Source organism: Ictidomys tridecemlineatus, unplaced genomic scaffold (assembly GCF_052094955.1).
Source record: "Ictidomys tridecemlineatus isolate mIctTri1 unplaced genomic scaffold, mIctTri1.hap1 Scaffold_57, whole genome shotgun sequence".
In the NCBI taxonomy this organism is placed as follows: Eukaryota; Metazoa; Chordata; class Mammalia; order Rodentia; family Sciuridae; genus Ictidomys; species Ictidomys tridecemlineatus.
The window spans coordinates 805,087-877,175 of NW_027523832.1; the positions used below are offsets into that span (position 1 = coordinate 805,087).

The following is a 72,089-nucleotide window of genomic DNA, read 5'->3' on the forward strand; positions in this document are numbered from 1 at the left end:
TCAGGATCGAACCCGGGCCGCACGCATGCCAGGCGAGCGCGCTACCGCTTGAGCCACATCCCTAGCCCATCAGTTCTGAATTTTCCTCTCAGCACTTTCCATAACAGTCTTAGCTGCTGGCAGAGCCAGGGACTGGGCCTGGCCCCTGGGTGGCCAGCCATGCTTTGCCTCCCAGGGGCAGTGTCTGGGCTCTGGCCTGCCCTGCAGTGGGTGCACCTTCTGATCATGTTGCTTGGCTCCCCAGGCTGCTCCTCTGGTAGCCCAGATAATGAGACCTGGTGCTGTGCTGGAGGGGTCAGCATGGTGCAGGCAAGGCCTGAGGCAGTCTGTGCAAAGCCCGGTGGTGTAGCCATGGCCCCCGTGGATTTTGGTCCTGGAAGCTACACAGACCCATTAGAGCCCTGTGGGCCCTCAGCTGCTGCTGTCCTGTTCACACCCGACACGGTGTTCTCACGTGTGACCTGGGTTGGTCGTGGTGCCTTTGCATTTGGACCATGAGTGCTTTTCCCAGGGGTCATGGGGCCATGAGCTGGTGGATGCACTGACCTCACTCTCCTGCCTGTTGGCTACCAGTAGAGATGATGGCATCTGCTCTCCAAATATGAGCCATCTTTGCTTCCACTGGCTGAAATGGACAATTTCCCTCCTTGGCCACCCACACAAGAGCCTGTCCAGTGACACCTCAGCAGGGTTATCAAATGGAAAACAGGAGCAGAAAGCATGCCTTCCACCCAGTGGGATGAGGGTGCCATGGATCTATGAGAGGCTTCAGGCTGAGTGGCCTGAAGTAGGAGGCCAGAGGCATCTTGGTGTTGGTTACTAAGTCCTTTTCCTACTGTTAAATGGGTCCTGGGAAAGTGTGGCCATGTTTTGGCCTGTGGCCCATGCCATCTGAGACTGACAGTACATCCTGAGCTGTGTGCCTCCTTATTTCTTTGGGCTTTGTGCACAGCACTTGATCCCAAGCAGTTTTTAAGTGTCAGGGGACGTTGGAAACAGCGAGTTAGAGAAGGTGCTTGGCAGCCTTGAGGATCTCTGAGTCCTGGTCACAGGCTTCCTTAGCGGTCCGTACCCATGGCACACAGGGACCACTGTACTCACCCACTGGGAAGTTTGGAGTTCTTGCCACCTGTGCACATTATAAGAAAAGCCAACAGGATCCAGAAAGAAGGACATAAAAGTCAGGAAGAGACTTGTGAGGGTCTCCAGTGGATGCCACCTCTCCTGGCTGAGGTTTCTCACGAAATGCCAGGAACAAGAGATGGCAGCCAAGCAGCTGGGAATCTCAGGAGAGATTGTCAGAGAGAGAGGGTGATGCAGAAAGAACATCACTGATGGTTTAGTTCTTAATTTTATCCATGGTTATAATTTTTTATTTTTGGTGGATCTACTTCAAGACTGTCAGATTAGACAAATTTAGATATGTGTAAAAAGTGGCTTTTTTCCCTAAATATATATTGCAATACTGGGAAATCATCAAATATAAGATATGGATACATTTCAAATATTAGGCTGCCAATGGCTTGGTTTTAGAGGGAAGAGAAAATTTTTAAAAAGTATAAGAAGTGTAGATCATTCATATCATGCTGAACATATTAGAACATGCTAGTAATTATAACTACTTGGAGGTTAATGCAGAAAAGTCACAAATTCAAGCTTAGTAGAGCAACTTAATGAGACCCTGCCTCAAAAAGAAAATAAATTAAAAGGGCTATGAATGTACCTCACTTGTAGAATGTCCAGGTATCAAAAAAATAAATCAAAATTCCAAATGAAAAATCAATTACCCTTAATACAGCCAATACTTAGGAGTTTTTTTTTTAATGTTTTGTATGTTTGGGCTAACATGAGATGGCTCAATGTTCTACGGGTTGTACACAAAGGACAGCCTTAGGTTACATTTTTGTCACAATATTTTGTTCTGACTACTGATGTAAAAGTGTTCAAATAATTTTTAATGATAAAAAGGAATATGCAGAATGAGTATCTGAATCACCATATTTCAAATAGGGAAGATCTTCTAAATCATAATAGAAAGAGGACTCTTCACTGTTATAGCAGAACACCGAATTTGGATTTAATATCTTCAACCAGCTGTCCCAATTCAGTCTCCATGTTTTTTTTTTCTCACAGACAAATTATTTAGAATTGAAATCTCACTGTGAGATATATAACTTGATAATGGGCGTCTCACTCTGAGCTGTTTTCAGTAGACACATATGATGTCATCAATTGGTTTGGTATGATTTGTACACACATAAAAAACTTGGGGTCACTTAACTTGAAAAATGAGAAGTGCAATCAAATTTTTATCCATATGGTTCTTCTGTATAAGAGAGAATAAAAAAAATGTTTTCTCTTTTTCCATTGGGGACTCCCTCTCTGACTACAGTAAGACAGGTACTCTCAAACTTCAGCAGTAACACCAAGATTACCAGTCTACTGAGATGAGCTAAAGCTATTGGTCCAATATAACCCCATCTTGGAAGCCTCAGCTCCAAATCCAGGTAGAGAGGAAGCAGAGAAGATTTCTAGATAGGTGCTGGAGGAAGGCATTTTCAAATCTATTACTACATCATATCCAGGACACAGGTATTTATTTCTAACATGCTACAAAATTTATTTGAATTAAAACTTATTCAAAGTTTTATAGAATTACTTTTGTTATTATTATGATTTATAACATTAACATATTATCTGAAAATTAAATTATCTTTCAGAATTATTTCCTCATAATAACTTACAAGTAATAGTAATTCAAATGGCTATTATATCTCAAATTATATAATTATGTAGAACTTGAGATGTTCAGGGCTGAGGTTGTAGCTCAGTGGCAGAGTGCTTGCCTAGCACCTGTGTGGCACTGGGTTTGATCCTCAGCACCACATAAAAATAAATAAATAAAATAAAAGCATGCTGTCCATCTAAAAAAAATGTTCAAAGTACTTATTCATATTGAAATGGTGAATTCAATAACAAAACATACGAGGGCAAATTCAGAAAATATTCTTATTTTATAAACTTAATTGTACAGTAACTGTGTAAAAAAATGGTGTGGTTCATATGAAGTGTGTTTTGTTTAGAAATGAAAATGACATGCATGCAGGGCACCAGTGAAGTTTCAATGCACTAGCAAAACATTGGACCATAAAATCAAGATAAAATCCAGAATGTAGCATGTTTTAGCAAATGGAGTGCTTCTGTTGTTGTTTTGTTTTGAAGGGTTGATATTTGACCTCAGGATTTATACATGCTGAGCAAGTATGCTACCAATGAGCTACACCTCATTCCTCTGAAAAATACAGTTTTACTGCAAGGCCACCATGAATTAAGTTACTATATATTGCAGATTTTAGGCTATGACTGCAGAGAACTTCTGGTACACAAAGCCTAAAAATCTTCATGATGTGGTCCTCTGGAGAAATATTTTGGAAAATCTATTGATGTAATTTTAATACCACCAAATATATTGACAGGTTTTTGGATAATGAATCCCTATGTGCAGTCCTCAGCAGCATTCTGATTAATTTGAGAGTCAAATATTTAAGCATTTATCCACTGTTAATAAAAATCAAAATCTAATCATGAGTAAAATTGGGGTACCCAGGTAGAGTGTGAGTGTGGCAGGCAGCTTCTTTCTGCATCTTGGCAAGTTTTTAGAAGTATTAGAACAAAATAAACTTAAGATGTGTTATCACACTCAGTGTTTTATTTGATTTTTTATTAGTTCATTTAATCATTTTAACAAAATCTAGAATTGAGCAGAATTCATTCCCGTGTAGCTAAGAAACTAGCCAAATGCAAGCCCAAGTGTATTGCCAGAATTGAAACTACATTTCCAAATATTACTGGAGTTTTTAAAAAAATTGGGGGCTGGAGTTGTAGCTCAGTAGAGCATACTGGTAGCATGCACAAGGATACCCAGCACCAGGGGGAAAAGAGAAATTCAGCCCTGTCCTAGACCAGCTGAAAGAGTACTCATACTTCACTAATGTTCCTTGCTGGTAAAGCATGAGTCACTGCAGGTGGCCACTGAGGCCTATATGAAGAATGGAATAAAAAGTTCAAGTACCTTGTATCTCTCTTTATTTTCTTTTAATTGTAGACTGTTGTTTTCTTTATGATGCCAAGGATCAAACCCAGTGTGTCACACAAGTGCTCTACACCCAGTGTCTCACACAAGCGCTCTACCACTGAGTCACAACACTAGCTCGCCTTGTACTTATTAAAGGCCCCTCTATTCAGTCCCCAGGTGTAGGATTGCTTCAGGTAAGTTAACATTTGTTAAGCACTTAGAATAAGTGTCAGGAACATGTATTATCTCATTAACTTCATAAGGCCCACTTAAGACAGGTCCTTTCACTATGATGTAAAAGTTAATTTAACTTGACTGCTATACGGAAAGAAATATTTTGCATAAAGTTCTTGGCAGTGTCTGTAACCAGAAAGTACTAAATGAATGGCAGTTGTCAGCAGAAGCCAGGCTTGATGATACAATTAAGGAGGCAGAGGATCACAGTTCAAGGCCAGCCTCAGCAACTGAGACCCCTCTGAACATATAAGGGTTGAGGATGTAGCTTATTAATGGAGTTTCCCTGGGTTCAATCCCCAGTATCAGAGGCCTGGGGCTGGGGCTTGCTTATGACATAGCATTCGATTTTTAGTGAGTAAAGAACTGGGTATTCCAGCCTTATCCTGCACCTTTCCCATTTAACCACCAGGAGGCAGCGACAGGTATTTTCTAAAGCCTGCTGTGGTTCCCCCTGGTGCCCACCAGAGGGCGACATATCAGGGCAGCTGATCTTGGGGTCATAGTGACAGCACTTCTTCTCTCAGTGGGTCTTTGCATAGTTAGCCCCAACATCCCAGGGCCTTAATTAACTTGGAGGAGAAAGGCTGGAACCAAATTAATAAATACAATTCAGAATTTATTAAAAATCAGGCCTCCCCTGTTGTGCCTTCCTCGAGCTAAGGAAATAAATTACCAGAAGGGACATTGATGGGGAAAGAAAAATCAATCTCAAGACAGATTTTTTAAACTACTCTTCCCTTTCCCAACCCCTCCCCCTATGTCTCTTGGGACATAGCACCTGAGCAGGTACCTCAGTCCAGGTACAATGTGGCTGGCACCAAGGCATACCTGCCTTGCCCAGGAGGGGAGACAGGCCCTGGGAATATTTGTTTCCAGCCCTTGATAACCCAGAGACCTGCTCCCCGCAGGGGCCAGGGCTGAATCACCAGTTGAGGCACCTAAGGGTGGTGGCGGTAGGGGGAGAACAGGGTAACAACCCAGGCAGCATAAGCAGCTGAAAGGTGGTCCAGCACCCTCTTCAGGTTCAACCAGTGCCTGATGAATCATGTCCCATCCACCCCCCCCCTTCTCCCCTTGAGCCTGCCGGCTCTGCACTCAGCTGAGGATATTCCTGGGCAGTTCAACAGAGGCATGGATGAAGAATGCATCATATTGCACATATTTTTGCTTTCTAATATCCTGGTGAGAGAAGAACTTGTGGTATCCAGAGCAGAGCAAACTCTCATCCAAGGAGCCTCACCATGTGCCTGGCTTTTGGAAATTTTTCCAGTTTGGGTCAGAATGGAAAGTCTCAATGGCATGCTGTGGCTTAGCAAGCCCTGGGTCGCATTGGTCTAGCAGGGATAAAGTGACACGATGGGCAAAGAGCCACTCAAGGAGATTGTCAAAGGCACCTGGTAGCACACAAATGTACAGAGAAAGATTTGTGTCATCACTACTGCCGTTGTCATTGAGGAATGTAGACACCTGTAGTTTGTAACCATACTTATGTGTATAGAAGTCTGGGCTGATGCAATCGAGGATGGGCTTGGCCTTGGCCTCTTGTAGCCTCTGCCCATAGCTGCCAATCTTCCAGATGAGCATGCCCTCACTGCCTACTAATTGTTCCTCCAGTTCACAACGCAGCTCCTGCAGCTCCTGTGGCTGCAGGCTCACCAGGACACACATCATAGCCAGATGTGGCTTCACACTCTTCTCCACCATGCCATGCCATTGCCAGCTTAGGGCAATGTTGGCAAATCCCCAGGCAATGAGTGAAGGGAGGACTATTACCAAAACTGGAAGGCTCAGGGATAGCAGGCTCCCAACTCTGCAAGAGAAAGACAGGGTATTAGGAAGAACCTGCACCTGAACCGCAGGGGGAAGGACCTCAAAGAACTAAACTGCCAGAAAACCTAGACTACTGAATGTAAAAGAGAACTTCCAGTGAAATTGAGATAGTAGGCAGGATTCCAGTGTAGGGTAAAGAAGAAGAGTGAGTTTAGGAGTTGGACAAAAGGCCCTTTTTGCAATGGAATAAATTTCTATTAGAGTGTAAATGGGAATGTCAGCACACATGAAGAGTCAGTCACAACAAGGCACTTGGGGAAATAGATATCAATAGTGATGTTAGGAGATCTGGAATGTACAAAATGAGTGACAAGATCAGGGATATTTTGAACAGGGGGGTGGTTGAATTACCCTATCCTAAAAAGAAACAAGTGTTTACTCACCATAGGATTGAAATTTGAAAACAATAGGCAACACAGATATAGATGATTTTAGTAATCCATGCTCTCATTAAAATTAGGCTTTGGTAGAAGAATAAGATAACTGTGAATTTTGCATCTTGTGTCCAGAAGAAGATGTGATGAAAGAAATACATGGAGCAGGTGACATGCGTATTTTTTTTCCACCATTTCTGGGAGCATGTTCTGAAACCCTATCATTTAGGGTTTGGGGATACAAATAGGTGTACCCTGGGTCTATGTATATACAGATGATGCATGAATAGACCATATGGTGAATAAAAAATATAACTGCTTACTATTTTAAATAATGGATTGAATTGATATTTCAAAAAATGCATGAAATCTTGTATTCACATACGAACACTCATTCTAAGTAGTCATACATCCAGTGGTAATATTAGGGTTACTAATGATACCAAACTGTGTTTGAGTTTTGCTTCGAAAATGATGATGGAATTCAAAAGTAATGTGTTATAAAAGAAATCTCATGAAAAAGCAAGTAAAGCTACATGGAGAAATCCATGGATTCTGATACCTGGAGTGAATGAAAGTGAATCATATGCATATCAATTTGTGAATATTGGATGAAATGATACATCCTATGATGTATCCTTTCTGAAGAAATAGGAATTTAACAATTTTGAATGAAAATTTACTTCAAAATATACATCATGTCCCATATGAATATACTTTCATTGATGTTCAACTGGGTCACTTACTGTAGAAATATTAGGGTTAGTACTCAATTTTCACTGAAGTTCATTTTGAGTATTCACAAATGAATATGTATGTGGAGAAAATGAATATGTCTGAGAAATATCTTGTGAAAAGTTGATTATAAATCCACACAGATGGACATGAAAGAATCAGGGTAGTATGAGTATATGACACATATATTTCATGTTTGCAAATCCATATTAAAATGTAAGAGTACATATGCCAATTGAAATTCCTAAGGGGATATATGTCCTTCACATATGTACCCAAAATATTCATTTTCCTCTACATTGTTTCATGTATAAACTTGTTGAAGTATAAGCTCACCACAGCTTGAATTTTCAGTTACCTCAGTGTATTGGGGGGCAGTGATCTCTTCATGAAATTTGTATTTTCCAAAGTCAGAGTACTCTCAAGAATATACCTGTGATGGCATTAGAATTATATATGTCTATATAAAACTATACATTGTGACCCAGGCGACAGAGACAGGGAGTCAGGAAGTTACATATTTGTTAATTTTGAAACTTCATGAAGAAATAAAAGGAGAAAAATGTGTGAGAGGTTTTATAATATGTATCTCTGATGAAGCAAAAGGCAAGTCCAAGTATACACCGTGCCTCCTATCAAATGCCTCTACTTCTATTCCTTTAGGAGTATTTTTATCGATGTTACAATAAGGAGTCAGAGTCTAGTAGGTTATGGGTTAGTGTCAGAGATTCGATATTTCAAATGGCAAAATGGAAAATGGGTCTAATATATATGTGAACACGTGCCACATAAAAATCTTCCACTGTCATCCACCACAATGCCTTGACATTACTATCACCCCACATAAGACACAATGAGAGGAGAAGAGGAAAAAAATCTGTGAATACATATCTGGAATTAGAAATTCTGAGGAGCTCACAAACTTGGGTGTGGCAGAGGAGATCCCAAAAGTAGGGGGCAGGGTAAACAAACCACAAACATGGAACTTTGCTGGCCTAATGACTTCTTGACTATATGCCTCTGACATTTGTGCACTAGAAATATAGCTTTGTGCTTTAGTTTCCTTTGAAGTGAGACCTAGATAGCAACCCAAAAAGCAAGAGGAGGAGCTGTCAGTGCCATAGTGTTCATCTTGTGGAAAAGTCTGTCCTCAGGCTTTTTTCTGACCTATCATTCTGTTCCCCTGAATGTCAGGAAGGTCTTTGCCTCTTGCCAACACTTTGTGATGCCTCAAGAAAACAGTTTTAAATTGAAAACAAAGGGGCCTCACCTGTGGCTCTTTGGTAAAGTGATTTATAAGGGATGTGTATGAAGCAGCCTCTTGGCCCTGTGTGAGGCTCTGGCTTAGGTTCTCAGCACCCCATGTAACTGAATAAAGATCCCATGTGTCCATCCAAAACAATACTGACACAAAAGAACAGTAACTTAATATGAAATCTCTAACATTTCTATGGTAATTCTCCTGACCTTCATGAAGTGAGAACAGGAATCCTTTGTGTTAAATAAGTAGTTCCAATCTCAGCAGCAGCTAGTACATAGGTGGTGGGGTTTTTTTCATGACTCCAGTACACATAAAGAATCTACTCCCAGCAGTCAGACAGCCTCTAATTTGAGAAATGGAGTAGTATTAACTGCAGGCTTATTTTATCTATCTTGATTCTCTGGAAGGGTGTCTATGCCCCATGATTTTAGGCAAATGAGGGGCATGGGAGCTTACTTGGGACACCATCTTGGACTGCTTCCCGTATGGAATATTCAGCAAGAATGTTATGATGAGTGCCTATATGGAAGAAGATGAGGGCCATGTGGGAGTGTTTTTGTTTGAATTGTGGTCATTTGTGTAGTGGTTGGAAAAGATGACTGGGTCAATCTTAGCTTGAACTCTGATGCGATTCCCATTAGGGACTGAGTTCTGGAACTGACATCTGAGAAGTATTGCTGTGAATTATGTTGGGATTTTAGGAGGCTGCTGAGGGCCATTACCAAGTAGGAATGACGCATCGAAATTTCCTTGCCAAGCGTACCCCATGCTGCTTAGAGGACATTTGATGGAACATTGCATGCATGCTTTAATAAGGTGACCTTGCTCAAGGACCAAGGCGGATTCGGGTTTAGAGCTGATCAGGTTTGAGGAAGTAACCGGCTCCTTGAGTTTAAGGCATTGCCAGTTTAAGATAATGGGTTTTAGGGAAGTTGGAAGTTGAAGATTATTGCTGGGATTAGGGTGTTCCTGCTGCTTGTTCCCGTTGAGTTCTCGTGAGATTAAAATGGGATTTGGAAGATAGCCTCGTGGAGTAGGTGGTTTGTGCGGGAGACAGCAGAACGCGTTTGCCCCTGGACCTGTGTGGAGGCGGTGTGAGAGCTGGAATAAAGAATTGCTGTTTGAACCTACAAAGCTGTGAGTGCCTCGTGATTCTGGTGCCAAGCCGAGACCTTGGCATTATGGTGGTCCGTACGAGGGATGTCTGAAGCTTGGAGGTAAGTGAATTTGCTCGCTCCTGAAGGAGAGCAAAAAAAATGGGTGACCATTTCAAAAAACAATGTGTTCTTGTTTTGATTTATTTTGTTTTTATTTCAAGTTGCCTGTTCCTAGAACTTTCTCAGGCAAACTGGGGAAAATGGTTGACTCAAGGTTTAAAGTTTTTCGCCTCCGAGGAAGAGAGATTGTTAGAGGAAGGAGGCACCCCAGTAAGACCAAGAAAAATTAGGGCATATGTTGATACAGTACAAAAATGTAGCCCATGGCTTTTTAAAGATGAGTTATTAAGTATATCAATAGGACCATCATGGTATCCTGTAGAAGGATTTTTCTTCAACAAGAAAGAGATGGCTAGTTCTGTTTACTATACTTGTCTAAGATCTTGGTTTTTACAGACATCTGATTAATTTACAAAGCTAAAGTGTTAAAATATCAACCACTAGATATGAAATCAAGTACTCTTTACTTATTAAGTTCCATAAGGTAATATATTTAAACATTATGTGTGTTTTCATAAATTGGTGAATGGAAAAAGGTTTAATATTGCTTTGGTCTGTGTCTTTGCTGAAACAAGGTTACTAAGAGTTAAGATTCTATCATGTGTAATTTATATACAAAGAGTATAAGAAGTTTCAGTTGGGTTTCAATTACAGCATAATAGTACCTTAAAAAACATGAAAGTATTTCATCTTATTAAAGTGGAGTAATTTTATAAGGGTTGTTTCAGAATGAGATTTTATAAAAAGCGTTAACGGTTAAAAAAGAGATATAAAAGGTTCAAGATGTGGAAATATATTTTAATATTAAAGGTTAAAGAAATGTTTCTAGATGAGATAATCTCTGTGTGGTAAAAAGTTGTAAAATGCCATTTAAAAAGATTTTGAGGAAACTAGACTTACTTTAAAAGCTTGAGAAAGGAAGAAAGAAGAAAAAGGTATTTGTACATGGCAGATTGAGACAAAGCTTCTCAATGGAGTTAAAAAAAAAAAAGCCTTTGGTTGAAGAGCAGCCATGTAAACTAATATTAAAGCGATTTATACAGAATCTAAGCCTCGCTTTAAAGAGTGAAGCTGTAGGTGGAGAAAAAGTACATTTAAAAGTACAGTATAAATGATAATTGAACGGCTTTAAAAGGTTAAATTGAAGGTGGTCGAGATACCTTCATGGCGGATAAAAGATTGCTTTACTCATCAAACTACTTATTAAACTAAAAAGAGGGAGATGAGATAATCTTTGTGTGGTAAAGTAAAAAGTTGTAAAATGTCTAAATAAGTTGCAAAAGGGTTTAAAAGGTCAAATTGAAGGTGGTTAAGATGCCTTCATGACGGAGAAAAAAAATATAACCCATGAAAATGGGAAGATAATAAGATAAAAGATTTAGATAAAGAAGCTTAAAAATTTGAAGTGGAAAACTTCAAAAACAGAAGTACAGAAAGGTAAAAAAAAAGAGAAGATGTAGAAAGATAAAAAAGATATAGGAAGATAAAAAAGATGTAGAAAGACAAGAATTTTAAACCCACAAAATAGGAAACAAAAGAAAACTAGGAGAGAAAAAAGCTACTAAGGGTAAATATAAAAACCTTAGTAGAAAACTAGAAGATAGAAATAAGATAGAAAAGGTTGAAAATGTCAAGTAAAGGTATTTCAGATAGAAAATGCAAAAGGCTAAGACAACTATGGTTTAAAACCACATCTAAAAATTATAAGGACTAAAATAATTCTAAAAAGTAAGGCAGAATGCTTTTGAAAGACTTAAATTTAAAAGGATCTTAAAGGGGTATATATCCCCCAAAGATAAACTTAAAATAACCCTTTTTTTACTCTAAACTTTCTAAATTTTGATTCATCAGGACTTAGTGCTGCGGAAAGACATATGTATCCGAAAAATGTACATAAGCCTAAGGTACTTTGGAAAGATATTCTAACAGGACAATGGAAAGGTCCCGACCCAGTTATTGTCTGGAGTCGGGGTTCCGTTTGTGTGTTCCCACAGGGAGAACAGCAGCCGATTTGGATTCCAGAGAGGTTAACCAAAACAATTTCTACAGACCAAAAAGAAGATAATTTGACTCAAATCCATAACAGCTGATATCCAGAGCTCCAGCTTGGCTATTCTTACATCTGCGATAGTGATTAACCACGGTGCCCTTTTTTCAATATCTATTTTATTATTGCTTTTTCCCACATCATAAAGTTCTATTTTATTTTTTGAGCTCATACAAACCTAGGTTAATGTTTTTCTGATCAGTTTTGTTTTTTGACTGTTTTTAATTTTTTGACTGTGGAGTTTTTAAACATTGCAATGGAGATTTTACCTAGGTAAAGCTACAAGGCCGTTATTGTCTTATGTGTTGTATGTTATGTCTGCACTGTTTTGTGTTGCATGTCAGTATGTGTGTATGTCCATATTTTTATACGAGGAGCGCTCATGAAAAAATGGATCCGAATTTTTTTTTTATTCACGTGATTTAAGTGGTCTAATCTAAATTAGGTAAACAGCTGTTAATGATTGTTTTCAAAGGTGGTTAATAGATCTGTTTGCTTACTATTGTTTTTAAAGGTGATTAAGAGATCTGTTTGTTTACTTTCACTTTTCCTTTTCATTATATTTAATAATTCTGTTCAGGATAATGTCTCTTTAACATCATTGCCAGAATTCCCATCTCCATCCCAGTGCCGGTGAAGACTAAGAAAACCAAACTACAGCTTCTATGATAGCTACCACAGTAAACTGTATAAACTGATGCATCAATGAATATAACTCAACAAGTAATGCTCAATCAAGGACTTGATTTACTTTGGGAGGAAATGGATATATTGATAGACTCTTCCACTTTGAACTGCCTGCAGAACTTGCCTGGACTATATATCAGTTGCATGCATCGTGAACTATCGTCTGGTGCAGCGAATTGTGGTACTGCTGGCATATTTTTGCTGATGGTGTCACCAGTGATGCAATTTCCTTGCCAGCGCACCCCATGTTAATTGTGGTAATGCTGGCATCTTTGCTGATGGTGTCACCAGTGATGCAATTTTTCCAAAGGAGCCGTCAATTGGCTTGGTGTCGTGGCATTTCTGTATCTTCCTCCCTTCTACTAGTGATGGTCTAAAATTTGGGGGCCAACAGAGGTGAGGCAAGAACCTCACCCCCCCACTGGCACCAAGGTTAAATTTGGGGGCCAACAGAGGTGAGGCAAGAACCTCACCCCCCCACTGGTGCTTAGGCCTATCCACAAGCATGGCTGAATGCTGGACCGGTAGTCAGCGACGGGTTGATCTGATTGCAGTGGATTCAACCTAAGACAGGGGACTGACGCCTAGAGGTCAGTTCATCCGATGATGGGTAAGAACCATATGTTGAATTGGACAACCTACCAGGCACGGTCCTAAGCCGCATTGCTTGTTGTTTAATTAATCAGAAGGGGGGAGATGCTGAGGGCCATTACCAAGTAGGAATGACGCATCGAAATTTCCTTGCCAAGCGTACCCCATGCTGCTTAGAGGACATTTGATGGAACATTGCATGCATGCTTTAATAAGGTGACCTTGCTCAAGGACCAAGGCGGATTCGGGTTTAGAGCTGATCAGGTTTGAGGAAGTAACCGGCTCCTTGAGTTTAAGGCATTGCCAGTTTAAGATAATGGGTTTTAGGGAAGTTGGAAGTTGAAGATTATTGCTGGGATTAGGGTGTTCCTGCTGCTTGTTCCCGTTGAGTTCTCGTGAGATTAAAATGGGATTTGGAGATAGCCTTGTGGAGTAGGTGGTTTGTGCGGGAGACAGCAGAACGCATTTGCCCCTGGACCTGTGTGGAGGCGGTGTGAGAGCTGGAATAAAGAATTGCTGTTTGAACCTACAAAGCTGTGAGTGCCTCGTGATTCTGGTGCCAAGCCGAGACATTGGCCTTTGGCAGGAGGCCAAGCATGAGAGGCACCTTTGGAAAACTTGACATCTAGGCCCAGGGTGACTTTCTCCACAGCACTGGGAATCTCTGCCAGGATATCACATGATATTCTTGGTAAACCCTTGTCTGCAATAGCTAAGAGTCAAAACACACGTAGACCTCACATTTAGACCCCAATTGGCCTGGTTACATGTGACCGTTTGGGCACTCTTTGGGAAGCCTTGCCTGTGTTAGCTCATTTAAAGGAAATTCCTTACTATGAATGCTTCCTGAATGAATCAAAACCCACAGTGCCACCTACTTTATCCTTGACATATGGCCAGACCAATACCATAAAATTTTTGAGCTTCCAGGAAGCAATGATGGAGAACCTTTGGATATCCTGCTGCTCATCATGACTGAACCAGACAGTGCCTTGATTGACTGGAATTCATGAAAATAGTGTAGAACAGAGATACCAGTGAGTTGGAGCCATCTGGGAACTGGGCCTAGAGCAGTGGAGTGAAGGTGTATGATAAAACATCTGTGGTGGGGTTGTGTGGATCTGCCATTGGCTTCTAAATGACATGTGACTGACATGGTGCTGCCAGCAGACCCTTACATATAAAGGCATGTTGTTGTTGGGAGATGTTTCAGGTTGATGGTCAGAATCAGGTTGCTATGCTCTAGTAGGAATAATGTATGGGTTTGCAGCTCATTTGGTGTTTTCTCCCACAGATCCTGACTCACCACATGTGACAGAACTTCCTCCACCACTATGTCCCATTTGAACATTTTGTAATTCTTATAGCAAATACCAAATTTCCAGTGAAGCTGCAAGAAACACCATGAAAACTGGAGGATTACCCAATGGCTTCACAGTCTACATGGAGAGATATTCATCTCCAAGTGGCCACAGTTTATGTTCAAAGAGAGGATTCAGCTTTGCTGCCTCATGTTCATTGGAAAATAGGAAAACATGTCCCCCAGTTCACATCGACACAGACCCAGCTTTAATGGTCTTACTACCAAGAAACTTAACACTCCTGAAACCAACATATATTTGAAGTACCCAATGCTCAGAGGCAGGCTGTCAAGAAGTCATTAGTCCAGCACACCTCTATATTTGTGGAATGTTTACCCTGTTCCCTATTTTTGTAATCTCCTCTGCCACCTTTAAGATGAGATTTTTAGCATTTTCTATTTCAGATATGTATTCACAGATTTCCTTCCACTTCTCCTATAATTGTATCTGACGTGTGGCCATGGTAATGTCAAGGCATTCTTCTGAATGACAGTTGGAAGATTTTGGTGTAGCACATGTTTGCATACACATTGGAAACATTTTCATATTTTCGGTTTGAAATATTGAAACTCTGACCTGAATGAATAACCTACTAGACTCTGACTATTAATCTTAATGTTATGGGTAAAAATTAACCTAAAGGAAAAGAAGAACAGATCATTCATAGGAGGCATGGTGTTATACTTGGACTTGCCTTTTGCTTTATCAAGGGTATGGGTTATAAAACTACTTTCATTTACATTCTAATACTTCTCCATGAATTTTCAAAGTTAACCAATATGTAACTTCTGACTCTCTTTCTCTGTAGCCTGGATCAGAATTATATATATATATTTCTACCTGCTATCACAAGTGCATTCTTGTGAGTATTCTGACTTTGGCAAATAAATATTCTGTGAACCAATCACTCCCACCAATCCTTGGGGAAACTGAAAATTCAACCTATGGTGAGCTCCATAGTTGAACAAGTTTATAAATAGAACCATGTATAGTAAAATGAATATTTTTTGTGATCTGTGAATGATATATGTTCCATTATTAATTTCGATTGTAATATACATTGCTAATTTTTAATATATATATATATACTCTCTTTGGATTTGATAATATGAAATATGTGAGTCATATTATACATTTCCTTGTTTCCTGTACATTTATGTGAATTTATAATCAACTTTTCACAAGATCATAATCTGAAATATTTATTTTTCCCAACATATTTATTCATTTCCTAATACTCAAAACTAAATTCAGTGAACATTGAGTACTAATACTAATATTTCTTCAATAACTGACTGCAGTTCACATCAATGCATGCAGAGTCATATGGGACATGATGTGTATTTTGACATTAATTTTCTCCCAACTTTTGTACATTAGTATTTCTTTACTACATATACATCATAGGATATATCCTTTCACCTGTAAGTTCACAAATTTAAATGCATATGATTCACTTTCAGTCACTGCATGCGACAGAACACATGTGCTTCTCCAAGTTTTTTACTTGCTTTTTCATGAAGCCTCTTTCATAACACATTATTTTTGATTTCCATAATCATTTTTGAAGCAAAACACACACACACCTCATTATAAACTGTAGCCTAATATTACCACTAGATGTACAACTAGTTGGAATGAATGTATGTATATGAATACCAGATTTCATGTATATTTTAAAATATCAATTCAATCCATTATTTAAAATTAGAACCAGTTATATTATTTATTCACACTATGGTCTATTCATGCATCATCTCTATTCATAGACACAGGGTACACCTATTGGTATCCCCAAACATGAGATTATAGTGTTTCAAAACATGCTCCCACAAATGGTGGAAAAAAATACTCACCTGATCTACATATTCATCACAGTAATATTCTGGACACAAAATGCAAAGTTCACACTTATATTATGATTCTATCAAAGCCTAAATTTAGTGAGAGCATGGATTACTAGAAAATATCCAATTCAACTTTGGCAAATGCTTTCCAATTACAATCTTATTGGGGGCTATATATTTGTTTCTTCCTAAGATTATATGTTCAACCACCCCCCTGTTGAAAATATTTCTAACCATATTAATCACATTATATTTTGCCCGATCTCCTAACTTCTATTTGATATCTATTTTCCTACTTATTTTCACAAGTCCATTTTTGTGACTGACTCTTCATGTGTGCAGACATTCACATTTACTGTCTAACAGAAACCCTATTGGAAAGAGCTTTTTGTCCAATACCTAAGCTCAATCTTTTTCCTAAATGTACACTGCAATCCTACCTACTATACCTATTTCACTGGATGTTCTCTTCTATATTTAATAATCCAACATACAAGATTCTATATCATTTTATATTGATTTATATCATACATCTGTGCAAAGCATAATTCAAAACTATGTATGCAAATCCAGGGCCCAAGGCCCTTCTGTGCTTCAGATCTTACCTGGTTTTCTGTTTTCAAACTTACATTTCATCTATACATACTGATAAATATCACAATTTCCCAATACTAGTATTCATCCAGCAGAATGACTCCTAACCCAAATAAAACATGATATTAACCCTAACCATAATCTGTTCCCTCAATCTAATTTTACATAAGAGAAGTTGATCTTTCAATACAGATATGTAGGGATTCAACACCTTCAGAGAACCTCAAAGGTAGGTGCAGAAATGATCCCTGGAGAAGATATCAACAGCTAGGTAGGGCCTGAAGGGCCTAAGGTCATCTCCCATGGCAAACAAACAGGTCAGGAAGAATAAATGTGTCTGAGTCAGCCTCTCTCTTCTGAATGCATGGAAGATGGACCAATCCAGGCCTGTATGGATAGCTGGTCCTGGGCACCTATGGTATGTATACCTTTCTAAATTGTGAAAATGTCACAGGAAGATGGAGCAGCTTCCATCTCATGGGACCCTTGGAAGCAACTGTTAGGGAAAAGTGGTTTCCAAGGCAGTGATCTCATTCACTTCCTTTAAGGAACTGACCTCATCTCACTTCCTTGGTGATGGACCTCTCTGAACTTGGGATCCAGGTAGCCAGACACTGAGAGCCAGTCCCAGACCCGACCCGGTGGTCTCACTTGTTTGGATCTACCAAGGACAGAGTCATTCTTTCTTGGTACCTACTCATATGGGGATGGCCAAATGCCAGGAAAGCTCTGAAGAGGGGCCTTTCCTGAGAAAGAAGGTACTGGCTCATCGCTGGCTCCTGAAATTCACTGAGTTGGCAAAGGAGACCAGAGCTGAGACAGGACAGGCCACTGCTGGGGAACACAGTTTGACCCAACAGTCAGAGAACACTTTGGATAGAGGCAGACCAACTCGGGGGGGGGGGTAGTGCCTTTGTGGGTCTGTGTTTGAATTTGTGGTTTTGTTTCATGTTCTGAGAATATGGAGGAAAGCGGGTCTGTTCCCTTTGGAGTGGACTGTTTACTAGTGAGTCCTTTTGCTCAAGGCAAGTGTTTCTATGTCGATGGACCCCACAGTGTCTGTGGTGGTAAACAGAGAAAAAAGAATGCATCAGTGGATGTGTCCTGTCTAGTGGAAAGATTCCCAGTGCTCATCCTGGCTATTTTATGAATGGACTGCTGCTTGCCTTGCAGATGGGCCACACCTACTATGTTCCTAAGTTCCTGTATTCTTTTTGAATTCTGGCCTCTCTACAGAAGTGGCTCGTGGATTTGTGTCCAAGATATATACCATCTGCAAGTCTAGGTCATGGCCATGAAATGGATTGCTGAAGGGAATGTCAAACATCTCAGAAAACTCAGAAATCAATGTGACCAGTAAGGCTCTAAGTGTAGAAACTTTGCTTGACTACATAGCAACCCTAGGAGAATGATCAAGAGCTGTCAGTGCCATAGTGTTAATCTTGTGGAAAGGTTTGTCCCTGGGCCTTTTTCTTACCTATTGCTCTGTTCCCCTGAATGTCAGGAAGTTTTTTGCCTCAGGCCACACCTTTGGGAAGCCTCAGGAACACAGTTTCTAAATGGAAATGAAGGAGTCTCACCTGTGACTCTTTGATTAATTGCTTTGTAAAGGGTTGTGTCTGAATTAGCTTCTTGGCCCTGTGTGAGGCTTTGGCTTAGATTCTCAGTAGCACATGAATCTAAATAAAAATTCCATGTGTCCACCCAAAACAAAAATGACAAAAATTTACAGTCATTTTGGATGAAATCTCTTGCCTTCCTCTGGTAAGGCTGCTGACATCCATGAAACTAGAACAGGGATCCTTTTGGTCAAATGGGTTGTGCAAAGCCCTGCAGTAGCTACCCCATAGGTGCTTGAGTTTTTCCATGAGTTCAGTACACATAAAGAATCTACGTCTGACAGTCAATAGGCCTCAAATTTGAGAAGTGGAGCAGTATGAATGGTAGGCCCATTTTATATATCCTGATTCTCAGGAAGGGTGTCCAGACCACGATTTCATTAGGCAATAGAGGGGAATGGGAGCTTATTTTGGACATCATATTGGGCTGCTCCTCTTAGGGAAACCTCCAGCCAGAATGTTATGATGAATGCCTATATGAAAGAAGATGAGGACCATGTCGGAGTGTTTTTGTTTTAATTGTGGTCATTCATGTGGTGGTTTGAAGAGATGACTGGGTCAACCTCAGCTTGAACTCTGGTGTGATTCCCATTAGAGACTGAGTTCTGGAACTGACCCAGAGAAATATTGCCATGAATTGTGTGGGAATTTTAGGAAGCCAAAAGTGAGAGATGCCCTTGGAAACTGAGATCTAGGCCCAGGGTGGCTTTCTCCACAGCACTAGAAATCTCTGCCAGGATATCACATGATTTTCTTATTAAAGCCTTGGCACCCATCTTTGAGACTCAAAACACACATGGACCTCACATTTTAGTCCCCAATGGGCCAGGCTTCTTGTGACCATTTGGCCACTCTTTGGGAAACCTTGCCAGCAGAGTTCTCTAGAGCTTTCATTGAAAGAAGATTACTCACCACTTCAGGTTTCCTGAATGAATCCAAACCCACAGTGCCACCTACTTCATCCTTGAAATATGCCTAGACCAATATCATGAAATTTTTGTAGTTCACATTACCAAGAAGCACTGTAGAACCTTTGTGTCTCCTGTTGTTCATCATGACTGAACCAAAAAGTGCCTTGATTGACTCTAATTCATAAAAATGGTGTAGAACAGAGATGCCAGTGAGTTGGAGCCTGATGGGAAGTGGGCCTGGAGCTTTGGAGTGCAGGTATGTGCTAAAACCTCTGTGTTTGGGCCATGTTAATTTGTCTTTGGCCTCCAAATGAGATGTGACTTCCATGGTGCAGCCAGCAGACCCTTATGTGTAAAGGTTTCTTGTTATGAGGAGAGATTTGGGGACAATGCCCAGAATTAGGTTGCTCCAATAAAGGGGTATAAATGTATGGGATAGCAGCCTGGATAATATTTTCTCCTGCATACCCTGAACCACCTCATGTGACAGAACTCCCTGCAGCACTGTGTCCCAGTTGACCTTCTTGTATTTCGTGAAGCAAATGCCAAATTCCCAGTGCAGCTGCAAGAAACACCACAAAAATTGGAGGAGGACCCAATGCCTTAACAATCCACACGGGGAGACATTCATCCTCCAGTGGCCACAATTTACCTACAAAGAGAGGGTTCAACTCTGCTGCCTCATGTTTTTTGAAAAATAAAAAACAGTTCACTTAGATGCAGACCCAGCTTTGATGGCCTCACTACAAAGAAGCTAAGGCTCCTTACACCAACATATATTTCAAGTGCACAAACTCAGAGGCAGGTTGTCAAGAAGTCATTGGGCTAGCTCAGCTCCAAGTTTGTGGAATGTTTACCCTGATCTCTACTTTTGTAATCTCCTTTGCCACCTCCAAGGTTGTGAGCTCCTGAGCATTTTCCATTCCCGATATGTATTCACAGATTTTATTCCTCTTCTTTTCTATTTGTGTCTTATTTGGGGTGAATGTAATGTCAAGTCATTGTTCTGGATAACAATGGGAAAATTTTTGGGTAGCACTTGTTCGCATACACATTGGATTCATTTTCCTATTTTCCATTTGAAATGCTGAATCTCTGACTCTAACCCATACCCTACTAGACTCTGACTACTAATCCTAACATGATGGATAAAAATAAACCTAACTGAAAAGATGTACAGAAAGTTCATAGGAGGCATGGTGCATCTTTGGACTTGCCTTTGGCTTTATCAAGGATATGTGTTATAAAACTAGTCAGATTTTCATTCTAATACTTCTCCATGAATTTTGAAAGGCAACAAATGTGTAACTTCCTGACTCCCTTTATCTGAAGCGTAAGTAAGAACATGTATTTTTATATGCATATATGTAGTTTTCCCTTCTGTCATAGGTGCATTCTTGTGAGTTCTCTGACTTTGGCAAATACAAACTCCATAAACATATCATTCCCCTAAAACCCTGAGGGAAATGAAAATTCAACCTATGGTGAGGTCCATAATTGTACAAGTTTATTTATAAAACCGTGTTCTGAAAAATAAATATTTTTTTTAAATCTGTGAATTGTATCTATTCCATTATGAATTTTGATTGGCATATCTATTGCTACTTTTTTGGTGTGTAATATGAATATACACTACTTTGATTCTTTCATGTTTATTTTTGTGGATTTATAATCAACTTTTCCAATATTATTTTCAGAAATATTAATTTTAATGGCATACATATTTGTTTCCTAGATCAGTGAATAATACATAATATTCCAAATATTTCTACAAAACTGACCCAAGGTTATCATTAATGAAAATAGATTCTTATGGGACATGATGTATATTTTGACATTAATTTTCATTTAACATTCTTTCATTATTAATTATTCAGCATGTATACATCATAGGATATATCCTTTCATCCACAAGTTTACAAATTTATAGGCATATGATTCACATTCAGTCACTTCCTACATCAGAACACATATATTCATCCATGTTTCTTGACTGCCTTTTTCATGAGACTTCTTTACAAACACATTATTTTTGATTTCCCTAATAGTTTTAAAAGCAAAACTCACACACTTTTTATGATAATTAGTAACCCTAATATTACCACTAGTTGGAATGAATGTATGTATATGAATACCAGATTTCATGTATATTTTAAGATGTCAATTCAATCCATTATTTAAAGTTGGAACCAGTTATTTATTCACAGTATGGTCTATTTATGCATCATCTCTATATTCATAGGCACAAGGTGCTCCTATTGGTATCCCAAAAACTAATGTGTAGGGTTTCAAAACATGCTAACACAAATGGTGGAAGAAACACGCATGTCACCAGATATACACATACATTTCATCACAATAATATTCTGGACCCAAAATGAAAAGCTCATACTTATCTTATGATTCTGCCAAAGCCTAAATTTAGTGAGAGCATCGATTACTAAAAAAAATCCATGTCAACATTTTCTAATGTTATCAAATTTCAATACTATTGGGGACTATATATTTGTTTCTTCCTAAGATTATATGTTCAACCACCCTCCCTGTTGAAAATATTCCTAATCCTATCACTCACTTTATACTTTGCCTGATCTCCTAACTTCTATATTGATATCTTTTTTCCTTTATATTTTTACGAGTCCATTCTTGTGACTGCCTCTTCATGTGTGCTGACATTCACATTCACTCTCTAACAGAAACCCTATCACAAAAGGGCTTTTCGTCCAACCTAAGCTCAATCTTCTTCCTAAACCTACACTGCAATCCTACCCACTATACCTATTTCACTGGATATTCTCTTCTACATTCAATAATCTGAGGTATAAGATCCTATCCATTTTATATTGATTTATATGACACATCCGTGCAGAATGTAATTTCAAACTATGTATCCAAATTAAGGGCCCAATGCCATTCTGTGCTTCAGATCGTACCTAGTTTTCTGTTTTCATACTTACATTTCACCTATACATTCTTATAAATATCTCAGGTTCCAATACCAGTATTCATCCAGCAGAATGACTCCTAACCCAAATAAAACATGATATTAACCCTAACCATACTCTGTTCCCTCAATCTAATTTCAGGTAATAGTAGGTACAGAGTTGGTCTTTCAATGCAGGTATGTAGGGATCCTACAACTGCTGAGAACCTCAAAGGTAGATGCAGAAATGATCCCTGGAGAAGATATAGGCAGCTGGGTATGACCTGAGAAGCCTAAAGTCATCTTCCATGGCAAACACCCAGTCAGAATGAAGGGATATGTCTGAATCAGCCTCTCTCTTCTCAATGCAGGGAAGATTGACCATTCCAGGCCTGTGTCAATAGGTGATCCTTTGCACTTATGGTATGTTACATTTATGATTTGTGAAAATGTCACAGGAAGATTTGTCAGCCTCCATCTCATGGAACCCTTGGAAACAACGGTTTGGACAAAGTGGTTGCCAAGGCAGTGACCTCATTCACTTCCTTGAAAGAAGTGACCTCACCTCACTTACTTTTTGATGGAACCCTCTTAACTTGGGATCCAGGAGGGGAGGCACCCAGAGCCAGTCCCAGTCCCAGTGGGCTCACTTATTTGGATTTACCAAGGACAGAATCATTCTGTTTTGGAAGCTACTGATGTGTGGATGGCCAACTGCCCACAAAGCTCTCCAAAGGGCCTTTCCTGAGAAAGAAAGTACTGGCTAATCACTGGCTCCTGACAACTTCACAGAGTTGGCCAAGGAGACCAGAGCTGACACAGGACAGGCCACTGCTAGTGAACATAGTTTCGCCCACCAGTAAGATTACACTTTGGATAGATGCAGACCAACTCCTAGGGAGATGTGTGTGTCTTTGTGTTTGTGTCTTTGAATATGTAGTTTTGTTTCATGTTCTGAAAATATGAAGGAAAATGGTTTGTTCATTGTGGAGTGGACTATATACAGTTAGTTCTTTTGCTCAAGGTGAGTGTTTCTATGTAGATGTATCGCACTGTATCTGTTGTAATAGACAATAGAAAAAAAAAGAATGCATCAGTGAATGTGTCCTGTCTAGTAGAAAGCTTCCCAGCACTCATCCTGGCCAATTAATGAATGGACTGCTACTTGCTACTTGCCTTGCAGATGGTCAACACCTTCTATGTTCCTAAGCTCCTGTATTTTTCCTGAATTTTGGCCACTCTCCAAAAGGGACTCGTGGTTTTGTGTCCAAGATATGTGCCACCTCCATGCTCTGGGACATGGCCATGTACTGGATTGAAAAAGTAAATGCCAAGCATCTCAGAAAACTCAGAAATCATTGTGACTGGTAAGGCTCTCAGTAGAGAAATCCTGCTTGGCTAGATAGCAACCTAAGTAGCACGAGCAGGAGCTGTCAGTGCTATAGTGTTCATCTTGTGGAAAAGTCTTTCCCCAGGTTTTTTTCTGACCTATCATTCTGTTTCCCTGAATGTAAAAAAGGTCTTTGCCTCACTCCAACACTTTGTGAAGCCTCAAGAAAACAGTTTTAAAATGGAAACTAAGGGACCTCACCTGTGGCTCTTTGGTAATGTGATTTGTAAAGGGATGTGTATGAAGCAGCCTCTTGGCCCTGTGTGAGGCTGTGGCTTAGATTCTCAACACCCATGTAACTAAATAAAGATCCCATGTGTCCATCCAAAACAAAACTGATACAAAAGAACAGTAACTTTAGATAAATCTCTCCCCTTCCTCTGGTAATTCTCCTGACTTCCATGAAGTGAGAACAAGGATCCTTTGTGTTAAATAAGTTGTTCCAATCCCAGCAGGAGCTAGTACATAGGTGGTGGGGTTTTTTCATGACTCCAGTACACATAAAGAATCTACTCACAGCAGTCAGACAGCCTCTAATTTGAGAAATGGAGCAGTTTTAACTGAAGGCCCATTTTATCTATCCTAGTTCTCAGGAAGGATGTCCAGGCCCCATGATTTTAGGCAAATGAGGGGCATGGAAGCTTACTTTGGACACCATCTTGGACTTCTCCCCATATGGAAACTTCAGCCACAACATTATGATGAGTGTCTATATGGAAGAGGATGAGGGCCATGTGGGATTGTTTTTTTTTTTTTTGAATTGTGGTCATTTGTGTGGTGGTTGGAAGAGATGACTGGGTCAATCTTAGCTTGAACTCTGATGCGATTCCCATTAGAGACTGAGTTCTGGAACTGACCTCAGAGCAGTATTGCCATGAATTATTTTGGGATTTTAGGAGATCAAGGAGAAGAGGCATCCTTGGAAACTGAGATCTAGGCCCAGTATGGCTTTCTCCAGAGCACTGGGATCTCAGCCAGGATATCACATGATTTTTTTAGTAAAGCCTTGTCTGCCATTGTTGAGAACCAAAACACAAAGAGCCTCACATTTTAGAACCCAATGGGCCTGCCCTCATGTGACATTTGACAACTCTTTGGGAAGCCTTGCCCATGTGATTTCTCCAGAGCATTAATTAAAAAAATTCCTCACCACTCAATGGCACCTGAATGTATCTTAACCCCACAGTGCCACCTATTTTATTTTTAAAATAGGGCTAGACCAATACCATTTGGAAATTCCCATTACCAGGAAGCACTGGAGAACATTAAGATGTTTTGTGGCTCCCTCATGAATGACCCAGACAGTGGATTTTTTTTACTAGACTTCATGAAAATAGTGTATAATAGAGATGCCAGTGACTTTGAGCCCATTGGCAATTGGCCCTGGAGCAGTGGAGTGCAGGTGTGTGATAACTTCTGTCTTGGTGCCATTGCTTGGAAGCCAGTGCCAGATATACATATTTCTTGGCCAATACCTACTCTCTCCTGCCCCAGCTTCATCATCAGTAGTCTCAAACATACTGGATCTGTTATCTCCAGTATTTTAATGACTTGTGGTCAATGAAGTTCCACTCTTATTTTGTCATGATGAGCAGAGGGAGTTCCTAAGGTGCTTCAGAGCTTCTACCTCATGGGAATTAGATAAATTTCAGGATGTAGGCATAGGCATATGTCAACAATGCAGTAGGCAGCTAGGTAGGTTTTGGATTCAGACAGGGCCCAAGAAGTAGTGAGCAATCTTGTCTAGCTGTTAACATATAAAGAACTCATGCCTGAGGGCTTTCCACATCATATCCAAAAGTCCTCATGCATCAGGTTCAATGGGTTAAACGTGGGTGGAATATATATGCTTCAGGCTCTCACTTTGGCACCTAAGGCTTTATAGAGAATAATGTGTGAAATCATCACTGAGATTATTAATGTGGTAAAGAACTCCACAGTGGGTCTTGCTCTTATTTCCTAAAGACAACTTTGATGCTGGGGTAACCAAAATTCCAACACAATTCACTGTAACACTTCTTGGTTAAGCTCCAGAAAACAGGTTTGTCTCATGTTGTGATTTGATTCAAACAATTTTTACTTCTGAGTTTTACCCAGCTATCTATTACAACCACCACACAAATCACCACAATTCATTCAGGAACCTTCCTTCATGGGCCAAGTCCTTTTATCTTTTTCCTACTAAGAAATTATTCTAAAAACATGGCTGAATATGTCCATACTTAAAGTCCAGGATTGTTTCCATCGGAAGTACCCATGCCTCTCATTTGCCTAAATTCATAATGGGCTAGATATCATTCTGAGATCCAGGGAAGTTGAAATGAACCCAGAGTTAATAGTACCCTTCAACTAAAAATAGAGGCCTCGAGTTTGCCAATGGTAGGTATGTTCTTTTTTATGTAAATTGAGCTAGAAGAAATTCAATAATCTAAGTCCTAGCAACTTAAGGGCAAGGACTAATACATTGGTCTTAAAGGGTCACTGTTGTAGTTTCATGAGTGTCTGGAATCTCACATGATGGAAAGGAGAGTCTCCACTCAATTAGGTTTTTGTATAATATTAGTTTTGGATGGAGAAGCAATATAATTAATAATCTGAAGCTGTGTGGAGCATCTCAATGAGTGCCTCACTCAGGTGAGGCAATTGCTTTAGCTCTGAGTAACAGATGCAACCCATTCAAGTAAATTTCTAAAGTTCTTCTCCTGAGGCTTCACAAAAGAGAGCCCTAAGGCAAAAAAACTGCTTCTCATGAGTAGAGCAGAGCAATAGCAAATAATAAAAGCTCTGGACAGAGTTTTTTACAGGACCAAAGCTAGGACAATAAATTTCTTCTATTGCTCATCCTGCTTGGATATCTATGTATCCAGTCAGGTTTCTGCTCTGAAAACCTTACCTTCCACAGTGATTTCTCAGTCTCACAGTGATGCTCATGAGTCTCTGCATGAAGCCCATCGATAGACATGTCAGAGGGCTTGGAGCTGGTAAACATCTTTGACATAAATTATCTTCTCTGTAGTGGCCAAATTTCATGAGAAATATTAAACAAATGAACATAATAAGTCTTTTCCATCCACAAGGCAAGCAGATATCCATTCATTAATTCACAGGGATGAGCAATGGGAATATTTTCATTTGACAGACACCTCCACTGTTGCATACTTTTTTCTTCTTCCTAGGATGACACATGAAGAGGAACATATCAATGGTGAAATAGTAGCCTTCAGCATAGCACCTCACTACAATACAGGCAATTAACAGTGGGAAAAATGCTTTTCCCACCATATTCTCAGGCAATAAGAGACAAAACAATAAATCAAAATACACATCCCCAAATAAAAACACACACACATAGACACACATCCCTTAAAATGGCCTGTGTCCATCCACAGTGTCAACTTACTGGTGTGTTAAACTACATTCACCTGTAATAGCCGCTATATACTCAGCTCTAGTGTCCTTGGGAAAACTCACCAGAGTTTTCAGGACCATGTCATGGTCCTGTACCTTCATTGGCAGGAAAGCTCCCTCCTTAGTGCTTTCATTACATTTGGCCAACCATAGATCAGTAAATACCAAGAAAGTAGGACTCTGTACTGGGTGAGGCCAAACAACTGAGCAGACTGAGACTGTATCTGCCTCTGGGTGCCTAGATACCTTTATTCTTTGTTAAGAGAGTTCTATCACCAAGGAAGTGAAGTGAGGTCACTCAAATGAAAAAAGTGAGATGAGGTCACTTCCTTGGAAACCACTTTCTCCTACCAGGTGTTTCCAAGAACCCCATGAGGAGGAGACTGCACCTATCTTCCTGTGACTTTTTCAAAAGTTGACAGAGTCAAGCAAACATACCCAAGGTCAGCTGTCTAGTGAAAGGTTAATAAAATAGGTACTTGTCACTCCGTTTTTCTATATGCTTAACAAAACACTGTTGAAATCTTAATAACTGTTTGCTAATCTTGTTCCCAGAATGTGCTGTCCCCAACTGTGAACTCTTTGCTAATCTTGTTCCCAGAATGAGCTGTCCTCAACTTCCAAAATACAAAATGTAACTTCTCTCCCTGCCTTCTCCAAGGAAAGTATATAAGCTCTGCTTAAGCTGTTCTCAGGGCTCTATCTCTCTTTGCTATAGAGAGCTCAGGCCCCAGCATGCTCGTCTCCAAATAAACTCACCTTTCTGCTGTTGCATAAGACAGTCTCTTGTGGTCTCTTACTCCGACGTTTCGCTGGACCCTTACATTTGGTACATCGCCCGGGAACTGTGCATTGCCGGACAGGGAGACCTCAACAAGACTCCTTTAGGGGGGTAAGTAAGGCACCTTATCTTCTTCTTCTCCTCCTCCTTCTTCTCCTTCTTGTTTTTCCTTTGCGATCACTCAGAGTCTGGTTTTTGGCTGGAGAGCATGAACTCTCAGAGCCTTCTGGTTTTTGGCTGGAGAGCGTGAACTCAGAGCCTTATGATTTTTTGGCTGGAGAGCGTGAACTCTCAGAGCCTTCTGGTTTTTTGGCTGGAGAGCGTGAACTCTCAGAGCCTTCTGGTTTTTTGGCTGGAGAGCGTGAATTCTCAGAGCCTTCTGGTTTTTTGGCTCAGCGGAGAGCGTGAACTCTCAGAGCCTTCTGGTTTTTTGGTTTGGGTTGGCAGAGTGTGGTTGTCAGCGGAGAGCATGACTCCCCCTGGCGGTGGTGGACAGACGTGTCCCTGAAGCCACAGGCCACATCTCTCAAGGGACATTTTGAGAGACTATGGGGGGAGACGGAAGTACCCCCATCTGGGAGGGACGAAGGTGCCCTCATCTGTATTCTGCTGCCAACCCGTCTGGTCTTGCCGGCAACTATTCTTTCTCTCAGGTTGAATTCACTGTCTGTTTTTAATCTTTGCCTCTGAACTTGTGTTACACGTTTACTGTTTACTGTGTGTCCATGTTTATGTCACGTTTGTATTGTCCCTGTCTTTGTTCAAGTAACTTTCATTATGGGACAGAGTCATTCCACACCTCTGACCTTGACCCTTGATCACTTGACTGTAGTCCACATAAGGGCTCAAAATCTTTCTTTTTCAGTAAAATGCCAGACCTAGCAGACTCTCCATGTCTCAGAATGGCCCACCTTTGGTGTTGGATGGCCCCCAGAAGGATCTTTCTACTTCCCACTAATTTGAAAAGTCAAAAATATTGTCTTTGTCTTTCAGCCGGGACCACATAGCCATCAAGATCAACAGCCGTATATCTTAACTTGGCAGGACCTCTGCAAATCTCCTCCTCCATGGGTGAAGTCTTTCCTTGTCCCTGCCCCCGCTCCTACTCCTCCCCCCACGATTCTATCTCTCAAACCCTCTGATCCTTCTCCACCCTTTGTTCTCCCTGAGTCTCAAGATTTGACTATGCTGAACTCTCCTCCCTTTCCTTATCCCCTGCCTTTGTTACCCAACCCCCAACACTCTCTAAGTAATTCCCCTGCTGCTGACTCAGCTTCTCCACCATTGGAGGAGGTTAAGCCGGCCCAGCACCCTCCAGATTACTTCCCCAAGGCACACACAGCCCCTCCTCCCCTGGAGGAAACTGGACCAGCTAAAAAAAAAAAAAAAGCTCAAAGAACTCACCGGCATTTTCACACCAGCCTACTTGGGATGACTGTCAACCACTCCTAGGGACTCTCTTCATGACAGAGGAACAAAAGAGAATCCTCCTGGAAGCTAAAAAAAAATATCCTCGGACCAGATGGGCAACCGACACAACTTCCCCTTGAACCGATCCAACTGTGACCCCAACACCTTTGATGGTATGGAACATCTGTCCACTTATTGCCAGGCTTTAATAGCGGGTCTCCAAGCAGCCGCTAGATGGCCAACTAATTTGGCCAAGGTAAGAGACATTATTTAAGGGCCTAATGAATTTCCCTCTATGTTTCTGGAGAGAATTATGGAGGCATATAGGAGATATACTCCTTTTGATCCTCAGGCAGAGGATCAAAAGGCATCTGTCACAATGGCCTTTATTGGGCAAGCTGCCCTGGATATTAAAAGAAAGTTATAACACTTAGATGGATTACAAGATATGACTTTGAGAGATTTAGTCAGAGAAGCCAAGAAGGTATACTATAACAGAGAAACTGAGGAAGAGAAGGAACAAAGAATGGAGAAAGAAAGGGAGCAAAGGGAGGATGAAAGAAGCAAAAGACAGACTGAGGCATTGACTAAGGTCCTGGCCACAACAACAAATAGGCCAGAAGTTAGGAGACAGGGAGACAGAAAGGGATACCTGGGCCCACGCCAGAAGCCACATCTGGCCTCAGATCAATGTGCCTACTGTAGAGAAAAAGGACCCTGGGTCAAAGAATGCCCTAAAAAGAAACAGCCATGCCAACCAGCCATTCGAACTTTGAAGGATGACTAGGAAAGTAGGGGCTCAGATCCCCTCCTCGAGCTCAAAGTAACTTTTGAAGTGGAGGGGACCCCAATAAACTTTGAAGTGGATACAGGGGCAGTATACTCAGGCCTTAAGACCCCATTGGGCCTTCTATCAACTAAAAGGGCTCTAGTTCAAGGGGCTAATGGCAGTAAATATCGGGCTTGGAAAACTAAGAGGACCATGGACCTGGGAAAAGGAAAATTTCATCACTCCTTCCTAGTGATCCCAAAATGCCCAGTCCCATTGATGGGTAAAGATCTGCTCACCAAACTCCGGGCCAGAATAACTTTTAACCCTGAAGGCCCCCAAGTGAAATTTCTAAATCCTTCAGTAAAAACTCCTATAGTCATGGCTTTAACTATGTCAGTAGAAGATGAACATCAACTCTTCACACCCCCCAAGACTGATCAAACAGGCAAGCTATCCCAGAAATGGATAACAGATTACCCAGATGCCTGGGCAGAAACTGCTAAGTTAGGCCTAGCTGTAAAACAACCTCCAATATCAGTGGAGTTAAAAACTTCAGCCTCCCCAATTAATATTAAACAATATCCTCTGAGCAAAGAAGCTAAAGATGGGATAAGGCCCCATATTCAGAAATATCTGGCCTTAGGGGTCCTAAGGCCCTGTCAATTGGCCTGGAACACTCCCCTGCTACCAGTAAAAAAGCCAGGAACTGGGGACTATTGCCCCATTCAAGACCTAAGAGAGATCAACAACAGAGTGCAGGACATTCACCCCACAATACCTAATTCTGTACAATCTGCTTAGCACCCTTAACCCCGAGCAAAAATGGTATACTGTCCTGGACTTAAAAGATGCTTTCTCTTGCTTGCCTCTGCATAAAGATAGTCAATTGCTGTTTGCTTTTGGGTGGGTAAACCCAGAAACTGGAACATCTGGTCAACTAACTTGTACCAGACTTCCACAGGGGTTCAAAAACTCCCCCACTCTTTTTGATGAAGCCCTCCACAGAGATCTCAATAACTTCAGAACCATGCACCCTAAAGTCACCCTACTCCAATATGTGGATAACCTGCTACTGGCAGCATACACCAAGGAAAACTGTGAGTCTGTGACCCAAGCACTACTATCTGAGCTTGCTCAACTCGGGTATAGAGCTTCTGTCAAAAAGGCCCAAATTTGCCAGCAAGAAGTAATCTTCCTGGGCTATTCCCTTAGGGGCGGTAAACGATGGCTCACTGAGCCCAGAAAATAAACTGTTGTACAGATACCACCCCCATCTAATAAGAGGCAACTCAGAGAGTTTCTTGGGACTGCTGGGTTTTGCAGCTTATGGATACCTGGGTTTGCAACCTTAGCTGCTCCTTTATACCTGTTGTTAAAGGTAAATGCCCAATTCTAATGGAACCCTGAACACCAACAAGCTTTTGATAACATCAAAAGTGTGTTGCTATCTGCTCTGGCATTAGCACTCCCAGATGTAGAAAAACCCTTTACTCTCTACATTGAGGAAAAGAAAGGAATAGCACGAGGAGTGCTTACTCAAATTTTAGGACCTTGGAAAAGGCCTATAGCCTACTTATCTAAAAAGCTGGACCCAGTGGCTAGTGGATAGCCCCATTGCCTAAAAGCTATAGCAGCGGCGGCCCTACTAATCAAAGATGCTGATAAGTTAACGCTGGGGCAGAAGCTAACCGTTATAGCCCCCCATGCCCTAGAGAGCATCATCTGCCAGCCACCAGACAGATGGCTATCAAACTCTAGAATAACACACTATCAGAGCCTGTTGCTTGACAAGGACAGAATAATATTGGGACCCCCTGCCCCGCTTAACCTGGCTACACTACTACCTGAACAATCATCAGAACCCGTCACTCATGACTGTCAACATATACTGGCAGAAGAAACCAGTATACGATGGGATTTAAAGGATCAGCCACTGCCCCACCCTGAGGTCATATGGTTCACTGATGTTTATTCTTTGGTGATTAAAGGAAAGCCAGTCAATATGAGACAGTTTTCAACTAAAAGATAGAAACAAAGCTTCTGCTGCTTCTGCTACACAATGTCACTCTACAAAATATAATTCCACATGTAGTTAGCAATTTATCATGGCCTTCATGCAATCAAGATTTTCATATCAATTTCTTGCTCCTTTAAGTTGTCTTTCTTGATTGGCAGAAGGACTTCCATATGAGTCATGTACTTGCAGAAAAGCCTAAGATTTAATAAACTGGAACAGGAAATTATAGGGACTGTAAGTAACAGGCTGCTACTGCCTGCTTGAGTGCCTAGAGGATACCTCTACCCCTCTGAAGTTAAGGGAAAAAAACTTCAATTTTACTCTAGGATACTGTCTTGGGTGAAATTCCTCATCTTTTTTGAATTGTAGTCACACTATACCTATGTCTCCCTCTTTGTTCACATCACATCTTCCCTCCTTTTTATGTTCTCATTTTCTGCTATATCAAAGATTCCTCTGTCATACCCAAATAATATCGCTTCTGTTGTATTTAGGCCAGACTAAGATAATCCAAATGGTTTCTTAATAGAAAAATCTCAATGTCTTAACATATGCAAAGGTCCTTTTCTCAAAGAAGTTAAAATTTACCATATCAAGGTTTGAGATGAGAAAATATATTAATGGAATTGACAATTTGGCCTACTATAGTCATCCTCTGGCCTTTTAAAATTCATCTTATTTGCAAAATATATTCAATATGTATTGAATATATCAATCCAGACATCCCCCAAAATCTCAACCAGAATCTCATCTCTTTATCATCATCTCTAAATCATCATCTCTGTATTATAAGCTCAAAAGTCATAATCTCATCATTTAATGCATTTAAATGGGTGACACTCTGGATATGATCCAAACTGAGGTAAAATTTCTTTTCACTTGTGGACCTATGAATCTAGAAAGCAAATTATTTGTCTTCAAATTATGATAGTAGGACTGACAGAGTATATATATATATATATATATATATATATATATATATATATATATATATATATTCCATTTCAAAAAGAAATTATATGTAAGAGAGGTTCACCAGTCTCAAGTTCAAATCTAGCAAAAAAAATTCTGTTAGGTTTTAAGGCCTAGAGGGTAATCTATGACTTGCAACTCTCTTTGCTAGAGTCAAAGATCGACCCCCAGGCCTCAGATTCCATTTATTTATTCACTCTTTCCCTTGCTCCACCAGCATCTGCCTTCAAGTCCATTATTCTTTTTTCTTAAAGGTTCATACATATTTGCAGCCTAATGGCTCAACATCCTTAATTCTTGCCTAAAGAATTTTGACATCTAAAGGTTTCTAATATATGCCTGAATTCTGATTCTGTCAGTCCACAAAAAAAAAGAAAATCTGTTTTTATCAGTTGTATTTCTGTACTAAGCCATTCTCAAAACTCCACTTGTCTGTCTGTAGGCATCACAAAGATACACATTATTAGAAAGGACAGTGCTCCACCGAACATTTTTTGATATCACCATTTCTATTTTTGGCTTCTGATAAAAATCTTTAAACAGATCCATGATTCAAAAATTTTCAGCATAAAGTTAACCAGCTTGAGTCTTTTATTCATGATTTTGTTTTTATAATTTTATTAATAACACAAATGGCTAATGGAATCACCAATTTAAATGACTTAAATTAACTATCCTGTGGAAAAGTATTTTCTATATTATCCATCTTACCAATGATTGTTCATAAGCTGGTTAAAAATGTCATCTTGGACCAAGATAAATCTAACCTTTACAATCAGCCATTATATCATTAAAAAACAAGCAAACAGTAAAATCAACAAACACATAAAAAATGTTCATCATCACTAGCAATTAAAGAACTGCAAATCAAAACCATTCTAAGATTTCATCTCACTCCAGTCAGAATGGCAGCTATTATGCATACAAACATATAAGTGTTAGTGAGGATGTGGAAAAAAAGGTACACTCTTACACTGCTGGTGGGAATGCAAATTGGTACAGCCAATATTAAAAGCAGTATGGAGATTTCTTGGAAAACTGGAAATGGAACCACCATTTGAACCAGCAATTTCTCTCCTCAATCTATAACCAAAAGACTTAAATACAGCATCTTACAGGAATACAGCCACATCAATGTTTATAGCAGCATAATTCACAATAGCTAAGTTGTGGAACTAATCTAGATTCCCTTCAATAGATGAATGGATAAAAAAGTGACATATATACACAATGGAATATTACTCAGAAATAAAAAGAGAATAAAATAATGGCATTTGCAGGTAAGTGGATGGAGTTAGAGAAGATAATGCTAAGTGAAATTAGCCAATCATAAAAAACCAAATCCCAAATGTTTTCTTTGATATAAGGAAGCTGATTCATAGTGGGATAGGAAGGGGGAGCATTGGAGGAATAGACAAATTCTAGATAGGGCAAAGAGGTGGGATGGAAAAGGAGGAGGCATGGGGTAATTAATGATGGCTTAATGTGAGGAATATTATTATCCAAAGTGCATATATGCAGACAGAAATTGGTGTGAATATACTATGTATGCAACCAGAGATATGAAAAAGGAGCTCTATACATGTAATAAGAATTGTAATGCATTCTGCTGTTATATATAAATAAAAAACAAAATAAATTTAAAAAGCAAACAATGTCACATTTATTCAACTTTTTAAAATAAGTTGCTTGCTGCATTAGAAGTACATGGCTGACAAAGTAATATGAGATAAAAATTTTTAAAGTGTCCATCATTAATGCTTTTCTGATGGGCAGGACTTATACTGATGTATCAAAAATACATTTTGAATAAAATTGAAAAAAATACCCTTGTTTATTTCTTCAATTTCTTACCCCTTAAATGTTCAATTAATAAAACTTACAGTCCATGTGAAACACCTTAATACATGAGTTATGCAATGTTCACCATGGCAAAGGAAAGACCAAGAGCCAAAAGCCTGTCAAGCTGAGAAAATCTACACAGTCCTCTTTCTCTGCTTTACTGACCTGGACCCAAGTACATATGCCTGGAAACAAAAGACAGAACCTTGAAGTATTTCCACAGTGGTAACAATTACCTTCCCTCTCAAGTAAAAATAGACATGCCATCTCAGTCCAGCCGCACAGGAAAGGGCAAGCAGCTCCTGGAATGTCAGCAGTTGTCCCCAGCTCTATCTTGGGTCATGGCTCAAGTGGTCATCTCCAATGTCATGCAGCTGAGGGGTCAATAGTGGATACTCTCACACAGTAGGCAGTCTGGTGGTTTCTATCTCTACAGCATGCTTTGTTCCAGTATTTACAATGCATATCAGTGAGCCACTTGCTCTACTGCACATCCTCATCAGATGACATTCAGGGCATCAGTAGATCATCACCCTGAGTGTCTGTGAGCAAAAAGCTTGTCCTTGCACAAACTTTGGACAATTCATCAGCTGAGAGAAGTTTGTCTGTGGCACACTGTTGGGAGAATGGCCCAGGATTGGCCATTTCTGGTTCTTTCTCCTCATTTTCTCACCTGCAACTTCTATTTCTGGGCTGTCCTTCAGGGCTTCTAAAATGAGGTTAAAGTTTGTTCTTAGAGCCAATCAGGGAAATAGGCAAGAAACCTTTCTCATCCATCTTTCTCTGACAAAAAAGTCATGTTCCAAGTTTATTCTACTGAAGTAATTATTGGCTCTCTTTCCTTGAGTGCTTGACTGGGCCTCATCATCACTGACATTTTCAATGGGACCATCTAATTTTGTTTCCCAATTTTCTTAATCTCACTGTTACTCCTCTTTTCAATCTTCTTTTCTTTTTCTTTTGTAATTTTTGGCTTCTTATTTCTTTAGCTGATGACACTTTGAGATTGCAAAAAGGTTTTTTCAATGCTAACTCTCCTGGTGTTGGCCAGTTTGCAATATCGCTGAACTCACTGGCCTCAATTGAATTCGTTGAGTTTTCCTACTTTTATAACTTTGCCTGCTGGGTCTCCAGCGCAGGCTTCGACTGCCAGGTGGAGGCAGGGGACTAGTGCTGGGGAGGCTTTTTGGTCCAGCCCTTCTCCTTGGGCAGCAGCGGCTTTGCCCCAGGGCCAGCCAAGGCCAGCGGCTCCCTGTCAACAGGACCCCTGGCCCAGGCTAGGGGCAGCAACAGTGGCTACATGGGCATGGCCACCAGTGGCATACTGTGGCCCAGCACCTGCGCAGGCTCTCAACGCGTTCCCGCGCTTGTGGCGGCCCTCGCTGCCTCCTTTCCCTCCCTTTCTGGCCAGGGCAATTGCTCCACCAGCAGGCTCACCAAGGCCATCAGAAACTCCCTCTCCACGCGGCCTCTCGGGAGGGAGGACACTAGGGGGCGAGCAGACATCCTTCACCCACCCAGGTCTTCCCTGATAGAGGGCGCCCAGAGCCAGGGGACTGGGCTGCGCATCTCTCTGGTGGCCAGGATGCTGAGAGTCTGCCCGTGGCTGCAACTGAGGCCAAGGGCATGCCAGATGCCCAGGCCGGGAGTCGACCAGCTAGACTCTTGGTCCTGTCACCAGAGTGTACTTTTCCAATGATGAATTTTCTTCTTTTAATGTTCTTCACAATTTGGACAGGCTTAGATCTTCCCCAATTACCAAGTGTTGGGTTCTTTTTCTTTTTTTAGCTTAACAGTTCCTTTCTCAAATTGTTTTTTTTTTGTTTTCTTATATAAATTTGTTTATACCCAGCAAAGAAAAATCAGATTGTTCCCTTCACACTTTCCTTGGAAATCCCTTCAGCTAAAGTTCATCACAAATTCTGCTTTGCATAAAAAAGAACAAAACTCAGACAAGTTTTGATCACTATATATTAAGACTTATCTTTCATCACATTCTCAATTATATATTTCTCACTTTGCCCTTAGGTCCACTCCTGCTGTGTTTTAATACTCATAGTTATACTAATATTCTGTTTATGGCATATGTGTATCTTCTAAGGCACTAGAGATTTCTATCTAACTCTCAACAGATCAGTTTTGAAATTCATGTCTACCAACAGTCTCTTTAAAAAAATCTAGACTTTTAATCGTGATTCTCCAATTTCTCCGAGCCTTCGCCTTTATCCAATTTCTAAAGTCACATTAATAATTTCTGGCCCTTCAGGATCTCTGTATTATTTCTTTTATAGCTGATAACATTGGAAGACATCAGTTCTTCTCCATATATTTTCTTCTGTCTGTCCCAAATTTTTCTCTTCTTATCTCTTATTCTGGGTCATCTCTTTATCTCACGACCTTTTACCTTGTTAAACATACAAAGATGGTGTTTTCCTTAACAGTGAAATGTATATGCATTCCAGAATTTGGACATGGAGACAATACATTGAAAGCCACCATTCCATCCACTCAAGGTAGAAGACACCTGTGTGAGAGGACAAGGAGTTTGCCTAGAGGTTGTTGAGAGAGTAATCTGACTACAATGAAAACCTGACCAGTGTTGTAAACTCTTAGAAAGATTGCCCAAAGCAATCTCTGCCATATTCATTGTATCTTGGAAGAATTGTTCATTTAGCTCCTATCAGCATCTCATGTCTTCCAGACTGCAGCAACTGCTGTCTAACTCCTCCTCCTATTTCCCCATAATACAGGCCTCACACTCTAGTCACTGTTATACTTTTAGTACATTCCAAATTTCTTTCTTTATATAGCAAAGACCTAAATGAGACAAACCAAAGATAAGTCTTAGCCCTCACTGTTGTATTTGTAAAAGAAATAATTAAATAAAAACAATTTATAACATTTAAATAGTGTTTACTCTGTACTAAATGAGGTTAAGAACTTCTACATATTAATAATACTAACTTGAACTTCAAAAATTATCATTTCAAGCATGAGTAAATTAAGATAGGATGGGTTTAGTGTCTGGTGCAAATTTGCAAACTCAGTAATGGTATGAAAGTAGTGAGGGGCAAGTTCAAAGATCAAAAACAAATGGAGGTCAAATATCAACTTTTACGACTTAGTTGTAAAAGGTCAGAAAATAGATATTGATGTATTTGTGGTTTCCTTGCATTCACATTAGAGTAAAATTAACCAGTAAGATTATGGGCTTCTTAACAATCCAGAAAGCACTTTCTGTTCAATAAAGCTACATAGAAAATTAGTTAGAGACTAAGCCATTTTTGTCTGGGATCTCCTCAAATCCCTCTTCAGTGGGATTTGAGGAGATCCAAACTGAATAAAGTTGGATAAGAGGCCTGAAATATGATCTGATCTCTCCATATGGAAGCATGTGAAATGAAGAGCACATTTTCCTACCCACACCCTCCCTGAGCTTCACTAGTCCTTTACTTCCATTGCAACTTTTCATCGCTGCCCTGAACTGAATTCCCACGTTCTCAGATTAGATTCCTTAGAGTTTTAGTGGCATGGTATTATTTTTATTTTTAAAGGAAAAGCTTGTTGATAAAAGGTGGTTCTGTTTTCGATTTTAAAATTTATGTAACATGAAAATACCTGCTTTCTCATATTGTCTGATATTGTTAGTCTTATTCATTGGTTTTATTGATCATGATAATTATGCAAAAAACGAGTCTTTTATGATTTCTTATTCACAGCTCTGAACTTCAGAAAGAATGTTCAGGAATCAATTATTGTTTGATTTAGATTATTTCTCTTACAATTTATCATGAATACACATGTTTTTTAGGTGGAACAACAAGTCCATTTGTAATGTATTTTATATATTTAATGATTTTGCATATGATTATAAAATATATTAATCTATGGCCTAAAGGGGGGGGGAAGGGAAATTTTCACATTGAGGAAAAGAGGAAAGAATATGATATAGATGAGAGAACTTTGTTGCACATAAACTTCAGAATAATTCAAACAATGAACTCTTGAACTCAGATTTTGAAGAGTTTTTTTAAGACATCTATGCTAAAATGGCTCTTATTCAATACATACTTGTTGAAGGAATGGCTAGCAAATAATAATAAAGTACTTTTTAAACAATCATGTCTCCCTACTTAGGATGCGTTTTCCTCAACTTTTATACTTATCCCTTAGGTCTCATCTTGAATATCACTGTATCTGGAAAACCTTCCTGGCTTCCTGTGAAGTGAAGAGCACATTTTCCTACCCTACTCTCTCCCTGAGCTTACACTAGTTCCTTTACTTCTGTTTCAGCTGTTCATCACTTCCCTGAATTGAATTCCCAGGTTCTCAGAATAGATTCTTTAAAGTTTTAGTGGCATGGTATTATTTTTATTTTTTATTTTTTTTAATTTTTATTTTACACTCCTGTATTTAACTGTCACAGAGAAAAAGGAAGTGCTGTTTTACTAGATCTTCCATAAGAGGGATGACCTTTGTTCCTAGCTCTACTATATAGCCACAACTCTCTGTAATTAGCTCTACACAAAACAGCATCATTTTCCTAAGTAAGGTCTCATGAAATTCTAACTCTTCAGTAGATACTTTTGAACTCACATGAATATTTGATTTATATTATTAAGGTCAACATACTAATGCTATTTTTAATTTTCCACAGGTTTAGAAAATACTTTTATTTAAAATTGTAGATTTAAAAGCTCTGTGCCGAAGTGATTTTTTTTTATTTTCAGCTTTATGGGATGTTTTTTATACAAGTAATTTGTCCTTATGTTCTTGGCCACACTCCTCTTTTCCACTGTTAATATTAGCAACCACCACCAACTGCTTCCCCTAACCTGGAGGATGTCACAAAAGTTTTTTTCAAAGCTAAAATATTTGGAAATTGAAAATTAATATCATATGGGGAAAAGTAAAAGTTCTTATATGGGAAAAATTTTTCTTTAGATGTATAGTTTGTATAAAAAACCCATGTTAATAACTGTGCAGTTTTGCAGGTAGACAAATAATTTCATTTTTCCATTTCTATAAAACTGGCTGAGTTGGAATGAAGTGGACATCACTACCCTAAGTACGTGTATGAAAAAGGCATGAGTTGTGTGAATATGCTTTACATGCAAGCAGAGAGATGACAAATTGTGCTCTACAAATGTAATATGAATCGCAATGCATTCTGCTGTCATATATAACAAATTAGAATAACGAATTTTTAGAAAAGAAGCTGAAGGGATTTGGATATACTTTCACCATTAAGATTATTTAAAGCAAATTTCATTAGCTTTATATTTACTTGTTATTAAAATAAAAATGTTAATCAGAATAATTTTAATTCATTAACACTGTTATTGGAACTCATAACTGATACAGGTCTAGGGGCTTGAAAAATTAATCCTGAATTTAGAGCCACGATGCTTGCTTTCTTAGAGGGAGTTTTCCAGAGCACTTCAGTGGCTTCTAGGCTTACAATTTTTGTTTGGTATATCCAGATAAGTCCTAGAGAATGTATTTACCCAAGAACACTAGCCTATTTATGAATTTATGTTAGTATATATATCAATGTATATCTATGTATATTTTCGGAAATTATTAATACAATTTTATAAAGCATTATTTAATGTAGTTTTAAAAGGTAGCCTTTTAGAGCTGGGGTTGTAGTTCAGTGGTAGAGCACTTGCCTAGCACATGTGAGGAACCTGGTTTCCTGGTTTCAGCACCACATATAAATAAATAAATAAAAGGTATAAAAAGATAGTATTTTATAAAGAAATATAATTCATAACTGTGTTCTCTTCATCTTCTTTTTTCACACAAAATAGTGAATTTGCATTTTACTTAATTATTTTAGGCAAAACTCACTTCCACTTGGATAAAAATACTATTTATTATTTTATGTAAGCAAAACAATAAAGCCTATCCATTGTTCAAAATCAAAGTTAGATCCTTATTATGATCTAGAGGTCTGACTACACATACATTTCAAATTTCTAAGAATTACATGTGTATATTATATATGTACATGAAACTTACAATATGTAACTTATTTAAGGTCAGCTTGTCCTTATCCCATAAGGTCTTTTTTTCCTTATTTGAGAAGTAAAATAAAATAGAAAAAAGATGGTATTGTTAAGGTCATATTAATCTATAATAAGTTAGCTATTAATGTGCCAAATATTAAGTTCACCCCCCAAACCTCATCATTTTTTATTTAATACAATCAGATAAATGAGTTTGGAAGACAGAAGCCACCTAGGAAAACATCACTCTTGAGTGCACAAATGTAGCATAAAGAAAATGGATATTAGTTGGAGTTTACAGAAATCTCAGAAAAGCTTTCTAGGTATTGGCTTAGTCATAATTTGGAGAAGAATCTTTTTTGTCCTCAGCTGTCAAGAACCATAAGAGATATTTAAAATGTTTTAAAAACTTTAATGTATAATAATCTATTATGCATGTGATATTGTGGGAAAAAGCAATTTCAGGATTGAAGGAGTTTAAAGAATCTGATGTAACTGAATTTCTGCCTGATTCCATACAGAAACCCACATATAAACTTGGGAACACACTCCATACCTACTTTATGGTAGTAAAGAAAAAAGAAAGGCAAATTAGGAAATTGTGCTTCCACATTTTATTGACTTTCCTAATATTTGAAAATATCTCTGGTAGTAAAATATAAGCTAATACACTATTTATTCAACTAAGCCAAATCACATTTGAATTTCTGTTTACCTGCAACTCCAAATGTCTTAAATGACATATGTTTTCTTTATTTATGTCAACCACCCTGACCTAAACTGGCATCTTTGCTGAACCTGTAACTCTATTAGTTATTCCTTTTAACTAATTCCAAATTAGTCCTATAATTTACTCTCCAAACCATCCTCATACTTTATATTGGAAATACAAATGTCATTTTGTCTGATCATAACTTAAAATGCTTTGAAATTTTTTTTTCAAGTCTCCAAAGGTAATGTACAAAAGCCTTATAATCTCCTATAAAGTTCCCTAATAGATTCCTGTCTACATTCTCAAATTCACTTTTTATACTCTTTCCCCATGTTCTTTGTTTTAATCAAAACCTTCCTTTTAATAAAAAATATTTGAAGGTAACTTGATTTCTCTAGTAATAAGTACTTTGTATTTAATATTCTGTCCTTTATAAGTGCAATTGCTTCTGAAATCCAGCTAATTTGCATAATGTAGAGAACACAGATATGCCATTTAAAAAGGTTATTATTCACACAGGTTAATTAATATACTAACAAAAAGCCATGTTCAAAATCTTGTTTGGTTAAAATTAAAAAAAAAAGAAATAAAGATGAAGAATTAGACAGTAATATATGCAGGACCCAGCACAAACTCACAGACCTGTTTGAAAATAGTATTTTGAATTATATTACTCTCCTATCAGAGCAGTAAAAGTTTTCTTGTTTTATAGTTCAAAAACAGAATTATCTATTTCTCACTCTAATTATTTCAAGTGTGACTGAATATATTATTTACAGAAAAATTATGCTAAAATTAATAAAATATTGCTTTGCATTAACTTTTGATATTTATTTGTACAACCACATGTGTACATATGAGAATTTTTCCACTTTATTTAAGAACTATTTTCATGACATTTCTGACTGCAATCGTTCATCAAATATTTCAATTCTATTCCTAAGTTGTCACATAGGGAGGGAAATGTACACTCATTAAATTCTCTGGCAATTAAAATAAAACTTTTAAAGAAAATTTTATTGTACAAAAAATTTGCTTCCTCAACATTAACTACACTCTGATATGTATTGTTATGTCTATTCAAAATTCTATCCTACTCTTTTTTTATACCTCTCCTTTCCAAATGTTTTCCTACACCTTCCAAACAGAAGTGAATCCTATTTGTGTATCTTTATTGTAGTTAATTGCACTCATAGACCTTTTTCAGTTATGTTCCTTTCAGATGATTTTCTCCCTGTTGATGACAGAGCAAGGCAGGTTGTCTAGCACCTGGTCAAAGTCTTCCTTTACACGTAGTCTACTTCAAGTGTATCAAAGTTTCCCATTGAGCTTATCTTTAAATTTTCTCTCTGGCATTTCCTTCTGCCTATCCCAAATTGCTGAAAGAAAGGGTTTAGACATAATTATATAAATAAATCACTAGGTACCCAGATCAAAGGAGATGGAGAAAGGCAAAGGAAAAGCAAATGGAAAGATAAAATATGATTTCAAGTGTATGAAAATGAAAAGCAAAATAAAATGAACCTATGAGCAACAAAGAGTTTAATAGTTCCTTTTTAATTGTTCTGTAGAAGTAGTTTATTTGAAACAACATCTGAAAAAGCAAAACTAAACCAAAACAAAGAAAAACAAACAAACTCCCACAAGCTACACAACTAGCATTAATCTGTGCAGCTTATGAAATACAAAACTCAGGTTTAGAATTGTGTTTGTTATAGCACCTTGCACAAAGTGACATAAACAGTAAATATCATAATTGATGTTAGGATCAAGGTCTTAGTAGAGGGCTAGCTAATATTCATTAAATAGCACAGAAATAATTTTCACACTAATTGCTTTTTAATTCATATACTCTATTTAAACTATGACACTAATGGTATTGTGGAGATAAGATCACCTTCCTGATAGATTTGACTTATCCATTCACATCTATTCTTCCACCTATGCATCTCATTATCAGGTAATAAAATTCACTGGTTGCTTGCAAACAAACAAATATGTGTGAACAAAAGTATAAGTTGATTTATGTGCTGAAATCTCAAAATGAGAGATTTCATTACTGGACAAATTATAGAAGAATAAACTGTACTCAATTTTCACTCCAGAAAACACTTCTAAATATGGCAGACATCAGGTAAAGAGGGTGTCTATCTATCCATCCATCCATTATTTTCTAACTAATATTTATCTATCAAACTATATATGAATATTTTCTCAATAAGTACAATTAGCATTATGAATTTCTATTTTTCAAGCTACTTAACTAAAAATAGACACTGGATATTTGTTGAATAAATCGAAAATGGTAATACCCACTTCTGTTATTCATCTTCTTTTAACTAATGCAACAATTTCTACAAATATTTTCTGTTTTTTTTTTACTTGTTTTGTTTGTTTTCCATTCAGCTCTAACAAATTAAAATTAAATAGCAGGATAATAATGTTGAAGTAGTTTCCTTGTCAAGAGAAATGTTCAAAAATAAAAAATACAAGGAAGCTATGACGGGTTGGAAGATCAATTAATTTTGAAATCAAATTTATGCTAGATTTATATAAAAACAAACTTTTTCCATGAACGCTTGATTTATAAAGCTAGTTAACTTTTTCTACTTTAATAAACATAGACCTTTAATCAATTTTACTCCTGCTGTGACTTTATTTAACATCTTTCTCTCATATGCTTACTTTTTAATTTAAATTATTTGCTTAAGAACTATAATCTCTTTGAAACTTGACAAAAATATTTAATTTATCTGTTTTTTAAGCCAGGAGCTGAGAATGTGGAATTCATTTAATAATACTACTTAATGGATGCCTTTCACTGTCAAAATTGATTTCTAAACATTGCAATCAAAATTTACTATTGGAAAAACTAGAGATTAATCCATTGATAGCTGAATGGACTACTGCATAGTAGGGACTACTGGAGGCATGTGGGGATTGGCTGGAGGAAGGAGATCACTGGGGGTATGGTCTTGGACTATAACCATCCCTGGCCTCTTCCTTTCTCCCCCACCCCATCTCACCTTTTACTTTAATGAGCTGAGCATGTTTTATCCATCATATTCCTTCACCATAATGTTCTGCCTCAACTCAGACCCACAGCAATACAATTGGCTTATCATGAAATTAGGACTCCAAAACCATCAACAAAAATAACCTTTTAATCCTCCAATTGTTCTTATCAGTTACTTTGGTCATATGTATAAAAAGCAGAATAACACATTTTGAATCTGTGAAGTTCTTCTTTCACTGAAAGATTATTCAAACATTACCTAAAATTTAATCAGGAGTTTCTGCTATTGTATCCCTCCGTTTATGAAGGACATGTACCATTGAGGAAAAGAAGAAGCTTATTATTTGAAGATATTTTTAGTGAAAGAGACTAGCCATGTGAAAAGATTTTTAAAATATTTTTTTAGTTATATATTGACATAATATATTTGTTTTTATTTTTATGTGGTGATGAGGATTGAACCCAGTGCCTCACATGTTGGAGGCAAGCACTCTGCCACTGAGCCAAAACCCCAGCCCCTGAAAGCATTTTTTAAAGGAACAAAAATATCTTCATCTCTTTTACCATATGGATTATAGTATTTCCACATAATAAGCCAATTGGCATATAATTTAATGGTTGTTTGTATTCCCTAAGTTCAAGAGACTAACTGCCATTTAAAGACCAAAGCATCTGAAAAGAATATATATACATTTGAAAAACCACATGCTGATAATGAACATCTGCATTTCTCTATTTAAGTCACACATGGCTAAAACTTAAAAAGTTGCAAAGATATCATCATAATTATTTTATGAACTTGGTTAAGGGTTACATCTTGATTATTTTACTTTAATTTTCAATTATTTTCTCACAGTCTCTAAAATTTTCTCTTTAAAATCATGTTTGATTTTTAAATTTTGATAAATAAGTTATTTAAATATCTTTTAAGAAAAATCATAAATATTTTGAAATATTGTTGTGAATGATATTTTACATAAATTAACAGCTGCTTTGTGATTGCAATTTTGTAAACCATTCTCACTATACCTATAATTTATCAAATCAATATACACGGACAATGACAAATTTATTTATTGGTTTGGGGAAATACTATATAATAATCTTCCCTAAATATAAAAAAATGGGTGAAAAAAATCACATATTTAGTTAAGTTTTATATAAACTTTTTCTATAATACTTTTTGTACCTTTAAAAATTTCATATGGAATCAGTAGTTCTATACCCATAAGTCCTGGATGAAATTATACAACATTTGAATCAGAACATCATAGAGTGTTCTGTTTATTAACTTATGCGTTGACTCATTTAATTTATACACACTTGCTGAATTATATATTTGCAAAACAACCAGACAGTTCATGAAAAGTTAAACATGGTGCCAAAAGTAGAATACCAAGATTCAAAGTGCTAATTTTTCCATTAGAATTTTCTAAAATAAACTAACTATATACCCACTGATGTGGAGATTAAGAAAACACTTGGTGTAGCATTGCACAGAATTACTTAATATTGTTTAGATTTTCAATGCATCTTATTGGTAAAGGAAGATATATATTTAACAATATTGATCATATATTCAAAGCTAATATTTAGTGAAATGTTAAATACAAAAATGCTTCTTAATTTTCATAAGGTAAAAAATTTTTGAGAGAAAATATAAAATTTTAAATATTAACTTTCATCATGAAAAAGTTGCTCTTGTAATTCAACTGTGTCTTCTGCACATTCTACCGTACTATTTTATCTTTGCCATATGTCACATGTTGAAATGCAAAGAATGTGAGTTTTTGTATTTGTTCCATACCAGAAGAAATCCATATATTGACTTTCACCTATTAATAATAAACATAATTTTAAATGATTATTAATTTATATATACCCATTGGGAGTGGAACATATTCTTATATAAATTTTATTATTTTATTTTAGCTAACTTGACAATAGTCTTTTTTATTATAAAATACTGATGTTTATGCTGATGTTTATAAAATACTGATATTTCAGAGTCACCATCCTGCCTTTAGTGAAGGACACTTTTGTCTGAAGTGGTGCTTCTTTCTTCTTCTTTTTTATCTCCATGTGCAAATACATGATTTTATTAATCTTTTTTACTCCATATCACATTGTTACATACATAGTGTTTGGCACATAGTTATATATAAAAACAATCTGATAGATTCGTATATATTTCACTCCCAAAGAGTTGATTGATCTTGCCTTTGTATCAGAATATATGTATTACTTGTTGTTTATTAAAAAATACTAAGAAATTTTAAAAAAGGAACATAATAGAGAAAAAGTAACTAGTACATTAAGGATGACAGCAGGTTAGCAATTATAGTATTTAGACTTGGGTACAAGAAAAGATACAGAGGTATTATGAAAAGGAAAGTAATTTTTGAATCTGAAATAAAATTGAAAATTTGTATTATAAATATACTAGACCAACAATATCTCTGTAACATATAAAAATTTTATGCATGGAATGAAATATAAAACCACAAGTAATGACTTTGATGAGATGGTAAGACTCTGAGAAAATCTCTCATTGATTTCTGTTTTTATTTCAATTTTATTAGTAATTCATCAATTTTAAATTCAGCCTTACACAAAGTTTTAGAACATGGGGAAATATAACCAAGCTTTTTGTTTTTCCAGAATATAACTTGAGTGTCTTATTCTCCAATTCCCAACAGAGTCCTCATTTCCTTCTGAAAAGTCATAAGCACAGTCCATATCTCCATCAACATTATGTTTTTTAAGCTCCCACTAGAATTACCCACTCAGCTCCACTTTGAGTTTTCTAAAGCTTTTCCAGCTTGCATCTCTAAACTATTATTTTTTTCCCACAAACAAGTTCCAAAGATTTCTGAATCACATGGTCATGTTAATTATAGTAAGGACCCCACTTCTCAGTACCAATTTCTGTTAGTCAACTTTTCTTCCACTGTGATGCAATTTCCCCAAAAGAACACATTTGAGGAGGAAAACTTTATTTGGGGATCATGGTTTCAGTAGACTCAGATGGCCAATTTCATTGCTTTTAGCTCAAGGTCAAGCAGTACATTATAGGGGAAAGGCCCAGAAGAGAGAAGCTGCTCAGCTCATGGTGGAGTCAGTAAACAGAGATGGGGGAGAGAAGAGAGAGAGAGAGAGAGAGAGAGAGGCACAGAGTGAGAGAGAGAGACAGAGAAAGAGGTCAAGATAGAGAAGTTTTCAGAAAGAATCAGTGGATTTTTGATTAGTTCCTTTCTTTTAAAAAATCAAAGTGCTAATATTTTATAGAATAATTATTATGTATTTAAAATATTAATATTTGGTAAAGAAATTAAATAAGGAGTACAACTTTTAGACTATGTAATTTTTTATATGTTAGTTTCAAACTAGTTGTCAACTGCCTACCTAAATGGAACATAAGCAAAAACCAAAAATCAGAAATAATTGACAGTAGCTATAAGAAGAAATGAGGTGTGCCTCTCATGGGAATACCCAGATTGATCAACTTTCTAATTATGGTGATTTTTCCTATTTCTTTCATGCTCAATTTTGGCTTGTGAGTAATAAATATTTTATTAGTTTGTCTTTTTGAAGGGAGGAAATAACACAATATCTCTACCTACCTATTTACACAAAGAAATATTATTTAGAGAGAATATGTGTTTCAGGTACAAAAATGCAATTAGTTAGGTGGAATAAGTTCTAGTATTCTACAGTGTAGTAGGGTCAATGTGGTTACCATTATTTGTCCACTCTGGAGTTTGAACTCTGAATGTTGCACATAGTAGTTACGCATTCTAACACTGAGCAACATCCCCAGCCCTGGTTGACAACAATTCATTATATTTCAAAATAGTTGAGAAAAAAAGAAGTTTTAATGTTCCAAACACAAAAAATATTAAATATTTAAGGTTATGGGTATGAAATTATCCTAATTTGATTATTGCATATTATATACATGTATTGAAATATCACAGTACTGCACTCCACAAGTATGTATGATTATTACATATCAATTGCAAAAAAAAACCTAATATATTTTTATATTAAGAGGTACTGAAAGACATTAGGAAGATAATATTTTTAAGTCAGGGTAATTTGATAACACTACATAATGGAGAGTTTTATTAAAAAATCAATATTGTATCTTTTAATTGCTTTTATTAGGAATTATGCACATCAAGGCTATTCCTAGGTGACACTTTTTGTTCACTAAAGACAAGCTATATTCTTATTTCCAATGCTGTGAAAGTACATTAATATAAGAACCGTATTATTGTATAATGACATCACCTTTTGACACTAAATTACCAACACAAAGAAGAATTTAACTCATTTTATTTCTACTTAGAAATGCAATTTTTTTTGGAATGACACTCATTAAGATATTCAAATGAGGCAGTCATTGAAAATCATTTATCAAAATGAAATTAATCATAGTAAAATTAAATGTGCCAATATAAAACATTATTCTCTTTATAGATTTATATAGCCATGAAAGTTAGCATGGTACATGAATTAATTATGGACGTTTAGACTGAGACAGCTATAGTGTGTTTACCAGTTCTTGGAACTCATATGGTTTTAGTAAATTTAGTTTTCAGTGCTTCAGTCTCCCCTTTTATATAATGGTGATGTTATTCACCATGGTGACAAAGACTAAAGGAAATATACAAGTGACCATGGTTTGGAAATCATTAACTATTACATAAATGACATTTGTTTATTTTGATTAAGAATTTAAACTATAGTGGACAGGGTAAAAACTTTGAAATACCCTCCATTTCCATTAAGCATCTATAAGCATCTACATTTTATTTTATATTTTTAAAACATATTTTCCCCAGTTCAATTTATTTCAAATGGCTGCCTTAGAACTGTCTCTTATTTATGTACCATGGAATATGTTACAGTACTCCTCAGGCTTTTTGATAGCCTCCCTCCCTGGCCTATCTTCCCATATGATCTACAAATCCCTATCCCACTCTAATGTTCACATCTAGGCACCTCAAGCAGCAGCTTTGCTTAGTTACAGAACAATGCAAGACAATCTTGTTCTGCTTTTGAGTATTTTCTAACTTATGTGTGACTTGCAATGTTGTCTGCTATCTTCTATTTAGGTTTTCAAATATCAATGGGATAAGTGTTAACTTCTAGAAACTACTGGCTATAAATTTTCCTTCCAACCATTGGTTGTGATGATAGTGTACTTGGAGTGAATGTGGGTGGATGGAGGTGGCAGGATGCATCTGATGCCATTTCAGCAGAGATACCTTCAGTCCTTTGAAGAGCAAGAGCTGCTTCTTAATCTCTACTTTATGTTGATGTTAAGCGATGGGATAAGATTTTAGTATTAGCGAATTTTCCACTGTTCACATTCGGATTTATTGGTTCTGTCTTCTTTCAAGAAATTCTGCATGTTATATGGGGTTTTCAATGTTTTTAATTTCATGTAATCTTATACATGAAGTGAAATTATGAAGGACAACAGTATAATTATATCACGTTTTAAATTCATTCTGCCTCTCTCTGTCTTCGATTTAGTTGACATACTTAGTATATTTTTATATCATTAATTTATTTATTAGGGCTGCCATTTTATTTTTTCCTGCTGTGCAATCATTAGTTTTGATTCTGTTTCTTGACTTCTGATGTATTACTTGAATATTATTTAGAATTCCATTTTGGTATATTTGTAACATCTTTAAGTGTTTCTCTAGATGCAGCTTTAATATTTCTTCTACTGAAGCTTGTATTATATATGCATAACATGAAATTCAACTAGTATGATATTATATCCCTACAAATGAATTTCAAAAACCTTACCTTCATTATGTGGATTTACTTCCACTGTTAATAACATGTTCTAATTAATATCTATATAATTAAGAATATAGCAGATAATATTGTTATTTTTGTTTTAGTTATCAAATATAATTTAGAATACTAATTAGGAGGAGGTGATGTAATGTGTTTACACATACATCTATTTTATATTGTTTGTTCTTAAGGTTCTAAGATTATTTCTCTCATTTCTTTTCTCATTTGAAATCTATTTTCAACCATTCTTTTAGAATAGCTCTGTTGCTGATGATTTTATCACTGCTATAATTATTAACTTTCATTCAACTAAATTGACTTTGATATTTCTTTAGTTTCTGAGATATTTTTTGTTGTAAATAGAATTCTGGGATGGTTGTTCTTTTCTCTTACTCATTAAAAATATTGTTAAACTTTCTTTTAACTTTTATGGTTTCTGATGGGAAACCTACTTGACATTCTTAATGGTTTTCCCAAATGCATAAGGTATCATTTTTCTATTGCTACATTGAGATATTTTCTTTGTCTTTATTTTTTTAGAAACTTGAATATGGTGTGTTTTCTTGTGGATTTATTTAAGTTGATCCTGCTTGGAGTTCAATCAGCTTAGTGGGTTTATGTCCTTTATCAATTTTTGAAGTTTTTACTGCTATTTTTCTGAGTGCTTTCTCCTTTCTGAGTCTCTGTTGACCTGAATTTCAGATCTTGTTACAGCCCCACAGGATCCTGAGGCTATGTTCATTATTTATAAAATCTACTTTTTCTTTATTTCTCAGATTCTTTAATTCTTATTCTGTATTCCAATTTAGTGTCCTGTACACTCTTCTATGTATATTTGATTTTACTTTATATTTTTTTATCTTTTGCCAAGCACATTCGAGGCCCTGGGTTTGATCCTCAGCACCACATAAAAATAAATAAATAAAGATATTATGTCCAACTAAAAAATAATATTTTTAAAAAAAGAATGCACAATGTAATGTATTGAAGTATCACATAATATCTAATCAATATGCACCAAATTTTTGTGTAAATTATATTTTTAAATGAAAACCTAATTCATTTTGATGTAATGTTTTTATAATTCTATATAATACTTATTTATGTGGCAGATATTTAATTATTACCTAAGTGTTCAACAAAGAGATAATCAACTTTACTTTAATTCTCATAACACTGTGAAGCAATTATTCACTTTACACTTTCAGATAGAATAGTGAGGCTCAGCATAGTCTTTCCAAACCATGTTGAATAAATCAATTACTTACATTGATATTGAACCTATTTTTCTACACTTATCTTTATTAATCAATAATTTCATGTATTTCCACTGAACACTACCAACAGTCAGCCTAGCTACTTGATATATGTAGAAATTTGTGCTTGGATTGGAGGATAACTATCTACAGGAGTGTCATATATCTGCTCATCAATTTTGTAGACCAAAGGGAGTATATACTTAATTGTACTTTAATTTGTTGTGTTCTTTTTGGTGTCTTTTAACCAGATTTGGGTGTGTCTTGTCATTTGATTAATTCAGAATTTCCTAAGGAGGGAGAATTAGTCACTTAAACACTATCTACATTGTCTGATTTGTTTGAATCATTTTCCTATTCTCTGGCTCACAAGAGTTCCCTCTTAAGACAGGTCTTAGAGCCAACAAATATTCAATAGAATGTAAAGTGTTGGCAAAATTTAAAAAAAAATTTAAAAACCCTCAAATTTTAAATGCTACATGAGCATTTTCATTGGCCTTTATTACTCTGCTTTATTCAATTAAAGGAGAAGTTATTTGGGCATGTATTACTGATTTTATGATTATCTATTTGTTTTTAGCTATAATATATTTAAAGTCTACTTCTTTTAGTGAGAAATATACTGTTTCCATCATTTTATGTTTGACAATGAAATCAGTAAGTAGCCTTTGTTTTCATTCATTTATAAATAAGTGGAAGGTCCTTCTTTCCAAAATATGATATTCAATTTCCAACATGCTAATCACTGAAAGAAAGTTCTGTATTTCTGAGAAGTGAAGGGTGGACCACCCACTGATATTGGTGTGATAGTTACTGGTGTCCAAGATGGGGAGTCATCTTCAAATTGCATCATCCTTAATTGAGTATTTGATTACAATATATGTCTTGGATAAATGGCATTGACCTAAGTAGAATAACACCAGTGTTCTTGGGTAAGGAAAGAAAAAAAAATCTCTGGGCAGAGTGATGTGTCTCAAATCCTCTACCTTCCCAGAATATGTTCAGTAATGAAAGATTTCTCCAGAAAAAGCCAGAACTCTCAGAGTCCAGACTATTTTAGGAGCACCTGTTGGCAAAAGTTCTTGGATCTGGTACCTGAGTGGTAGGTGACAGAATAATATGAGCTAAAGTGAAGATAATTTGCCTGTCATTAAGAGTATTCTTGGCAAAACTATACTAGTTATTACATGGAAGCAGAGAAGCTTTGGCAGAGCTATCTGGCAAGGCCTGTTGGTGATGGTCATGAAGCAGGTTAACAATTTCATTGCCGAATTTGTTGTTATTGGTGCTAGTCTCAGTACAAATGCTAAGACTGAAGAAACACAGAGTCTTCAGTAAGAGTTACAAACACCATCTGACTTTTTGAGTTCAAACTCTGCCTGCAGAACTTAGCTTCTGAAACTCAGGCAAGTGAGTGAATCTTTTGTTTGCTTCTAATTTCCCATCTGTAAAATGGTCTAAATGTTTTTAACCTATCTAATAATATTTTTGGAATAATTAAGTAATTTATTGAAATAAAATATTTAAAATAGGAATTTATACATCATAATTATTAAGTATTTTTACTTATTATTAATATTTTGACTTAGATATATAAGACTTGTTGGTTATAATTGATGGTGAAATATGATTATCATTTATGATTATCTAAAGTACATTTTGAAAACATGAATTGATGTGAATATACTTTTTATACAACCAGAGATAGGAAAAGTTGTGCTGTATATGTGTAATAAAAATTTTAATGATTCTGGTGTCATTATATAAATAAAAAATAAAAATAAAGACTTCTTTACTGTTAAGTTTCATTGGTGAAGTGAATGATTCTTTCTGCATACTATGAGTGATAAATTCTTTCAATTAATATCATACACAAAGTGCATTTCAAATTACAAATCTTCCTTAAGAGGATGGGTTTTAAAATGTGGCCTCTCTTGACACTGACATTCATTTATGGTAGATTAGCTATGTCATTACATGAAATGTATTAGTGGACACACATTGAGTTTGAAAAGCACATCTTATGACTGATTTTATTTTGACTAATTTATCTTTAATCTTACATAATACTAACTTTTGTTGATATTCAGATTTAAGTTTGCTTTACAGATTTCTTATATCCATCTCCCCAGAATTCTTTCTTTGAATAAAGGGAACTGTTCAAATATCACCCAGGAAGTAAAATGAATGCTCTGAAATTACTCAACTTTAGAATAATTAGAGCTTGGTTAATCCACATGTACGCAGACTCAATTAACTCAACAATTAAATTATGCATTCCAAACTCAATCTAAATTACTAAAATATGATTAAGAAGAATGGATTTGTTTCAAACTATTTATGCTAGTACAAGTATTGTTGTAATATTAAACATCTGAAAAATATTCTTTTATCATTATTCACATTTAATTATGACATATGTCGAATTTTAAGTATTGAACACATTTGTTATGCAGGATATTTCTCTGTCACCATGAAAGAGCCAAGTATGCAAAATGTAATTTTAGTAGTTTCTCTCCAAGAAGACTGGCTTTCCAATGCCATCACACAGCTTTTATTACCCATAACATCTTTGTCACTAGCCCCAGGAAATGTGCATGGTATAGTAGTTTCTCTAACTTTTGTTGAAGCTACACAATTCAAAGGACTCTCACCATGCATTGAAGCTGATGAATACCATGACTGAGTTTGGGAAAATTTATTAATTACTGGAAAAAATAGATAAAGTTAAATTATACTATGAATAATTTTTACAAAGCCTGATTTTAAAGTGTTTGATATAGATTACAAAACTTCTAATGCATAACCCCAACACTCAATTGTGAGGCTGGGGATATAGCACAGTTGGTAAAGTGCTTGCCTCACTTGCATAAGGCCCTGGGTTCAATCCTAACCACTACTAAAAAAAAAAGAAGAAAGAGAAGAACTAATTTTAAACACACTTATTATTTTATTGCTAATGTAATTTTTGTACTGTTTCCATAGCATCCCAGGGCTTGCTAACAAGGTGTGAGTGATTTCTTAGGTTAAAACAAACTGAAAGTGGAAATTCAGCTGTGGCATGTTTAAATTGCAGACTTTACTTAAGAGAGGTGTTATTGTGAACCTCTACAGGATATGAGAATTCAGAAGTTAATGCACATTTCATAATCTCAAATTTTATTTTTATGCTGAATTAAAAAATGATCCTTAAGGGATTTCTTTACTTGGTATATCATACAATGAACTATAAAATATAAATTTAGCCAGTTGTTTTATATGAAAACTTATTTTTAAAAGTCATCTGAAATTTTGCCAACAATTGAAAAGCATAACATGCATAAAACTTTTTAAATGTTCCTTAGAAATTTACTGCAATTTATCAGGCAATTTATTTTTGAGTAGTAAGAAGATGAAATCTGCCTCTATTTTTCCTATGGTCAAAAAAATTACACTCATACATTGCTGGTAAGACTGCAAATTGGTACATAAAATATGGAAAATAGTATGAAGATTTTTTTGGAAATCTGGGAATGGACCATCATTTGACCCAGCTATCCTTCTCCTCAGTCTATACCCAAAGGACTTAAAATCATACTACAGGGACAAAGCCAGATCAATGTTTATAGCAGCACAATTCATAATAGCTAAACTGTAGAGCCAACCTAGGTTCCCTTCAGTGGATGAATGGATTAAAAAAATGTGTCATATATACACAATAGAATTTTACTCAGCAATAAAAGAGAAAAAAATTATGGCATTTGCAGGTAAATGGATGGCATTGAAGAAGATAATGTTAAGTGAAGTTAGCCAATCCCCCAAAAAACAAATGTCGAATATTTTCTCTAAGGAGGCTGATTTATAGTGGGTAGGGAGAGGAGCATGTGAGGAATAGAGAAACTCTACATAGGGCAGAGGGGTGGGAGGAAAAGGGAGGAACAGGGGGTTAGCAAGGATAGTGGAATGTGAAGACATCATTATCCAAAGTACATGTATGAAGACAAGAATTGGTGTCAACATACTTTATATACAACCAGATATATAAAAATTTGTGCTGTGTATGTGTAGTAAAATTGTAATGCAATCAACTGTCATTTACTTTAAAAAAAATTTAAGAAGACTTTAGGAGGAGTGTCCCATATAATTCACTGTACAGATACATATAGTTTCTGTGTACCTTATGCACTTATTTGGATATATAACGTGTAGCATAAATGTGTAGATAATAAGGATGTGTGCCCCAGAGTTACTAAAAATAACTCCTGAATCATAATAAATATGAACATAAACTCATGTGTATATATTTAATATATTTGCTTGCCTATAATATGTATGTTTCAAAATTTGATTTTCTGAATCTAAGGTTTAAAATAGTATTGTGTAGAAATTCAGTTAGTATTTATTCTCCCAAAATTCTTACAAATAATTTTAGTAATTTTTCTAAACAATAGAAAGAAAAAAGTCATATTTAACAAATCATTATTTACTTAAAGAAAAATTTCAGTGAAATTGAAATATTCAAACTGCTATATTTGTGTTATAGTTTGTATTCTGAAAATTACCTTAAAATGCTCAAATGGATTTTTTAACTCTTTCTATGAAAGACCTCATATCTATATTCTAAATTATTTACTTTAGAATACATATGACATATATTTAGCACATACTCAGAACATTAACATGACAATAATTTCACTATATTATGTTTTAATCCCTATTATAACTAGAAATAACTAAAATAATTCATATGATGTATATAATACAATATCTGGTATTATAAAATTATCACCTTACAGCACTATAGTGCTATAATCCTATAGATTTAAGTGAAGAAAATATGTTTCTCCTCAATATAATTGTATTATCTCATGTTTTAGGATACTGTTTCAGGGGGAAAGTTGTAAGCTTAAGTACATTAAAAAAGAGGAAACAAGTCACTTTCTTCATAAAAAACCTAACAGCAATGTGATACATTTTGGTCATGTTACTGTCATCATCTGAGAAATAGGAGAAAAAAGATTCATTACCTATATGCCTCTATCTTCTTTCTTGGGTAGTAAATGTAGACATGGGATGTTAAAGAATCCTTAGCAATAATTATAAAAAATACAAGTGATTAAATTTGTGGAAAGAATAAATTAATTGTATTTTACACAAAATTTCATAGCTATAAGTGGTGTTATTTGCACAATAACCCTATGTAAATGGTCAGAATAGCCATTGTTTTACTTCCTGATGTATTCTTATGATATGAGTCATGTGAAAATACTTTACAGTCTATAAAAACCCTGTTAATCTGACATAACTTTCCCATGTTCCTGTATGAATACATAACCAGTAAAACTTCACATCAAGTACAACCACAAGAATGAGATTCCAATTAGAATGTAATACTCCATGTATGTATAATATGCCAAAATATACTTTACCACCATGTGCATCTAAAAAGAATAAATAAAAATTATATATAATATAAAATGATCCTAGTAATATAAACTTAAACCAGGAAGTCAATGGTAAGGATATATGTGTGTATGTGTGTGTGTGCATGTGTGTGTGTGTGTACATATATATGTATTTATGTGGCATGCATATACATATAATATGCCACATAAATACATATATATGTGTGTAACATACATATGTGTGTAACATATATATGTGTGTAACATACATATGTGTGTACATATGTGTGTCTATACAAATAAGTACATACATATGTAATTTTTTTTTGTAAAATTCAGATTCAAGTTTTTTATTTAAGATTTTCAATTAAGACTAAGGTTTTCTCAAAGCCAAAACACATTAATTCACATAGAGTATATATTATTCTGTGTGTAATTTTGGAATTGGTAAGAATTCTTTGAAAGATAGCCAAGAAACATAAACCCTACCTACAATGGAAAAAAGAGATATATTTGGCTTTGTTTAAATATAAAAGTAAAATATTTAACAAAATTAGAAATCAAAAATGCAAGAAAACAGTATAAATACATTTAAAAGTCAGGTAGTAACTTCTTTTAATGAGGGAATGGATAAAATTCTGTCCATGACAGTAATATCTAATTGTTTCAAAAATAAAGATATATTTTATTTTTGATCTTAAGTTCAAATATTTTTCATTATCAAACATTGATAAGTGGAAGAATAGTTCACACAGGATCCAAAACACTGTCTCATTTTCAGTCAGTTAAATTCAACTGAAAATTTTAGCTCCAGTTCTATAATATTACCCAGTTCTATGGGGGTACTTCAAATTTTCCTGCTTTTAACATGGATGTTGTAGAACTAAATATCCTGTTACTGTACAAATATAGGCTGGTTTTAACATTTCTATTTATTTCTTTTTAAAAACATATTTATTTTTTAGTTGTAGTTGGACACAATGTCTTTATTTTATTTTTATGTGGTATTAAGGATTGAACCCAGGGCCTTGCATGTGCTAGGTGAGCACTCTACCACTGAGCCACAATCTCAGCCAACATTTCTGTTTCTTTCTACTACTAGGGTACAATTATGTCTTTTAAAATTTTGTATGTATTTAAATTTCCATGTTGTATTTTATTTAACATATTCTGTGCTTTTAGAACAAGATAGACACTTAAGGAATATGTAAAATTTCAGATTAACAACCATTCCTACAGACGTCTTTGATTTAGAAGACACCTTTATTTAAATACCACATTTTCCAGAATTCAAAAGCTACTTTAAAACATATAAATATATATGTAATTACTCATACCAATATAAGTAGAACCAATCAAAATTTTATGATATGAAGTATCCTTCCAGGAAATATCTATATTCAGATGATGGAGATTTGTTTTTCAAATGAAAATTAGAATTGGTCTGAAGCTTGTGGTTTAAGACATTCATATGGCATAATTTTTTTATTTTAAATTACTTCTATGAAACATTTTTGGTATCTTTTTATTTTTGACACAAAAATATAATCCTATCTTATGAAGATGTATGATTAATTTCATAATGTTTTCTTAAGTAAAATATCATTTCAGATGATGATAAGTCACTGTTTCCTGGCTGCCTGGCTCCAATATAAGATTAAGGCCTTCTAAGTTTCCATTTTGCTCTTCATGATTAGTTTTATATTATTTTGAACATGTTATAGTTTGCTCAGATAGTACTAACATAAGAATAATATGAAAAAAAGTTGATCAATACATCTACATAGTGTGGATTCCATTTGGTCTTGGAGAAACCTTAGAGTTCAAGCAACCAAGTTAAGTAGATCTAGTAACATGTGAGTAAAATTACTTTACTATAAGGGAAAATAGTTTATCAAATGGTAGAAGTGATACAGCTACTGTCATCAGCAATATATTATTAACTAGATATTTGAGGAGTGGAAAATACAGAATTACACAAAGGGAACAGCTGCATGTAGGAATTTTTTGTTTTGGTTTTATAATATACTGGTTTTACAATATACTGAATTATTTAACAAAGTTACAACACCAGTGAAATAAAAAGTAAATGAATAGTACTACTGAACACTGTTTTTGTTTTTCCAAGATGTGTCTAAGCACATGTATTAATATTTTAATCCTATCATACTTATAGCAAGCCAACATGGGAGATGTTATTTCTATTCTTATTTCTCAGGTGAGGATGCTAAAACACAATGTGCTTACCACATTTTCCTGAGATCTTAAAGAATCTAGAGAGCTCCAGGATTGAGTCCACTCAGGATGTTCTAGCACAAATGGTTTTATCTATGTTCTACCCAATCTTTCTAGTACATGTATGTACACACATTTACCCTGATAAGACATTTGTAAGGGAATAATACCTGGTAACATTAAATATGATGAATAAGAGATGTCCAAGTTTAAAAACACTTGGGATATTACATAGGAGGTGCTCAGTATTTAAAAGCTATTATTTTTATTTTAAAAAGCTTCTAGTTAAATTTCTGAAATTGGGTGGATCTAATTACCAAATAGTATTACTTGGATTACCTTATAAACAACAAAATTTAAATTAAACAATTAAGAGCAATGTGCAACATATAGTGTGAATAATGAAAATTGGTGAAATTCAGACATTGAATATATCTTAATATTTCATGAAAAAGAGTAGATTTTTGTTCAAAAAATAAAAACCAGAAATATACTATAAGTTTTGTCCTCCTCAATTTTTATTATATTCACTCATTTTATTTATTTATTTTTATGTGGTGTTGAAGATTGAACCCAGTGCCTCACATATGCTAGACAAGCTCTCTACCACTGAGCTAAAACCCCACCTCCATTCTCCTCAATTTAAACACAATATGTCATTTTTAAATTTTTACTATTTTTTTAAGTTTTCCAATTAAACAGGTAAAATATATGTTCTTGTCAGAGTTGGGTACTCTTTGTTATTAAAACTGCTATTATACACATTTTCAAGTATTCCATGCTGGTCCTCAGAAGAATGTGTTTACTCTGTAAAATATAATGAAATATATCTTTTTTTGTCGTTGAGGTATACATGCATTTACTTGTATATAAGTGTTTCTGTGGAAGTGGGAAATCAATAATATAAGAACAATGAAAAGGGACAAGAAAGAAAAAAGAGGTTTTTTTTTTTTTGAAATTTCTGTTCAAAGCCTAATTGACTTCATTCTGAATGAGTGTTAGTGAAGATAGTGCATTGTTCTTTATTCTAATGGACTTTCCTTCATGTGCCCCTAATATCCCTTTCACATTCCCATTGCCACTCTAATACCTATTTTGGTGGGAAGGGGATAAATGTACAGAAATTTGAATCTAAGGTATTTAACTCTAGTACTATATCCCCACCCTGTTTCTATTTTATTTTGAGACAAGGTGTCTCTAAGTTACTGAGGGCCTTCCTAAGTTTCTGAACTTGACATTGAAGTCTCAATCCTCCTGCCTCAACTTCAGAGCCATTGGGATTACAGGTATACACAACCATGCCCAGTCTAATACCCATATTTTAATCACTCACAGGGATAACTGAGGATAACTTAACATCTTTAGATTATACCATAAAGAGCTGAATTGATATTATTTATAGATAAATTTTGTGCTTAAGGGTTGGGAAGTTTAAAATTGGCAGAAATAAAACATGTAACTTGAAAGTGAAGTAAGAAAAATTTGTCTTTTTCACATGTAAATGACTGCATGTAAGTTAATCTCCAGAGAGTTACTAGGTTTTTTTTTCTTTAAGAGAGAGTGAGAGAGGAGAGTGAGAGAGAGAAAATTTTTATTATTTATTTTCTAGTTCTCGGCGGACACAACATCTTTGTTGGTATGTGGTGCTGAGGATCGAACCCGGGACGCACGCATGCCAGGCGAGTGCGCTACTACTTGAGCCACATCCCCAGCCCCTAGGTTTTCTTTATTTCTTTTTGTTTTGTCCTTTTCTGTATTTTTATGCAATTCTGAAGTTGGATCTGGCAAATTATCAGAGGAAAATAAAGTCCTTTTTGCTGCTTTCTAAAGAGAAAGGAATACATGAAAAGTCTCCAGCCATTTATCTGTCATATTCACTGATTAAAACTCCAAAGAGGAACAACTAAGGTTGATTACAATCAATCAGAATGTTTTTGTGGAATACGATTCAAATATATTCTATTCTAAATCTCTACTATTCAGAGTAGCAATTTTTAATTTTTTTTAGTTGTAGATGGACAAAATATCTTTATTTTATGTATCTATGTGGTACGGAGGATCAAACTCAGTGCCTCATGCATGCGAGGCAAGTGCTTAACCACTAAGCTATAATCCCAAATCCAGAGTAGCAAATTTAACTACATAAATACTTAACAAAATTCCTAAGTAGGTGTTAAGAAAGCACATACTTGTGAATATAACAAATCTCTCAGTTGGTGGTGGAGAGAAATAGGTTATTTGGTCATTTCTCAATCAGGTTAAGCATCTTCAATGAAATATTATTTAATGGTACTTAATTGTACTAAGGGATCTGAAATAACCAGCATAGTAATTTTTCAATTTGTATCCAACTCATCTTGTATTCCAGATAACACAGACTACTGATCTACACTGAATTTAGAGTTTGGAACATTGGAGAATTAGAACAAATGACTTATAACCAGTCAATCAATACAATAAAATTATTCAAGTAGTTTCTTCTAGAATAATGGATTTTTTCTCTTTTATTGTTTTTACAATTTCTTCCTTCTTTTCTCTACCAACACCCAAATCATAATCATAAATAAATAGCCATATGACATAAAATAAGCTTTTGATGAACTTGTTGTAGTGTTGAGAATCAAGTTAAATTGACTAAATTTTTTAACTACAGTTGTCTCATTATTTGTTGAGAAACTGAAGAAATGCACATAATTAATGAGGTTTCTTTGTGAAGCTTAGAAAGGAAAATACATAACAATGTTAGAGACGTTTTACTCTGCATATATCACAGGCAATATGATTCACAGATATATAAATCATGCTCAACAAAAGGAAAAGCATAGTGGCTCTTTCAGATAATGAAATCCTTTCCAGTTTTCTCCCCCTCAGAGTAAATGAAAATGTAGTGAATTAAAACAATTCAGTAAGTAAAAGAAGATTTTGCTTCTATGTTGCATCTAGTGCTTTTCTATACTATTCAGAGCATCTGCTGACCAGGTAGAATATATAAAATACTCTATATACAGATTAAACCATACTCTTAATCCAAATATTTTGTTAATTTCTAAAATAAAACAGAGGTAGATATATCTTAAATGCTCACAAAAAAGCTGAGTCATCTGGACTTCTGGATATTTTTTACACTATAAAAAACAGGATTGTACAGCAGTTATGTGCAGGTGTATGCATATTGGAGTGAATTTAACTATATAAGTTAAGTGACACTTATTGCCAATATAGTGTCATCCACAGTTGAGTCAATGAAACCTTCTCAGAACAATATATTTTCCTAAGCAATAACAATAACAACAAAATCATCCTTACCTACCTTTTGCTTTAATAGGTAACTACCTCCAAAACATTATTTTGAGATATTTTAATCTGTTTTTCTCCACTATTAGATGAGGTCCTTGACAGCACACTATAATACTTATCTGTGCTCTCACATCACCTTTTGTCAATAGGTAAAAGTGGGAAAAAATCAAGAGCTGGATTTGATTAAGAATGACTTATTTTTAAAACTAACATCACCATCACATGACACTAAGTGGAAAGTAATTTTATAAAGTGACAATTCAATGTTAATGTTTTCTTCAATGATTTTAATGTGTAAAATTAATTTAAAAGATTGGATTCATTTCTCAGAAATACTAATTCCTCAAATGTACTAAGTTTAGAAACTGAGAATGCTTCTCAAATAATACCTATTAACAATTGTAATCAGATGAAAAAAATATTAAGTTATTCTGAAAATTAGAAAATAACCCAATTTTTACATATTAACTATTTTCTTGGGGAAGGTACCAGGATTAAACCCAGGGGCACTTGACCACTGAGCTAAATACCAAACCTATTTTTTATTTTATTTAGAGAGAAGGTCTCACTGAGTTGCTTAGTGTCCCACTTTTGCTAAGGCTGGCTTTGAAGTCAGGATATCCTGCTTCAGCCTCCTGAGCCACAAGAATTACAGGCATGCATCACCATATGTGGGTTACATATTAACTACTCTTGCTTTGAGATTTTCAACAAGGTTCCAAATGCCTGTATACTCTACAGGTTTATAAATATTAGGTTGTGGCAAAAGTATTTATCCCCCATCAACACAATAACAATCCACAATATTTTGCTTCTGCTGTTTCCCTCTCCTGTGGTATACATAAAGGAAAATCCATGGACTCCCTAAAATCTCAAAGTATGGTTTTTAATTCATTATATGACAAGGTCACCCTGCCTTCTGAGAACATTTAGTAGACACTACAGCTCCTAGGCTAGTTATGGATGCCAAGGAAAACATAAATATTTTTATGTTGGAAGGAAAGCAGAGTAAATTGAACCAATGTTCAAAAGTCAACGAGGCATAAGATATGGTAACTAGGTTTCACTCAGATTTTTAATGTGATATGTAATAATATGTTAATGTTTCATGTATCATTGGCATTTCAAAACTCAGTCCAAAAAAGAGGCCTTTTCTATTTTAGGCCTCTTCTATTCTTTAGTTGTATATACTTGGATGTATTTGTTTTTATTTATACATTGTAGTATATAATTATGCATATTTTTATCTTCCCTTCTATATCATCTTAAAAATTCTTGAGGATAGAAAACACTGGTTTTGAATGAAGGCTATTGCCCACAATAAAGTAATACTGCTTGAGTTAATTTCTATGTCACTAATTTTTTTTTGTCCCAAATTTATTGCATATTATGAAATATTTTCCTGGAATTGGATGTGGTGGCCCATAACTATTATTCCTCGAGAGGTTGAGGAAGGAGACTCTTGGGTTCAAATTCAGCCTGAACATTTTCTTTATTTATATTCCATCTTTAATTTACTTTTATTTTTTTCCTATTATTTCCTATTATTTTACTATTTATTTACTATTATTTTCCTATTTATTTCCTATTATTTTACCAAATTTTACCAAATTATTATTCCTATTATTTTGCCATACAACCATGATACTGTACCCACGAAGACCACATACCAGGGACAGTCAACAGAAACAAGCCATACAGAGGCCTGCTAGGTTGAGCAACAGGTAGAATGAGGTAGAATAGGCACCCTTGCAGGGACAGGATGTAGAGGGTGAATGTCTGGAGGACCCTGGGTTTGGGTCAACTGATGTGCCTGGTCTCAACCCTTAGTTCTCTCATTTCATAGATAAGAAACCCAGGCTCCAGATGGGCCTGAGCTGGGACACATAGGTGGGCTTGAAGGTGTCTGAGTCTCACTGGTGTCCTGAAGCCACATGAGGGAATGAAGGAATGTTCATAGGCGCAAGTGGGCAGGGATTGGTTTCCTGAGGGCCTGGCCTGGCAGGGAGGTGTCACTGCTGGTGGGTGGAATGTAGGCTTAAATGTGCATTCACAGCACTAGGTACTGAGGCCTGGTCTAGGGTGCAGGGTGCTGCTCCTAGAAGGCTGAGGCTTTGGGAATCCCAAAAAGTTGGAGACTTGCCAGGGACACAGGGTTTAGGGAGGACAGGTATATCTGGCCCAGACCTAGGCTTTCTAGGGACCCTTTTATATTTGGATAGAAGAGAAAGGGAAGGGATAGGGTGGCTTTGTTCTAAAATCATTAGGACAAAAGCTCTTTCAGATTTTATAATTGAGAGCCTGTGGGTAACCTGAGTAAATGATCCAGAGAGGGTAACTAGGAGGTAGGTGTGTCCTCTGGGGTGAAAGATTAGACAGTAAAGATCCTCAGGAGTCACTTGGGAAGAATGAGTACAGTAAGATCTGGAAATAGCCTCTGATTCCTTACGGCTCAGCAATGGCGAGTGGTGCCTGTGATTGTCCCTTGGGCTTAGAGACTCATCTCTGAGGCTGGTCCTTCCTCAGCCCTAGGAGCATCTGTGTCTTGAGCCAGTAGACTGAATCAGGCTTTTGTAAAACCTGCAAGTGGATAAGTTATGTAGGAGAGGCAGTGCTGGGAGTCTGAGATGACCCCCTCCTGAGTACTGGACCAAGGTGCTAAGGAAATGAAGCTGGAAGTTCCCTGCTTCCACCTACTTTACAGCCCTAGGACATCCCACCCTCTTTCCCTCCTTCCTGCAGGAACACCCATTAAGTGTGTCAGCCTCAGGTTGTAGGGATGCAGCCAAAATACACTGACCTCCTTTTCTAGAAGGCAGTAGCTCCTGGGCCTCCCACCTGCACAGGTGAGAAGCCTCCAATAATTTCCATCCCAAATTGATTTCAAATAAGCAAGAGTTATCACACACAATCATATAGGAATAATTTATCACTCATTAACAAAAGATCAATTACTTATTCACATTGTCCTTTCCTGAGCACATAATAAGCTCTGATGCAGGAATGCATTGGGGTCTCTCACAGAAGTGGAAGATGCCCCTTCATTTTCAGCCAAGGTCAAGTCTAAGTCCCAGGGGCTGCAGAACCTATACCAATGGAAGGTGACCCCTGCTGAGTAACCCACTAGCCTGGTGAGGGAGGTGCCTTGTGACAGAGGACAGGAGCAGGCAAAGATAAGGAGAGATCCAGGAGTGAGTATTTGTTAGGATGTTAAGGGCTGGGCTAGGTGGACTTGAAGGAACATCAGACAGAGCAAGAAGCAGTGACAAAGAAAGCTTGCGCACAGAAAATTTTCATCCAGAAGCTTCCCCTTCAAGTGTCTGGATTGCAGAAGCCTCTGTAATCAAGAAACCAGAGTGTCCTTGGAAACACAATGTGTCTTCAACCACACATGGCTGAGTTGGGAGTCACAGAGCAGTGTGCAGGGCTTAGACCCTGCCCCAGATGCCAGATATGCAAGGCTGTATGTGCAGGTGCTTTTTCATTCTGCACCTCGGAGACAACTCTTTCTAAACCCACATTTTCTCCAACTTCTGGAGAATTCAATTTCCTTTCTTTTTTTATTATCTCTAAAATTTTAGTGCCGAATATGCAGGCTTTTGTTTTTAAACTGCAACGTTTTAGTCCACAATATCTTGCACAAGGTTAAAATCTCTAACCAGCTATTGATCTGGAAAATTGGTAAGGCAGCCACTGTTACCCCCATTTCCTGTGTTAAGGATTACCTTTGCATTTCTGAGGCTCCCAACTAGTCCCTCTCTTGTGTGGTCTATGGTTTTTCCTGTGGTTTATAGTTGACTTTGGTTTTTGGTGTTTTGTTTTGTTTTCCCTCTTGTCCCATGTCATGAGATTATTCTTTCCTATGTCAGAGTTTGTAATGGGTTTCTTATTTTCTCCCTGGAAAGATTTCAGGCCCTTTTCCTGCTACTCCATTAATTCCCTTAACCACTATTGAGGTTGTTTAAAGAAAGATGCAAAATCTCAATAGTTTGGCATCAGGCTTATATTTTTGATACACAGCACTCCACCTTTATTATAACTTCAATCTTCTTTGAGGAGCTTCTCTTTGATAACCCTTCATGGATTATTAAAATGGGATTAATTTTGCCCTAGGTGCAGGAATATAAACTTAATACTCAATAGAGTTCATCCCATAAAATTTTGGCTCCAGAATTTTTGTTGTGGGGAAGAGAGTCATGCTTTCTTTTTTTATGGATGTGGGAGCTGTGGCAGTCACACTGTGACCATGAGAAGCCTCATGTGTAAATTTAATAGGATCAGCTGCCTGAAAGAAATGGGGACTGAAAATGGCTCAAGGAATAGAACTTGAGCAGACATGAAGCAGAGTCTCTCTCTCTCTCTCTCTCTCTCTCTCTCTCTCTCTCTCTCTCTCTCTCTTCTCTCTCTCTCTCTCTCTCTCTCTCTCTCTCTCTCTCTCTCTCTCTCTCTCTCTCTCTGTGTTTGTGTGTGTGTATGTGTGTGTGTTTACAATTATAACCACCATACAATTTCTGAGAATTTGTCAGATATGCACTGAGGTCTTTTGGGTCCAAGGCGTTCAGAGTTTGATGTTTTCTAGAGCAGAAGTTCTTTATAAAAGCAGCAGATTTGCCATGCCAAAGGGAGGAGTTTGCCCTGCCTTGGGGTGCAAGAAGAATTTTCTGCCAAGAAACAGGAGGGGGATAAGGGAATCATATCTGGAAGGCAGGTGGTTGTGGTGCTGCTGGGTCCTAGATCCGTTCCCAGGGACCTCAGGGGAGGTGGTTGGGGTGCTGCTGGTGTCCTAGAGCCATTCCCAGGGAACCTCAGGGGAGGTTATTTGGTGCTGACTGGGGTCCTAGAGCAGTTCCCAGGGACCTCACCAGGTGAGATCGAGTGCTGAGTTTGTCCTCTCTGGGAAGTATCTGGTGGTGCATGTTCATAAAGTAAAAATGATTAACATGGATCAGTTTCTAATACTCTGTGCGGGGCACATGTGTGGCTCATTTATTGTTCACCATAACACGGAGGGTGAATGTCATCACCCACTATTCATGTACACTGATGCCAAGTCCCAGCAGCTCTGGGACACTGCCCAAGATTCACTGGGAGTCAGCTGAATCCCAACCTGCTCCCAGTGCCTCTGTGATCCTCTCTGGCCCAACTGCCTTCTTCATCCTGCTTGACTCCTGACTCCTGCTGTCATGGGGGCCAGTGAATGACGTCCTTAGGGCATCTTAAGCCTTCACAGCAAATACATACCATTCATTCCTCCTCACCAGCAATGTTGTATTAATTACATAGCTGTTGTCCCATAGATATTTTTGACACCTCCTTCGTGCATCTTATGTATAATAACATGCATGCCAGGACCTGCCCTCTATCTGCTCTCTACAATTCCCCACACCTGGCTGCCCACATCTGCCCTCTTCCTGCTCTATGCCTGCATCCCACTCCACCATCATATGACTTCATGAAATAGCCCTGCACAAGTGTCCTTCAGCTGCCACACCAATGACCAGGGAGGTTGTGGTTAGAGCAGTGGGAATCTGTGCTCTGGGCTTGGAGTGCCCAAACTCACAGTGCAGATGCTGTGTGGCGGAGAAGGTGCTCCAGCCTCTGATCTTCACCTTCTCCACGTCTCTGTGTGTTTTCCTGTTTTGTCTCATAAAGACACGACTCCTTGGACACAGGACCCACACTAAAATAAAAAGCCTCCTCTCGAGATCCTTAAAGAAATCCAGGGGTGGAGAACCCTCCTCTACATAAAGCCACATCTTGTGTACTGGTTGGATGTGGGGTTAGGGAGCCCTCCAGACACCACTGCATTTTCCTCTGAGCACTTTCCATTACAGTCTTAGCTGCTGGCAGAGCCGGGGCCTGGGCCTGACCCCTGGGTGACCAGCCATGCTCTGCCTCCCAGGGGCAGTGTCTAGGCTCTGGCCTGCCCTGCAGTGTGTGTACCTTCTGATCACATTGCTTGACACCCCACGCTTCTCATCTGGGAGGCCATATAATAAGACAAGGTGCTATGATGGAGTGGTCATCTTGGTTCAGGAAAGGCCTGAGGCAGTCTGTGCTGAGCGCACTGGTGTGGTGATGGCCCCCATGGATTTTGGTCCTGGAAGCTACACAGACCCATTAGAGCCCTGCAGACCCTCAGCTGCTGCTGTCCTGTTCACACCTGACACAGTGTTCTCTGGTGTGGCCTGGGTTGGTTGTGGTGCCTTTGCATTTGGATCATGAGTACTTTTCAAGGGGATCAAGGGGCCATGAGCTAGTGGACACACTGACATCACTCTCTTGCATTTTGGCTACCAGTAGAGCCTGAGCAACTTATTAAGTCCCCAAATATGAGCTGTGTTTACTTCTGCTGGCTGAAGTGGACAGTTTCCCTCCTTGGCCACCCACACAAGAGCCTGTCCAGTGAAACCTCAGCAGTGTCCTCACATTGAAAATGGGAGCAGAGAGCATGCCTGCCACCAAGTGGGACAAGGGTGCCTTGAGTCTATGAGAGACTTCAGGCTGAGTGGCCTGAAGCAGGAGGCCAGAGGCTTCTTAACATCGGTTACTAAGTCCTTTTCCTACTGTTAAATGGGTCCTGGGAAAGTGTGTCAACGGTCTTGGCCTGTGTTCCATGCCATCTGAGACTCACAGTCCATTCTGAGCTGTGTGCCTCCTTATTTCCTTGGGCTTCATGCACAGCACTTGATCCCAAGCAGTTCTTTAGTGTAAGGGGATGCTGGAAACTGAGTGGGAGAAGGTGCTTGGCAGCCTTGAGGATCTCTGTGTCCTGGTCACAGTCTTCCTTAGTGGTCCCTACACATGACACACAGGGACCATTGTACTCACCCACTGGGCAGTTTGGAATTCTTGCCACATGTGAACATTATTTGAAAAGCCAACAGGATGCAGAAAGAGGGACAGCAGAGTCTGGGCGAGACTTGTGAGGCTCTCCAGTGGATGCCATCTCTCCTGTCCGAGGTTTCTCAGGAAATGCCTGGAACAAGAGATGGCAGCCAAGAAGCTGGGAGTCTGGAGACAGACTTGTCATAGAGAGAGGGGGATATTGAAGAGGGGGAGGCAGGAGGAGGAGGGCAGTATAGGAGGGCAGTTGAGGAGAGATCCATGTCAGGAAGGGGAGAACAACAGGAGTGGAGGGCAGCAGGACAGAGGGCAGCAGGACAGTGGACAGCAGGAGGGGACAACAATGCATTTCCTTTTCTTTTAGTTAAAGAGGTATGCCTGAGTCCCGAGTCCCACTGCAGGGTTCCCTGGACAGACAGCAGCAGGAGCTTCATGCAACCCCCACGTCCCATCCTTCAATGCCTCAAATTCTGCTACAAGAGCATTACTCACTTGGGCCATACAGAGGTTAGGATTCTGACAAATCCTTTTAGAAACTTTTTAAAGTTTCAGGCACATGGAATCATGATGGGTCATTTACCTGTCCTCACCCCACACTTTTTTTCTTTTTTAAAAGATTGAGTTAGAATTCATGTAACACAAAATTAACAATTTCAAAGCCATCAATTCAGTGGCACTTACCATATCACCCCAAAAAGAAATTTGGTACCCAGTAGCTAAGCAGTACCTCCCCATTCCCCTGCTGTTCCTAGACCCTGGAGATCACTGATCTTCATTTCTGTCTCTATGGTTCACCTTCTGTATGAATTATACCACTCAATATGTTCACTTTCCCACACTTCATAGAATAGTGTTTTGATGGGCATTGAGTTCTTGCCAGCTGTGCATATTATAAACAGCACTGGCCAGGTGGTGATGCACAGCTTTAATCCAGGTGGCTTGGGAGTCTGGGGAGGAGGATTGCAAGTTCAAAGCCAGCCTTAGCAACTTAGCAAGTCCCCAAGCAATTTGTCTCTAAACAAAATTTAAAAAGGGCTGGGGATGTGGCTCAGTGACTAAGTGCCCCTAAGTTCGATCACTTGTACCCAAACAAAACAAATCAAAACCCCCAAACAAAATAACAAACAATGCTGCTGTGGTTGTGCATATGTTTTTATATGCATTTGACTGAGTTCCTGTTTTCAATTCTTTGGAGTCTAAGCATAGGAGTGGGATTGCTGGGTCCTGTAGTCATTTTATAAGAAATTTATTGTTATACATATTAGGGGATCTCTTGCATCCATAAGTACACAAACACGATTTGGTCCACTTCATTTCCCGGTGCCTGCCCTTACACGATCTCCTGCCTACTGACACTTTCTCCTCTTCTGGTTTCTCATCTATTTTCGTGAGTCCCTCCCCAGATTTTTTTCCTTCTTGCTTTCTAGTTACCTCATGAGGGAAAGCATATGTGGGCCCTACAGTAGTTCTAGGTTAACATTTTGAGAAATTGGCAAACAATTTCCAGAGCAGCTGTGCCTTTTACATCCCCACCAGCAACATGTGAGGATCTGATCTCTCCAGGACCTCACCACCTCCTTTTTGTCATATTTTAACCAGTGAGTGAGTGTGGAGTGGTGGCTCACTATGGTCTTGATTTGCATTTCCCAGTGACTGACAACGCTGAGCATCTTCTCATGCACCTGTTTGCCATCTGTATGTCTTTTTTGGAGAATTGGGTAGTCAGGATCTTTGCCTATTTTTTAATTGCATGATTTGTCTTATTGATTTGAAAGAATTCTTTGCATATTCTGGATATTAGACCTTACCAGACAGATGATCTGTAGATTATTCCTACCATGTAACTGTCTACTGTATCTTCACTTTTGCTCATCTTGTTTTAACCAGCAGCACTTTGGACCGTGTGTGGTCTAATGATTAATCTTGAGGGGATCTGGGCTCCCTAGGTCTCAGCAGTGCTGGGAATGGCCTCCCTATTCCTGTCTTTTCTCTCTAACTCCTGCACATGGGCCTTGTCTGCCTTTGGTATTCCTTTTGTGTGTTCATGGGAAAGATTTTGAGAGCCTTCCTGAGCATTCCCCATCACTGTGTGCTCAGTGGAGTGGCCTCCTGGGTCCCTGACGTGGCAGCTCCTGGCCTTCCTGATCCCAAGGTGATTCTTCCCCACTTGCAGGTGAGGGGAAAAGTCCTTATAGTTCCCCACATGCCCATCAAACCCCATGAATCCCAGTGGCAGGAAGTGACCTGTCTAAATTCAGACTAAACTGAAAATTAATGGAAATGGCCAATGCTTTAGGGTCCGATTTTCAAGCACTCGTAAAAATAACAGGACACTTTGTTTTCAGAAGAAAGCCACTCACAGTGTTCTTCCTGTCTCCTGGGGGGAGGACAGTATGCCCACACTCCCCACTATGGGGTTGTGTTCCCCTTTGGAGTCAACCCAGAATGTTTTCTTATACATGTTTTTTCCTACCTCATAGAATTAAGGTGGCAGCAGATGTGAAGATCACAGCCTTGAGAACCAGCAATGGAGACCAGTGGGCAGTGGACCACAGCAGCACCCAGATGAGGGCCACCCTGGCCTGCGTGGGCCACCAGACACCCAGGGCAG

At 37.3% G+C, this 72,089-nt stretch overlaps 1 pseudogene; it reads left to right on the forward strand.

Moving 5' to 3' along the window:
• The first annotated feature begins 9,712 nt into the window (after positions 1-9,712).
• Positions 9,713-32,099, forward strand: LOC144374070 (uncharacterized; annotated as a pseudogene).
• The last annotated feature ends 39,990 nt before the right edge of the window (positions 32,100-72,089 follow it).